The sequence below is a fragment of the Ailuropoda melanoleuca genome, chromosome 14 (assembly GCF_002007445.2).
Source record: "Ailuropoda melanoleuca isolate Jingjing chromosome 14, ASM200744v2, whole genome shotgun sequence".
NCBI lineage: Eukaryota > Metazoa > Chordata > Mammalia > Carnivora > Ursidae > Ailuropoda > Ailuropoda melanoleuca.
In genome coordinates, this window is record NC_048231.1 from 37,788,754 (window position 1) to 37,859,696 (window position 70,943).

Below are 70,943 nucleotides of genomic sequence, written 5' to 3' on the forward strand. Positions count from 1 at the left end.
ACAATGTCACATGATCATATGCCCTGCAAGACCCTGCCAGCCAGTGTCTTCTCTAGAGACACTGGGGTGTCTTCTCTAACCTGAAGGGTCCCCTGGAACCTCCATCAAGTTCCAGACTGTGCTAAGCTCTATATGGTCTCAGGGCCTTTGCATGTGCTGTTCCCTCCACCAGAATCACTCTCCCTCTCTCTCTTTCCCTCTGTCTTCTCACCTAATTTCCATTTAACTTCAGGACCCCAGTCAACAGCCTGTCCCCTTGCAGATCAGATCAGGTCCCCTTGCAACAGCTTCTTGTCACCCCTGCTCTTCTCATAGCACAGCCCCCAACCGCAAAGGGTACGTGTACAATCATTTGTTTATTCTCTGTGTCCCCAGGACTGCAAGCTCTGCTCTGTCCTCACTCTCCACACAGGCCTAGGCACATAGTAGGTGCTCAACAAGTAGTTCTGGAGTGGACATTTTCTGGGCTGAGAACTGGAGAGGAGAACATGGGGGAGCAAGAATCTCAGGCTCTTAGAAAGCCAAGCATCCCTCCAGCCTTGCAGTCCCCTGACAGCCACTCCATGACACCCGGACAGCCCCTTCAGCAGCAGCTGTCCAGCCCCTGCCCCATCACCATATTACCACCATCTCCATGACAATGACCATCACCATTTCCATCACCATCTCCATCACCATCACATCTCCATCACCATCTCCAATACCATCCCCATCTCCATCACCATCACCAACTCTATCCCCATGTCCATCAATATCCCTATCACCACCACCAACTCCATATCCATCAATAATTTCCATTACCACCACCATCTCCATCACGATCTCCATCTCCATCCCCATCAGCATCACCACTTTCATCACCATCACCTCTCTATTCCCAACACCATCCCCATCTCCATCACCATCATCAACTCCATATCCATCAACCATCACCATCTCCATCACCATCACCAACTCCATATCCATCTCCATCACCAACCCCATTATCCATCACCAACTCCATCTCTGTCACCATCACCACCACCATTACCATCTCCATCACCATCTCTGTCAGCAGCACCGTCTCCATCTCCATCATTATCTCCATCACCATCACTATCATCACTCATCATCTTCATTTCCCTCTCCATCACCATCATCAACCCCATATCCGTGAACCATCATCATCTCCATCACTATCACCATCACCATCTCCATCACCATCACCAACTCCAACCCCATCTCCATTACCATCTCCATCTCCATCAACATCACCACCTCCATCACCATCACCAACCCCATCTCCATCATCATCTCCATCACCACCCCAATCTCCATCATGATCTCCATCACCTTTACCATCACCAACTCCATCTCCATCACTATCTCCATCTCCATCACCATCTCCAACCCCATCTCCATCACCTTCTCCATCACCACCTCCATCACCATCACCAACCCCATCTCCATCATCATCTCCATCACCAAATCTGTCCCCATCACGACCACACTCACCACCACCATCTCCATCACCACCACCATCTCCATCATGATCTCCATCACCTTCACCATCACCATCTCCATCACCATCACCAGCAGGAGGCGGCAGACCCAAGGTCAAACTCCTCTTCAAGAGGACCTTGGACCACTCATGTCCCTTCATTGTCACATGCAGATGGATGCCCCATTTAGGGACAGTGGTAGGAAGCGGTGTGAGAACACAGGTGCTAGGCACCTCTATCACAGAGCCTGGCATCTAGTAGGACCTCAGGACTCATGAGCACAGGGCTCTAATGTGTCCATTCCCTGTGTATGTGTGGTCACAGGACTGTTCTAGGGATTCTGGCCAGCTGGTCCTCTGAGCTTCTCCTAGAGTTGCCGGCTGCATCAGAGAAGTTCCCGTTGTCATAACAACCCACTGGCTCTCTGCCGCCTGGGCCCAAGGCCCGAGAGGATGCTGCCGGCTGCCGAAGCTTGCATCCTAGGCCTGCTCACCTCTCAGCAGCCTGGGCTGCCTCTCCTGAAAGGGCTCCACAGCTCCTAGCACGGCGGCTCCTGCCTCTTGACTCATCGGTTGCTGTCCCACTTCCTGAGTCTCCACGGTGTGTCAGCCTCCACACTCAGCATGCACATGCATCATGGCCCAAATCCTCACCCAGCCCTGTGAGGTGGGATGACTGGGAACTCAGTTTCATGCTAAAAGAAGCAGAGTCTCAGGGAGGCAAAGTGACTTGTCCAAGGTCCCACGGCTCTGACATTGCAGACCCGGGAGGGGAAACCCATAGGTCAAGTACTCACCCTGTTTCCTTTCCAGCACCCCCTCAGCCCCCTCCACCACTGCCTGGCCCATCCTTGATCTCATAGGTGTGAAGCTGGCCTCTGTGAGCTTGGAATGAGGAGGGACACAATTTCCTATTGCCTCTTGGCCTGGAGCAGGAAGACCTGCTATAGGGAGCTGGTGGGACCCTGCAGGATGGGCAGGGCATGCTGGGCACCCACTAAGCGTTCCAGACATCACCTCACTGATTCTCACAGTAACCCTCCAAGCTAGGTTTTGCTACCCCGTTTCACAGAGAAGGATTTGGGCTCTGAGGGGTCACTGGTCAACAGCCATGCCTGCCATAGGCCAAGTGCTCCCATGAATGCTGGCAGGAGCACCGTCCCCATCCCGGGGCCTCCCTCATGCCAGTGTGGAAGTTTCTATTACCGTTGCCCTTTCATGGATGAGGGCGTGGAGGGTCTGCAACTTCTCGTACTTGTACTTTTAACCACCCTGTCTCATTGCTTCTAGACATTTCCCTGCTGGCCTGAGAATCCTAGAGGGCAGGGGCGCCTGGGTGGCTCAGTTGGTTAAGTGTCCAACTCTTGGTTTCGGCTCAGGTCCTAATCTCATGAGCTGTGAGACTGAGCCTCGTGTGGCTCCACGCTCAGCAGGAGTCTGCTTGGATAGTTTTTCCCTCTTCCTCTCCCTCCTCTTGCATGCTCTCTCTCTCTCTCTCTCTCAAATAAATAAATAAATCTTAAAAAACAACAAAAAATCAAATCCTAGAGGACAAACACAGGCCTTAGCTCTCTCGAGTCCCCAGTGTCCTTGCGCATGCTTGTGCCATCGGGGTTTGCACCCTGGATCCTGCCCCAGCCTTTCTTCCCCAGGAGGGGTGCACGCTTGAGCTATGCAGGAGGGCTCCCTGCAGATCACCGCGTTTACAAGAGGCTACATGGCTGCTTCATCCTACAACACGTAACTGGCCTCCCCACTACTCTATCACGGAACCGGAGCACTGGGGGCATGTGAACAAGACTCCAGCATCTAGGGAATCAAGATGTTCCATCCATGCAGCCAACCAGCCTTCAACCCATCCGTCTCTAGAGCCATTCATCCGCTGACACGTGCCTATTCGTGCGTCCTGCCATGCCTATACCTGCTATCTGCTGACCTGTGCTCACCCATCGACTAATTCGCGAATTCCTGCAGCCATCCATCCACCCGTCCATCCGTGTATCCCTCCTCGGTACGTGTATCTCGTATCTGCACATCCACCTGCCCATCCGCAGATGCATCCGTCCGCTGACACGTGTCCATTTGTGCACTGATCCGCGCTTCCATGCCTGTATCCAGTCATTCATTAACATACACTCATGTACCCACACATTCGTTCTTCCTGATCCCTCCATTCATTCCTGTATCCACCATCTAATTGACATCGAGTACCCATCCATCTGACCCCGTGTCCAAGCGCTGACTAACCCATTTAGTATCCCCCCATTTTCGCATGCCTGCATCCATCTATCCCAGCATGTATTCCTGTATCCATCCATCCCTTTATCTATCCATCTGTTGACATGTCCATCCACTTTAGATCCTTCCATCCATTCATCCGTCTGTTTTGCCAATATGCATCAGAAATTCACCCTCCTATCTATCAGTCCATCTATGTATGCCTCCATTGATATCTCTTCTATTCATCCGGTCCTGTATCCTTATCCGTTCTTCCATCCATTCACCCATCCATCCCTATCTATCTTGCCACTTCCACCAGTCTCTGCTCCCACCCATCTGTCCCTCTACTTTCTCTTCATGCATCCGCCAGTCTGTCCTGCTGTGCACCTCCCGTCACTGTCTGTCCACACACTTTCCCCTTTGGGCCACCACACCTGTGCAAAGTCGGGTGCATGGGGAGAGTATGCTAGGTGAATACAGAATTCATTCACTTACTCACTCATTCATTCATTCCTATAATATTGCACCAATGGAGACAGCTCTGGTCAGCTTCTCCCACCAGCTATCATCTCGTGCATGCACCGGGGCAGAAGTCACTCTATTGACCAGGATCGGTGTCGTGCTAGCCACTGAGGCCCAGAGAGGGGCAGGGCCTTGCTGAAGGTCACACAGTGAATCAGTGACAAAGAAGGACCTGGCATTCAAGACTCCAGATTCCTGTCCAGGCCTTTTCACCAGGCTGGTTACCAGCCCTGGGGAAGGAGAGGGAACCAGGAAGGGATGCTAGGGACAGTTCTAGACCCAACACAGTGAGCCTCGGGGTCACCCACCCCTGAATTTGTCCCTGGGAATCTTCACCTGCTTTGAGGGGAGGAATCACCTGTCCCCACCCCATGGCCATAACCTTGACCTCTAAACTCCTACAGGACTGAACCTTTCCTGATCCTGGTACTCTCCCCTCTTACCCCCAGGTCTTGACCCATGCTGCGCCTGACACTCCACTCCCCTCACCTGTTCAGCTCTGACTCAGCCCTCAGGACCTCACCTCCTGGGATTTGAGAAACTATTTGTGGGCTGTCTCCAAAACAGGACACGGATTCCTGGGCTCCTTTCCTTTTCTTTCTTTCTTTCTTTCTTTCTTTCTTTCTTTCTTTCTTTCTTTCTTTGCCTACAAGAGCAGGGGCGCTCCTTCAGAGTGCTATTTTGGGGATGATGCATGAAAATGCTGATACTGGGCTTGGCACATAGTAGGTGTTCAATAAATGGCGGCGATCGTGGACCAGACTCTGTGCCTGGGTCCCTGCAAGTGAATGGTAGATCATCTAACAGACTGCTTGTGACTCACTTCCCACCCAGAACTGGAAATGTCTCACGTCCCACTTCAGCCCATGGAAAGCCCATCCCATCAGACAGGCTCCTGGCAACCTTCACCCTCCTCACTCAGCATCCCAGGTGTGGACAGCTCCAGGTTCTGAGGATGAGCAGAGCCCAGAGCTGTAAATGTAAGACAGTAGCTGGGGAGGGTCCTCCACGGAGGCACAGCCCCTCGCCCAGCACCGACGTGCCAAGAAGCTGTGAAGAAGCCGCATCTGCCAGTCTGCTTGCTTTTCTGTGCCTCCCTGATTATAGTTAGAGTCGGGAAAATTAAGGGTTTTCGGGGAGGCTGCCAGGGCCCTTGCTGCTGCCTCCCCGCCCTGCACGTCACAGATGCCAGGCAGAGCCGCCTCCCTCGGCCACTTGCCCCAGCCAGCCGCGCCACACTAGGCCTGGCGGGACAGCACACCGCAGTTTACGAGGGGCTTTCTCCCGCAGTCCCCACGGACCCCGCGGAACAGAAAGGGTCTTTGCTCTGATTGGTGGGTGGTAGAACTCGGGCCCAATGAAGGGAAGCCATCTGTCCGTGCCCTAGAGATGGAGGGCATGAGACCTCAGAAGGAGCCAGGCCCAGGGAGACCCTGCCCCACAGAGCCCCAAGGCCTTGACCCCTGCTGTGCAGGGCTGGCGACCCAGGCCCTGCAGGACCCATTTGCAGTTGCTTCTCATTCGGCCACCCCCACGCACTCCTGGGTGCCTCCTCGCTCCCATCCCGCTCCTCGGGAGACTCCAGGAGGCCGCCCACGCTGTTCCTGCCCCAGAGGAACCACACTGGGGACGGGGTGGGGCACAGACGAGGAAGGAAACACCTCTAAATCAGGCAGGAAGCGGAAGCGCTAGGGTAGAAATTCCCATCCAACGCGCCGGGGTTCAGGGAGGGTGGGAGCGCCAGCTGAGCGGCCCTGGGCCTCAGTTTCCTCGATTGTAACTGAGGGGAATGTCAGCACCTGCCTTGCAGGTCATGAACGAGACCGAGGGTCTCTGGGGCTGGCGCGCGCCCACGCGCTGCAAACGCTCGGTGAAGCGGGCCAGGGTCCAGCCTCCTTCCGGCTACTCGGCATTTGGGGCGGCCTCCCCGAGCCGGGTCTGGCCCTGCCCCCTGACGCAGGGCGGGACGAGGCCTGCCGGCACCCGGCCACCTGTCCCCTGTCCTCGCCCTCGGCCCCCGCCCCACCCGCTCGCCCGCCGCAGAGACGCGCGGGTCGGGGAGCTATCGCCCGCAAACCGGACCCAGGCGCTCGGCCGGCGGGGGGCGGGGAGGGGCAGAGCCGCGCGCGGAGGCCGAGTCCCCCGGCGCGGGGGTGCAGCGGGGGCGCTGGAGCCGGGGAAGGAATGGCGGCGGGGCAGGGAATGAATGAACGCTTGCGAGCATGAATGGCAGAGCGCATGAATGAATGAGTGCCTGGCGTGCGTGCGGGAGAACGAATGAATGAGGAACGAATGCACGAGGGCAGCGCTGAGGGCAAGAGTGAATGGGCCCTTAAAGCCGGGAAACCCTAGGTACTAACCTGTCCAACCCATTCATCCATTCATTCACTCAGTTCCCAACATTTATTGGACACCTACTGTATACCAGCCCAGCTCTAGGCCTGGAAACCCCGCAGGGAACGAAGCCAAATTCCTGAACTCCTGGAGTTCAGTTTACGAATATAGAACCTGCGGGAGTGGGGGCCGGGGGGGGGGGGCGAAAGGAGTGACTCGGCCAAGCTAAGCTACCTCTCTCCCAGCCCTTACTGTGCCGCGCCCCGAGCCCAACCTCAGTGTCTCCCCCGGGTCACCGCAGGTACCTCTCCCGCCTTCCTTAGCCGAATCCAGGCACCTGGGCCAGGGTAGCCAAGTGATGGGGGTGGAGCTTCCTCACTTCCTGAGCTCTCAGAAGGGAGAGGTAGGGTCTGGAGGGTCCTGTTGCTCCGGAAACCTCCAGGTGGAGCACCTCCCTCCCTGCCCCCAGCAGAGCCCCAGGTGGCCCAGTCCTGGCCCTGAGAAATCAGGGTGTGGGATGAACCACTCTCTCTCCTCCCTGAGACGTTGGACAGGGTGATTCTCACGGCCCAAGCCAGGCTGGGACCTTCTCAAGAACCAGCCGCAGTTCTGAGGACATCAGAGCTCCCTGGGACAAATCTGCCAGCCCAGCCACCCCAGCAGCAGCTAGCCTATGAACCCATGAAAACGTGGGGGCTGGGGTGAGGGGGGGCAGAAAGGATCCTGCGTGTTGGGCAGGGATGTTGCAAAGCGCGTGCGCTTTACTCCTGTCCTCCCTCAGGACTCATAGTCGACACATGTTTCTATCATTCCCAAGCACATGGTGCATTAAAAATGCTGCCAATGAGTACTTTATATATTTTTCCATTGTGGTAAAATACACATAACACAATATTACCATTATGACTGCTTTTAAGTGTACAGTTCAGTGGCATGAAGCACATTCACACTGTTGTGTAACCATCACCACCGGCCGTCTCGCATTTTATATGTCGTATACTTTGCAGTTTCTACTCCACTCAGTTAATTAGGGGAGTAGGTAGCTACATTCAGGCACAGGACAGCGCCGAGAAAAGGAGCTGGCAGCAAGGGAAGCAAGAAAAACAACCAACAGGAGACAGGAAAGTAAAGGAGACGGGGAAGAGCCAAAAGCCTCTAGAATCCTTTGGTTTCCAGGCAAAGCCCCCTCTCCTCTGCCTCAGGCCCCCGGAACATTTTTGGATAACTAATAGGGAAAGGGTGGTTCAGGCATCTTTCCAAGCCCCCAGGACATCAGGGATGCCCTTTTGCCTCCGGGCTCACAGGGTCAGGACAAAAGGAGAGGTAGCAGCTTGGTGTGGGCTTTCTGAGTCCCTGCTTTAGGGGCAGGCTTTGTGATCTCCATTCCTGCCCTCTCAGATCCTGACACCATTCAGGCCATCCAGAGGAGGGGAGCCCAGCCTGCTGAGCCCCACCTGCCACCCCTAAAGTCCCTGCCCTCCCCAGGCCCCAAGGGGACAATAGTCATGGTGGAATGTGGACGGAGTGTACATGCAGGGCTCTACCCACATTTCCTCCCCAGACACTGGTCCTGTTCAGATGGTGCCAGAACGTTCGCCACCCGCCCTGGCTCTGCTGCTGCCAACGCTGCAGATGGCTGGGGAGGCGGAGGAGGGGCCGGGCGGGGTGGGGGCGGCCGTGCCTCAGCTCAGGCAGCTTGCACACTTGAGCTTGGGCCGGCCTGGGAGGGCTCCAGGAGAGCCCCTCCCCACACTGCTCCGCCTCTGCCCCCGTCCGCACCCTGCAAGCCCCCTCTCCCCTCCGCTCCCCCGTTTCACAACGATGGGAAGGAGAGAAGAAAGCTGGCTCTGGCTGGGGGTCTCCCTTAATCCCTGTAAAGACCTTGTGGGGGAGGTAGCACTAGCCTCCTTTGGCAGATGGGGAAACTGAGGCTCAGAGAGGCAAAGTCCCCTACCTAAGGCCACTTTAGCAATTAAAGACTGAGCCGGTGGTCTGGTGGTCATCTGGTCTGGTGGTCACCCCCATTCAAATTTTGTCTCCCACCAGACCCACCTCCAGGTGTCTCTGAGAACACCCAGGGGTGCAACCTGAAGATCCTTGCCAGATGGGCTGATCTGTAGAGGCCTCTGCAGCCTGTGTAGCCCTCCAGAGCCTAGAGCACGAGCAGCAGCCAGGCAGGCTTCCTGGAGGAGGTGGGGTTTTAGCTGCAGGTGGGAGGAAGGGATAAAAGTGGCAGGCTTATAAAAACCATGCCCTGGGGCTTGTAGGTCTCTTGTCCACATGGCTTCCTGCCCTCATTTGGGCCTCTGTTGACTACCCTGGCCACAATCCCCACCCCCATCTCTCAATCCCATTCCCGGTTTTATTTTCTTCATGGCTCTAACTACTCTCCAGTGTTATCTGACGTATTTGTTTATGTGTGTACACCGATCTCCCCAGCTGGAGAGTGCAATCCTACACAGCGGNGGGGGGGGGGGGGGGGAAGTGAACAAATGATCGCAAAATCAATGGAGGGAGGGAGGACCAGAGAAGGCTGGCCCGATGCCAGGCTTCTGGTGGCAGTGGCTGAGTGGAGGAGGGAAGGCAGCAGGCTGGGGTCACTGAGAGTGAGGCTCCCGCAGACACCCTGCACCCGGTCTAGGTGTCCAGAGTCTCCCAGCCCCTCACGCTCCAGAGCCGGCCAGTCCTGCTGACCACGCCCTCAGCCTGCCTTTCCCTGCTGCCTCCCTCAGGCTGCAGTTGCAGAAGGTTCTTGGCAGGTGAGCTCAGGAGACACTCAGGGAGCTGAGAAGCCGGTGCACTCCGCGCGCCCCGGAGATGCTGTAACTTACGCTCCAGGTTGCCCTGGAGGACCAGGGCCAGACTTCTCCCAAATAACCCCTGCCCCGTCCTGCTGCCCCCAGCCCTCATCTGTTTCTCCTGGGAGCACTTTTGTAAAAATCGAGGATTCAGGGTCTGTTTCTGGATGTCAACCTAAGACAGAAACAAAAAGACAAAATGGTCCCCATTTCCCTAGTAGAGAAATAGGGGAGTCAAAGCCCTGTAGTAAGGGCTCGACACAGAGCCCTGACCCCCCTCCCCATGGTGAAGTGGGTGTCACCGCCCAGCACTTTCCTTCTCTGCCACATAGTGGGCCCTGCAGGTGGGGCTGGCCCTGGCTCCACGTGCCTCCCCAAAATCTGCGGGACCCATCAGCCGAGCTGAGGCACCTGCAGTGGGGACAGATGTTAGCTGAATGAATGCAGGAACAAATGAGTGGCACGGGAATGCTGGAGAACAGAACCTCAGTGCGATGGACAACCTTGTTCCCTACTCCCTGATACCTCCCATCTTGTACTCAAGGCCTTCCACGGGCTTCCCTGAGTCTCTGACGTGACTTCCACTCTTGGCAGATGTTCAGTCCCTTCTGCCCCCTCATGTCCCTTCCAGACTGCCCTCCACCCCTGTTGGCCCCCCCGGCATGCCCACTCAGCCTCTCTTCCTGTCTCTCATCCCTGCTCAGAACAGGCAGCAACACTCCAGTAAAATAGAGGCTCATAGGAATGGGCTCTGGGCCCCTGGAATGGAGGGGTGAACCCAGACAGAGCGGTCTGCAGGAGCCATGTCTGCCCAGACTGCCAATTCCTGGCCCTCAGGACACACTGGATCTCGTCCGTGCAACTTTCAGTGGCTCTGAATCGTCCAGACGGTGGTTGGTCGTGGATGTCCCCCGTGGCTGTCTGCCAGGACAGTGCCAGTCAGCACACAGGTGACCTGTAATTCCCTGAGATGTCCAAATGGCCAGGGGTCAGGCCTCTGGTTCTGGCCCCGTCTGCCACCGGTGCCCCTCTCTGAGCTCTGTGTCCTCATCTGTAGAATGGGAACCTGCCACCCTCCTGTCTTCTCACGTGACTGTTGGGAAACCCTTCACTGCGAGCCAAGGGACAGAGCGGCGAACAAGACAGGCCCTGCCCCGGAGTTCGCAGTCTTGGTGCCAAGGCCGAATAACAGGGGGACCCCAAGGCTGGGATGCACCCCTCTGTGCTGGGCACAGAGCCCCTCACACAGGGAGCGAGGCAGCAGCAGGGCTGAGGCCGCCGGGCCGGGCGCAGCTGCCCTCACTGAAAACTGGCCGGCAGAGGTGGCCACCAATTTTCCCCACTCCACTGGGCAGGAAAATTATTTCTGCTGATTCCTCTGTGTTCCAGCTGGTTCCCATGCCTGCAAGAGATCCAGAGGCTGGTCCGAACAGTGACCGCAGCGAGCTTCCAAGTCGTGCCTCGGGTAGGGACAGCACTCTGGCCGGGGTGGGGGGCAGGAGGCAGGAGCAGCCGCGACGGCCGGATCCTCGGGCGTCTCAAGCTCCTCCTCCCCGGTCTCTGCACTGGTGACCCCCAAACCAGGGCGGTGGACCCCCTCTGGCGTAAAAAAACAAGGGACCAGACAGAAAAACACACTGAGCCACCGCCACTTGTGTCCTCTGTCACTAATCCTTACAGCAGCCCTGTGAGGAAGGGAGTCTCAGCCCACCTTCGAGGGGGAAACTGAGGCATGGGGATTAGGTGGTGGTGCTCAGGAAGCAGAGGCTGGGGTTTGAACCCCGATCTGTCTGCCACAGTGTCTGAGCTCTTTGCCCACAGCTAGCGGCCTCACTTGACCACAAACAGGACCAGCGGAGAGGAGGGACCCAGCGTTGGAGCAATGGAGACATAGACCGTCCCTGTGCGGGAGGGGCCAGAACTGGTGTCCACCTCCAGGGGTCAGACTCAGGGAGAACAGAGCCAAATCCCCCCACCCAAGAGGGCCGGGGGAGTGGTGCCAGAGCCGAGGTCCCTGTGCCCGGGGTGCTCCTCAGGGGCCAGCGGGGCCCGTGACTGAGACGTGGCTAGCAGAGGGGCTGACCCAGTTTGCCCAAGACTGACAACGGTCCCGGGACAGGGGATTTTCAGCTTTAAAATGGGACAACCCTGGGCAAACCAGGATCAGTTGGTCACCCTAGGCTGGCTAAAGAACGTTTGATGGTTCAAGGCAAAAAGTTAAATTGAGATGGAGTGAGGGGCTCCAGCACTTAGAGGGACCACACCAGAGAGGGCTTCCCCTGGGGAAGTGTTTGGCTGGGAGGTCAGGTTGGTGTTTTTTAAGATGGCCAGTTCCAGGGTTCAGCCAGGACCTGAGTACAGTCCCAAGGGGCTTCGGAGCTTTTCCTGGTGGCACTGCCGCTCTGGGACCCCATCCGGGATCCTGCCCATCCTCAGGGTGGCCTCGTCCAAACTTGAGGACCCGACTCAGGGCCATCTGGACATCTACCCCCGTACCCTTTCATTGCCTGCCCATCTCTGGCCAAACAAGCACCCCCGGGCGGGGGCGGGGGGCAGAGAGAGTGCTGGCTCTGGAGGCAGCCGGGTCTTTGTCCTGATCTCAGCTTGGCTACACCCGTACCCCAGCAGAGACCATGGGTGGCTCAAAGCCTTAGTTCCCAGCTCTGCAAGGTGGCATAATAACCCCTTCTCGGCAAAGATGTTGCAAAGCCTGGAAACGAGGTCTGTGGAGGCCCCAGCACAGCCCCTGGCAATGCAAGGAGGGGCCATGGTTTGGGAAGCAAGGAGCTCGGAAACAAAGGGAGAGAGTGAATCCGGTCCTTGCTGGGCCGGAGGGTCGGAGGGTCGGGCCGCACAGCCTCCCAGACTCTGGTCTGCGCCCCCGGGACACCGTGCTCAGTCCCCAGGGGGTGCTAGCCCTGAGACAGCTGTCTTGGTGGAATGCAGTGTCTCCCTGTGTGCCCCCCTCCCCCTAACAGGTGCTGGCAGGCAGCGAGGCACAGCCCAGTGCTGACCTTCCCCAGTGACCCCACGGCCAGGGACGCCAGGTGACTGAGTCCTGGGAACTGGGTGGAAGAAGTCCTTGAAAGGGATCCCTTTGGCTGTTTTGTACAGCTTTATTGAGGCATAAGAACTTACAGTAAACGGCTCAATTTATGCAATGTGCACAATTTGATAAGTTTTGACATATGCGTACACTCATGAAACCATCACCACAATCAAGATTGAGAATGTTTCCATCAACCTCTAACGCTTCCTGACGCCTCTTTGAAAACCACCTGTCACTTCACCCCGTCCTCAGGCAACCTCTGATCTGCTTTCTACCATTTTAGGTTAAGTTGCATTTTCTAGAGTTTCTATCAGTGGAATCCTACAGTATGTTTCTCTCTCTCTTTCAGGCGTGCGGCGGCTTCTTCCACTCAGCATGATAGTTGACTCCTTTCTATGAGTCACATTCCAGAATATGCTCTGATTTGTTTATCCATTCGCTTCTTCATGGACAGTTGGGTTTTCCCACTCTTTGGCTATGACAAGCAAAGCGGCTGTGAACATTTGGGTCCGAGTCTTTGTGTAGACATATTGCTTTAACTTCTCGGCGTGGAATGGCTTGATCATATGGTAGGTGTGTCTCTAACTTCTTAGAAGCCGCCATGCTTTCTTCAAAGCGATCGTATAATTTTACATTCCCGTCAGTGAAGCTTCAGAGACCCAGTTGCCCCACATCCTTGTCAACACTTGGTATGGTCAGTCTTTTTAATTTTAGCCGCTCATAATAGGCGTGTAGTGATATCTCATTGTGGGTTTCATTCTCGTCCTAATGACCGATGATGTTAAGAATCTCCTTTAGTAAAGTCTTCCACCTGTTTCAAATCTTTCACCTGTTTCTCAGCTGGATTTTTGTGTTATTACTCAGTTTTAAGTGTTCTCTTTATACTCTGGACGTGAGTTCTTTGTCAGATACCTACTTCACGAGTTTTCTTTCCCAGTCTTCTGCTAGCCTTCTAACGCTCTTAAAAGTGTCTTTCAAAGAGAAAAGTTTTCAATTTTAAGTTTAAAATCTACTTTATCAATTTTTTTCTTTGATCATTTGTGTTAATTGTGGTGGGGAAGCTTTCCTGACCAACTGTCTGTTGCCAGTGTATAGAAATACAATGAACTTGTGTCTAGCAATCTTGCTAATCTCACACATTCTATTTTTTTAAAAAGATTTTATTTATTTATTTCACAGAGAGAGACAAAGAGAGAGCGCACAAGCCAGGGGAACAGCAGGCAGAGGGAGAGGGAGAAGCAGGCTCCCTTCTCAGGAGGACTCGATCCCAGGACTCCGGGATCATGACCTGAGCGGAAGGCAGACGCCTAGCCAAGTGAGCCACCCATGTGCCCTCACACATTCATTCTATTAGCCTTTTTCTAAGTTCCTTAGAAATTTTTACAGAGATCACTATGCCCTCTGTGTGAAAGAGCAGTTTTTCTTTTTTCTTTACCATCTACCATCTTTAAATTTTGTTTTGTTTGCTTTCTTGCCTTGTTGCACTGTCCAGGACCTCCACTGCAATGCTGAATATGAGTGGATAGACGTCCTTACCTTGTTATCTGCCTAGGGGCCTTCACCTTTAACTGTAACTTCCTATTACGTTTTTGTTACAGGCCCTTAATCAGATTGAGAAAGTTCCTTTCTGTTCTTAATTTACTGTGCCTTTATTAGGAATGGAAACTGAATTTTGTAAAAGAAAAAAAAAATTTTTTGCCTCTATTGAGATGATCATATGTTTTGTTTCTTTTTTCTTTTTCTTTTCTTTTTTTTGGCTGTTAATCCGCTGAATCACGCTGATTGATATTCAAATGTGAAACCAATCTCATATTGCTGGGATAAACCTCACTTTGACATGATGGCATTCTTTTTATATTTTGTCAGAGATAATTTGCAGATATTTTGTTAAGAATTTTTTGTGTATATTCAGGAGGAGTATTGGTCTGTAGTCTCTTCGATAACGTTGCTGTCTGGTTTCAGTATCAGGGTAATGCTGGCCCAAAAGATGAGCTGGAGGATTCCCTTTTCTTCCATTTTTGGGAAGAGTTTCTTTAGAATGGTTATTATTTCTTCCCTACGTGTTTGGTGCAAGATGAGTCTAGAATATTCTTAGTGGAAGGTTTTTTTTGGTTTTTTGTTTGTTTTTAAGGATTATTTATTTATTTTAGGGGGGGAAGGGGCAAAGGGAGAAGAGAATCTTACCCAGGCTCCGCACTGAGGGGAAGCCCAACGTGGAGTGGGGCTCGATCCCAGGACTCTGAGATCATGACCTAAACTGAAACCAAGAGTCAGATACCCAACCAACTGTGCCACTGAGGTGTCCCTCTTTAATGGAAGGTTTTTTTTTTTTTAAGATTTTATTTATTTATTCGATAGAGATAGAGACAGCCAGCGAGAGAGGGAACACAAGCAGGGGGAGTGGGAGAGGAAGAAGCAGGCTCACGGCGGAAGAGCCCGATGTGGGGCTCGATCCCACAACGCCGGGATCACGCCCTGAGCTGAAGGCAGACGCTCAACTGCTGTGCCACCCAGGCGCCCCTAATAGAAGGTTTTTAACTACACATGCAACTTATTTAATGGACACGGGGCTTTGCAGATACCTATTTGTTCTTGAAAGAGCTTCAGTAGATTATATCCTCCAGAAAATTTGTCCAGTTCACCTAAGTTGTTGAATTTCTTGGCATAAAGTTGTTCAAAATATTCATTTGTTAACTTTTCAGTGTTTGTGGGATCTGTAGTGATGTCCCCTCTGTTGTCCCAGATATTGATAATGCATGTTTTCTCTCTCTCTCTCTCTCTCTCTCCTTTTTTTTCCTGATCAGTCTGGTTAGAGTTTTATCAGTTTTATTGACTTCTTAAAGAATCATCTTTTGGTTTCATTGATTTTTCTATTGTTTTAGTGTTTTCTATTTCATTGATTTGTGCTCTTTATAATTTCCTTTCTCTTGCTCACTTCGAGTTTTTTCCTTCTTTTCTCTAGTTCCTTAAGATGAAAACAGAGGTCATTAATTGAGACTTTTCGTCTTTTATAATATAAGCATTTGGTGCTATAACATTTCCTCCAACCATTGATAACTTCATCCCACACATTTCTATAGGCTCTGTTTTCACTGTATTCAGCTTAAAATGTTTTCTGATTTCCACTGTGATTTCTTCTTTGACCCACAGTTTATTTAGGATTGTGTTGCTTAGCATCCAAATGTTTGGCGATTTTCTAGGCATCTGTCTGCTATGGATTTCTAATTTAATTTCTTTGTGATAGAAGAATATACTTTATAAGATTTCAGTCCTTTAAAACTTATTGAGACTTGTTGATTGCCCAAAATATGCTTTATTCTGGTAAATGTTTTATGTGTCTTAAGGGGAATGTATATTCTGCCATTGTTGAATATTCTCCAAATGTCAAGTTCATTGGTAATGTTTTTCAGATCTTCTATATCCTTACTGATTTTTTGTCTGCTTGTATCAATTACTGAGAGAATAGTGTTGAAATCTCCATTTAATAACTGTGGATTTGTTTATTTCCCTTTGCAGCACTACAGTTTTTGCATCATGCATTTTAGAAGGTCTTTTATTAGGTGCAAAAACATTTAAGGTTGTTACAAACACTTGAGGAGGAATTGAACTGTTTATGAGATGACCCCCTTTATTCCTGGTAACATTCTTTTCTCTTAAATCTACTTTGTACACTAATATAGCCACTCCAACTTTCTTTTGAATCGTGCTAATATAGTATACCTCTTTTTGCATTTTTACTATTACTCAAACTGTGCCTTTATATTTATAGTGACTTTCTTATAGATACTGTACAAGTGGGTCTTGCTTCTTTGTCCTGTCTGACAATCTCTGCTTTTTAATTGGTGAGCTTAAACAATTTATATTTAGTATGATTATTACTATAGTGGATTTAAATCTATTATCTTAATACTTATTTTCTATTTGGTCCATTTGTTCTTAGTTCCCTTTTTCATATTTTCCTGACTATATTTTTGATCAATTGAGGAGTATTTATTATTCCATTTTATCCTGTTCTTGGCTTATCAGCTATACTGTCTTGGTTGTGCACATGTATGAGTTGTTGCTGTTTAGCGGTTTAGAGTTTACAGTGTCCGTCTTCAATTTATCAGACTCTACCTTCATATAATCCTGCATTATTTCATGAACTATATAAGAACATTACCACAACATACTTCCATTTCTTCCCATTTATGACTTTGGGTTATTTTGTTGTACATTTTACTTCTACATATGTTGTCAGTTCCACAATACATTGTTATTATTTCTCCTTTAAATGGTAAAGTATCCTGTAAAGAGATCTTAAAATACAAGGGGAAAAAATGTTTTACGTTTACCCACATAATCACCATTTCTGGTGCTCTTCATTCCTTGGTGTGGATTCAGATTCCTTCCGTTATCATTTTCTTCTGCTCGAAGGACTCCCTTTAGAATTATGAGCTGGTCCCCTGGTGATGAATTTCCTCTAAATTTTAGGGTCTGGAAAAGTATTTTACTTCCATGTTTGAAAGATATCTCACTGGGTATTAAGATGTACTTTGATAGCCCTATTTATTTATTTATTTATTCAAAAAAAGACGTTACTTCACATATTTTTTGGCTTGGATTGTTTCCGAAAAAGAAGTTTGTTATTATTCTTATCTTTGTATCTTTTGTACATAATGAGACTTTTTATTTTCTTCTGTGGGTTTTCAGCAATTTGATCATAATAATGGCCTGGCATAGTTTTCTTCCTTTCTACCCCCTCCCCTTGAGGGGTTCATTGAAATTCTTGGATCTGTAGTTTTATAATTTTCATCAAATTTGGAAAAAGTTGTGAGTCATTATTTCTTCATATGGTTTTTCTGTCCTCTCTCATTTTTCCTCCCTGGGGCTCCAATTACACATACATTAGTCCAGTTGATGTCGTCTGACTCCTCAATGATCCTCTGTCCACTTTTCCTCCTACTCATTTTCCTCTCTGTTTCATTTTGGGATGTTTCTATTGCCATGCCTTCAAGTTCACTAATTTTTCCTTTTAAAATGTTTAATCTGCTGTTAAATTCCATTTGTATATTTTTTTAAAGTCTCACACATTGTATTTTTTAACTCTAGGAGTTCAGTTTGGGTCTTTTAAAATGTATTCTATTTTTCCCTTCTTTATGCTCATGATTTTCTCTGACTTCTTGGACATGTACCTGTTTTCCTCATTCTATCATCTGGTCATTTCTGGATGTGTTTCTATTGATTTATTTTTCTTCTTCTTATGGGTCACATTTTCCTCCTTTTTTGCATTCCTGGTAATTTTTTAAAAAGATTTTATTTATTTATTTGAGAGAGAGAGAGAGAGAGACAGGAATAGCAAGAGAGAGCATGAGTGGGGAGGAGGGGGAGAAGCAGGCTCCCCACTGAGCAGGGAGCCCAGTGCAGGGCTCCATCCCAGGACCCCGGGATCATGACCTGAGCCGAAGGCAGATAGTTAACTGACTGAGTCACCCAGGTGCCCCAAATTCCTGGTAATTTTTTTATTGGATGCCAGGCATTGCGATTTTTCTTTGTTAGGTGCTAAAGTTTTTCATGTTCCTTTAAATATTTTTGGATTTGTTCTGAGATGCAGTTAAGTTACTTGGAGGCAGTTTGATCCTTTCAAGGCTTGCTTTTCAGCTTTGTAAATAGATCTAGGTCAGCCTTTAGTCTAGGGCAAATTTGATCCCACTATAGAGGCAATACCCTTCTGAGGACTCTACTCAATGCCCTATTGTTATGAGGTCCTTGCCACTCTGGCTAGTGGGAAGATGAACAATTCTTATTCCTGTATGACCCCAGAGGATGGTTCTGCCTCTTTCTTTCTATTGCTCTTCCCTCAGCCTTGTTGTTTTCTCACACTCATGCACTGATCAGTGCTTACTATTCAGTATTGATCAGTAAAGACTGGAGGAGAACCCTCTGCAGACCTCTGAAGTCCTTTTTCTCTGTGTAGCTCTCCCTTCTCCGGTGTTATACACTATGAATTATAGATGTCTTGGAGTCTCTGAACTCTGGGTTCCAACTTAGAGAGAGTTCTGAGTTTTGTTTGGGTTTTCCTTCTCTGGAACGTAGGCTGGAAACTCTCTCCAGGGACAGTTGTAGGGTTCACTTCATATGTTTCCCTTTTCTCAGGGCTCACTGTCCTGGGCTGCCTTTTATCCAGTGCCTGAAAAACCATAGTTTCATCAGTGTGCATGTGTGTATGTGTGTCTAGTTTAAGATCGGAGAGTAAATCTGATATCATTTACTCCATTTTGGCTGGAAATGGAAGTGCTTGTCATGACTTCTCAGAAGGGACTCAGACAGCTGGGCCAAGTCTCCTTTTGGATTCCTCTCTCCTATTACCTGAGATTAAGATATGATGGCTGGAGCTTCAGGAGCTTTCTTAGACCAGGAGGTGACTTAGAGGATGGAAGCTACTTGCTAAGGGTGTAGGAAAAGAGACGATGAAAGGAACCCAGATCCCTGATGACATTGCAGAGCACTTCCACCAATTCTGCAGAGCCGACTTCTCAATTTCTTTTATTTGAGACAATAAGTCCTTGTGTATTTAATTCAAAATTATTTTGTGCTTCCTGCTTTGCTACTCAACCTAATTCTAACGGATACAGCCCCTCATCCCAGCACACCCTTATTTCCCTCTCAAATGTCCAGTCAAAGAGTACCCAGAGGATGTGGACCCACAGTGGGGAGTGATGAAGCTGGCTTTGTCCGCATCCCCTGGTCATTCCATCTGGCTCTGCTTTTGACTTCTCTTGCACTCTCTGAAGCTGGCCCATGGAGGCCTTTGCTCCAGGCTCTGATTCCTGACCTTGCCCATGCACATCAGAGCCTGCCCGCAGACGTGGTTCTACGCTCCTGGCCCCCTCGTCTCACGAGGTGGAGGGGTGCAGATAGTGCAGCCATGGAGCCCTGTGAAGAAGGCGGTGGTGAAGGTGGTCCCGTGGGGTGAGAGTGCAGGCGTGGTACATTGGGTATAGAAGGAGGGCAGTTTGGTGGTTCTGTGGCATGGCGGGAGGTAGAGTTGGAGCGGGCAACGTGTGCAGTGTGGTGCGAGGGCATGGCTCGGGAGGGTGTGAATGATCTGACTTCATTCCCATTCCCGCCTCCCACCGACTATTGTTCACCAGCAATGGTGACCAGCACACCCTTCCTCTCATCCCCTTGCCTGCTCTTCCTCTTTGCCAACAGAGCTCCCGTCTGTTCTGGTCAGCCAGCTTCCTGCATGCACCCACCAAGCCAATCACAGCGGCACCACTGCTCTTACCAGAGGTGGTTCAGGAAGGGGGGCCTGAGGCCCCTGGGGCAGGTGCAGGAGGAAGAGGCAGGGGGAGGAAGGTGTGCTGGAATGCTGTGGGAAAGCTCATCAAAGAGACTCACAGCAGAGACAACTCCTCTTCTCTCTAAAGATGCATTGTGCGGGCTGGTGATGCTGGGCACCAAGGGCCACCCTGAGGAGTATGGCGGCCAGGCCACCACGCCAAGTCTGGGAGAGCAGATGGAGGAAGGGTCTGAGTCCTGGTGATATGACTGCTAAGGTGCCAAAAGAACCACCCTACATGCCCTTCCTCGGGTAACACACCTTCCTACAGCTTGTGGTCACATCTCACTTGGTGGCAGGTAAGTTGCCCTCACTGCGAAGCCGGGACAAGTGTCACCTCTTGCCGCATCGTCATGAAGGGCAAAGGTCTCATGGTGGCCGACCCCTGGACCAGCGCCGGGCACACTGTGCACCCCGGGAGCGCTTGATTTCCTCCCTTGAAGGGGAGGGCTGTTGATGACAAGAAACATATGGGTCCCGGATGGTCCCCACCCCACCCTGAGGACACACAGAGGACTCCGTTATTATCTACAATGTTTCTACATTTTACATTAGAAAAGGGAAAGAGTTAAAACAATTGGAACAAAACGCCGCCAGTGATTGTCATTTCTGTGTGGCGGGTGCACAGCTGTGCGCTCTTTGTTCGCGTACTTTTCTGAAACGTAATAAAAGGCTCTGGTGAGCCGCCCTTCTTCCCTCCCCCATGCCGGGTCTGCAGGCCCGTGGCTCAGCGCGGGGTGGCCCCTGCTCTGGTGTCAGGATGTGTCCCTGGCTGTGCCCGCATCGGGGGGCGCTGCCAGCTCAGCCGCTCCCCCTCCCCGCTGTCCTTGTTCCAGCTCACGCTCCCCTCCGCAGCCCGCCGGGCTCGAGCAGAGAGCAGATGGCAGCTCCGCGGGCCACCAGACGTCCTCCAACACTTCTCTCCCTGCCACCATGCCCAGGGCCCTGTCGTCTCCCAGCAGCTCTGGGTGCTGAGAGCTGGGGAGCTCCAGGGGTGGGGGCCGGGGGGGGCAGGGGGAGATGGGGTCAAGGGGAGATTCCCTCTCTCCGCTTCTNGGGGGGGCAGGGGGAGATGGGGTCAAGGGGAGATTCCCTCTCTCCGCTTCTCTCCCGGTGAGCTGCTTTGGGACCACAGCTGAGTGTGGATGTTGGGGGCGGGGGAGGGGCACGAGGGACACAATCAAGAATCCCAGTGTGACAAGGGGTCCCACATGACTGCTCGGATTTCAGAAGATGGCCCTGGCAGGGTCCTGAAGGGCAACTCTCGCATCCCATGCGTGGTGGCAGGAAGCTTTGATCCCCTTCTGCCCAGTGTGTCTCCTGGATCTAAAGAGTGCCCTGGCCTTTCCTGTCCCTTATGCATGTCTCACTGTCCCCACCAGATATCCGTGGTCCACTACCACTCCTGGGCGCTGGGTCCATGACGAGATTGAGCCAATGACCGAGGAGGGGCTGGGTAGGTGGCAGTGGAGGTGGGGGGAGCTGGAGCAGGTCTAGGGGGACAGGTGGGTCTCTGAGGGAGAGAGTAGGGCTGGGTTTGTCCAGTTCTGGGTGCTCCAAGCAGGGCTCAAATTCCATTCTGGTTCAGAGGGTCCGAGTGACCTTGGGCAAGTCACCCTGCCTCTCAGGCTTCAGTTTATCCCATTGTAAAATGGGTCTAATATTGGCGACTCCATGTTATTTAAGAAAACATCATACATCCAGCCTGGTGCCACCAGCATCATTTGACACCTGCCACCCCTTCCTGCCTCTGTGGGCAGGTGGGTCACTTGCTCCAACAGCAAGCATTGAGGGTCCTGCCCTCGGGCTCCGGGCATTTACTCGGTCTCTATGTGGCCTTGTCCAGGGCCTCAGGGTCACCGGGTCACCCCCACACTGAGCAGATGACACCTTGAAAACTGGGCTCTGCCGGGGATTTCGCTATTACTCTTAACAGAGAGAAAACGCACCGTTCCCACACCCGAACTCCTTGCCAGCCTCTCCGGAGGCACATGTGTGTTAACGGTGTTCAGCGAAGTCGGGATTTCTAAACTCTGGCCATCCCCATGCCTCTCAGTCTCCACCTTCCTCCCAGACACACCGCCCTGCCCACTCCCCGCTTCCCGGCTGGAACCGCACCCAGGTCTCCAAGGATTTGCAAAGTGATACTCGTGGACCATGTCGCTGGAGGTTTTCTCCAGCTCTGAAATGATCGAGAAGGAGGGATAGAGCCCCTGTGGGTCCTTTGTGGGTTGGTTTGCTGAGCGGCATGCCAGCTGCCTGAAGCTGCCCGTGTGGGTGGCACCCCCCCCACGGCCCCCTCACCTTGCCTCTGGGGACTGTGGCTACACCTGGAGGCTCCTGGCCAGCTACCAAGCCAGTCATTCAGGTGCCTCAGGGCTCCAGAGTCTCTGAGTGATTTCGCTGCAGCGAAGAGCAAGAGGCCAGTCCCTGCCCACTAGCCTAGCCTGGAAGGGCCTTGCTCTTCATGCCCGTTCAGTGAATCCCCTATTTCACAGTCCTACCCTTGGGGTTCAGGCAACCAAAAGTGATGCTTTATTTGTTATAGGACTCTTTGCAAAAGGTCAAAAACCCGACTCCCAGTGGTTTCAACATAAAGGGAAATTATTGGCTTATGTTGCTGAAAAGTTAGAAGCTTCAGTTAAGGCTCGATCCAGCAGCTCAAAATGCCATCACCCCAGATCCAGCTGTACTTAGGCTCTCTCTGCTCAGTTTCATCCTTGGGCTCCAAATGGTGCCCCCAGCAGCCCTCGACATTCTGCTCTTGGGAGTGACATGTCCACCCTTGCTGTAAACTCACAGACTTAAATCTCTAGGGCAGAGAAAGAGAGAGAGAGAGAGAGTCATTTCTGGTAGCACTCAACACATCCTGAAATATCCTCTTATTGACTGGAATTAGGTCTCATGCCTATCCCTGACCACTCAGGATAGCCAGGGGGTGGGGCACCCTTCTTGGCTTGAGCCAACCATGGCCACTCTCAGAGCAGAGCTGGGGTCAAGTGTGGAAAATTGAGGCTCAGTTGGCCAGAGACACAGGCCACCAGGGGAGCACAGTGGCAGTGACTGGTGTGTGGAGTGCCTGGGATGTCCAGGACCTGTCTGCTGCACTCCCGCGTGTCATGGGACAAAGCCTTCCCAGCAACCCAGGAAGGGAATGGCAACCAAGAAACTCAAGCTTGGTGGGAAAGCCGCACAGTTCAAAGGCCCAGGGCTGTGGGGGTGGCACCTAGGTCTGGCTTTCTGTTTATGGCAGGAGCCCTGTGCAGGTCTGGAGCCAGACCCGGCATGAGCTAGACCCTCAGTGTGCCCCCGCCTATGCCCCGGCCCACCCGGGAGGACACTGGGGCACATGGCCATGTCTGGCAGCCCTGTCTGCTTCCTACCATGAGCACCCGCCTGGTCCTGCAGAGGGAGGGTTCCGCTGACCCCGTAGCACTGGGCAGGCGTGCCCCACCAGAGCTAACTGCCCAGGAGCAAAGGGCAAGGGGTGGGAGTGGTGCATAAGTACCCAGCTTCCCTCCCCGCACCCGCACCCCTTGCTGTAGGATGAGCGAGGTGTATTCTCCACCTTCTCTCCGAAGGTCCCCCCAAGAATGAGCCCGTGGTGGCTACGGTGGCAATTGCTCATTGACATACGCTTATCAACCTGTGGCCCATATCAACTCACCCCCCGCCCCCCACTTCTTCACCTGCTTCCGGGAATCACGTCCCAAATAAGCCACTTGCATCCAGGGAACCCGAGCCGAGACAGCAGCGCCTCGGGTCTGAGTGCCTCCCAGAGTCCTGGCGCCACATGCTGCCAAGCACGTGGGCATTGACTTTTTATTCACTTCCCGGATGACCGCTCCCTGTGCTGGGCTTGGGGCCTGGGGGCATGGCCAAGAAAGGGAGCAGATGGGGCCAATCCCCTAGGTCTAGCTGAAGCCATAGGCCTGCAAATTGTTTATATCTGGCCCCAAACGGGCTCAACGGACACTTTATTGCACTCCCTACCCAATGCCTAAGTTCTCTGTACAGCTCCCCTGCTCCAATCATTCCACTGTTTGCACACCCTTAGGGATGGGGAGCTCACTACCATTCAAGTAGTCCGATCCATCTATAGATGGCCCTGAAATTGATTAGATACTTAACAAGTATCAAGTGTTAAATAAATGACTAAACAAAATAATTATTTTAGTATCAAATCTCCAAGTACCGCTTTGGGAAGCAACCAGCCAGAAACACAATAATGCCGGGAACAAAGGCATGAAGGAGTGCTTTTGAAATCTAGCTCAGGGATAGCCAACAATGACCAGGGGCCCCAATCCGGCCCACTCTGTTTTTGCACATCCTGCAAATTAAGAATGGTTTTTACGTTTTTAAATGGTTGGGGGAAAATAGAAAGAAGCCTATTTCACGACATATAAAATTATATGAAATTCAAAATCCAGCGTCCATAAATAGAGTTGGCTGGAGCAGAGCCATGCTCCCTGCTGTCATTCACGGCTCGCCTGTGGCTGCCTCCCTGCCCCAGCAGGCACAAGGGTCTGTGACGGAGGCAGTTTGGCCCACGACGTCTCAAGTATATACTATCTGTAACTTGATAGAAAATTGTGCTGCCTGTAATCTGGTTCGTACAAGCAATGTCACCCCATTTTACAGGTGAAGAAATTGAGGTTCCATGGGGGCAGGGAGCTCTGAGTTGATGTGTGACAGGACGTGAAGGGCTTGGTTCCCAGGATGGCAGCTTGACCTCGAAGCCCCGGGACCTCCCTCAGCCTGGCTCTCCGACCCCCCGAGAGCCAGATCCTCCCTCCCGTCCTCGTGGGCCCGGCCGCCTGGGACGGGCTGTCCTGCTGGGGGCTCCTGCCCTGTCCGGAGCTCCAGCTACGCTGGGGGCCGGAGCCGGGCGCAATCAGAGTCTCATCGATGCAGCAGCGGCGCCTGTCAGAAGAGTCAATGCTGCTTCCCCGAGCAGCTGTGCAGCCTCAGAAAGTGGGTCAGGCCCCGGGAGGGGCAGTCCATTTTTAGCTTTTCATTAGGGCCTCATTCATTAATTCCTGCATTGAATATTTACTGAGCAGCTACTCTGTGCCAAACCCCGCCACAGGGACGGAGGGCACAGGTTGGTTACTGGGGAGAGGTGGGGTGTCCCAGCCCTGCAGGTCCCGTGGTCTGGAGACGGGACAGTCCTGGACACCAGCGTGAAGCCGAGGTGTGACCCAGGCCGAGAGCAGCCCCCAGCACTGCCTTTCAGGAAAAGGCAGAAGCATCCAGGTTACACAGAAAGGGGGCTGCCAGGTGGAGGTGGGAGGGGAGCCCGTCGGGCAGAAGGAACAGCGTGTGACAGAGTGTGGCAGGGAAGGCTTCGGCCAGCAGATACGGGTGCGGAGCTTGGGGCTCTGGCCATCCAGGGGGGTGAGGCGGCAGGGGTGGGTGGACCGGGGGTCTCAGGAGACAACGAAGCTTGCCCTGGGTGTCATAGGTGCAAGGCCCAGTCACAGCTTTGGGATAGAGTTGGGGGCTCAGTCAGGCCGTCAGACGGAAAGCTCATCTTGGAGCCACAATGTGGAAGGAGCACCGGAGCCAAGAGTGACCGGAGTCCTGGGTCAGGCAGCAGGGACAAGGGGAGAAGGGGAGAGGAAAACCAGAGTCAGAAAGGGTGGGTCATGGGGGCCAGCTGTAAGTGGGAGGGGCCCAAGGCGCAGGGGGAGAAATTCGAAGCAGGCCTTGGAGGGCTTCCAAACCCCTGGGGTACCCTCCCCTCTGCTCCTGCCATGGGGCTGGGGCGATGGCATGGGTGGGGCTGGGCAGTGGTCCTGGGTCCTCCGGAGTATCCTGCTGGCCACCTGCCCTCAGCCTCCGTCCCGGGCCCCCTGGGTGTGCACCTCCCTTCTTCCTGCCAGCCTTGGAGAGGCCCCCTCCTCCCTCACTTTTCTGACCCCTAGCACACATGCTTTCCCGACCCCGCCCCTGGGGCAGGGCAGACGCCTAGCTGTCCTGTGTGACCCCAGAAAGCGCACAGACATATCCCCCATCAAGCAGGGATGGCCGGGTGCCCCACCCATGCCTTCCTCTCTGAAGGGTTGATGGAGGAACCAGGGGTCAGGCCCAGCTTGGCAAGGGAATGCCTTTGGGTTGCTGGGAAAGCCGCTGTCACCCCTCTGCCTGGGAGCCGTGCTCACAGAGCTCCTTTGACCTTGCTGGGAAGTGCAGGTGGACTCACGCCTGCCCTGCTCTCACGGCTCGGAGCAGGACACTTCCTTCCCCCAATCAGGGGGACGTCTTAGGTAACTTGTGTGTCCCCCAGGAGGCTGGACCAGGGTTCCCACCCTCAGCCCTGTCACTCAGCCCTCCTGTGCCCAAACAGTCAGGGCCACATGGACGGAGCGGCGGGCATCTCAGGGTAAGCAATGGGGCAGAAGACGGGCCTCCGGGAGCCCGGCCAGACATGGCATGTGTCCCATTGGTTTCCAGCCCTGGGGAAGAGGTGGGTGCATGGGTGGGGCCGGGGTGGGGGGAGACAGAGGAGTGGGGGGGCGGGCAGTGGCTGGGTGGGGGGCCCTGCTGAGCCCCTGGAAGCCCCTACTCATGCTTCTTGGTCCCATGTAGACCCGCTGACACCCTTGGCCACCCATGGTCCCTCAGCAGCTGTGAGCCCTGTCTGCCGACACTGGCTGAGAGGTGCTGACTCCAGGGGGGACCCGAGACAGTGCTCGGCGCCCTGGAGTGCATGCCTCTGGAAGCCTCTGCCCTGATTTCCCGAGCATCAAGGCTGGTGGATGTCTCAAAGAGAACGATCTGAAAGGGTCTCCTTGGGGAAGCAACTTCATCTCCCCTGGGGTCTCAGCGCTCAGACTGAGCCCTCACCGGAGCCCTGTCCTCCCCTGCCTTTATGCTGTGAGCCTGAGGTGGATGGAAATCACCGTGTCAGTTAACCCCGTGGTTTACTGTCCAAACCAGGACACTTGTTACTAACGATGCTGGGGGGGGGACAGGGTAAACTGAGGCAGACTGTGCCCCTCCCCCAACCTGTCCTCCTGTCTGGGAGGCCCCTTCCCAGGCTCAGCCCTGCCACCCCCACCGCCACCCACAGAGGCCTCCTGATGCCCCCCTGTCCTCATCTGTGGATCCCAAGCACCACTGTTCATTTTCATTTTATTCACTCATTTGACAATGATTTTTGCACACCTACTGTGTGCCGGGCTTTGTTGCACGTGCCGGGGATGCTGCACTTCCTGCCATCACAGGGCTCACCTGTGAGGAGGGAAGGCAGACATAAATCGGCAAATCAATCATGTTGGGGGGTGACTCCTGCCACCACATTTGGACATGAGACCGCGGTCAGGGGAGGTGCGTCTGTGGCGGTAGCCTGGGAGCAGAGGCTTAGATGAAGACAAGGCACGGCGGGTAGAGGGGGGTGGGAGGCGGGAGGGCTACGTGGCATTCAGTGGCAGGCGTGGAGCTGGGACATGACCCAAGGCTGGCCACATAGCCCCCAGCTCACTCAGGCCCTCGTTCTCAGACATGCAGAAGCCGGGCCATGGGGGGCAGGTTTGGGGCAGCACAGGGCCTCTGGCTAGTGTCCCTTGTGTGGGGTTGGGGGAGGAGCGGGAAAAAGCAGGTCTGGGAGTGTCCACGTAGGTGGCCATCAGGACAGGCAGCAAGAGCACACTAAAACAGGACGTGTGTGATTGCTCTTGCCCAGGAAGCGAAGACTGAGCCCAGGAGAACCTTCCCTGTCTGCTCTCTGCACTCCCCTTGCTGGGTCTGCTGTCTGGAAGCAAGCCATGGGCCATGAGTATCCGCTTCTGTGCACAGCGGGTCCCTCGATCCGCCCCCTTCACAGGACAGCCGGAGCCCATCAACACCAACCTTCCCTTCTCAGGGCCAAGGATCCCTCAAAGGGGGCAGACAGCTCGCTTACGGGACAACTGTTTGCTCACCAGAAGCCACGTCCAGACCCTCCCCTCCCTGTGTCCACCCATCCCAAATCGTTCTCTTAAAACTTTTGTTGAGTTTCCCAGAGAAATCAAGCAGAGTTACGGTAGGCAGCGAGTGCCCCAAGCTCGCTTCTGGGTGTGCTCGCAGAAGAATCGAAAGCGGGGACTCAAACAGACGTGGGCCCCCCCGTGTTGACAGCAGCATTCTTCACGGGATCCCAAAGCTGGAAGCACCTCCCATGTCCATCCGCGGGGGAAGATTCTCCATGAACAACACGTGACATATCCATACCACCGGGTACTATTCAGCCTAAAGGAGGAAGTTCTGTCACCTGCTCCGGTGTGGGTGAACCTGGAGGCCATCACGCTGAGTGACATAAGCCAGACACCAAGGGACGGATGCTGTTGGATTCTCCTTGCCCGATGTCCCTAGAGGAACCAAAGCCATGGAGACGGAAAGTGGGTGCGGGGCGCCGGGCGGTGGGGGGGGGGCGGCCGTGGGAGTGGGAGTTTAACGGAGACAGGGTTTCAGTTCTGCGGGATGAAAGGCATTCTGGGGACAGATGGTGGCTGCGGCTGAGCAACAGTGGGGATGTGCTCAGGGCCACACGGCTGTACACCTGAAAACGGTGGAGACGGTAAATTTTAGGTTACGTAAGTCTTGCCTAAGTCTAAGAGAAAAATAGGAAAACCAAAACAAAACCACCTTTGCCAATCCCAGAATCAAAGGTCTGCCTAAAACCACTGGAGCCCAGACCCCCGAGCCCTGTAGGGCTGAACCCATGCCTCAGCTCCCCTTTCTGAGCCTCCGTAGACTGCGTGCACACAGCAGGTAGCAGGTCACAGTCAGCCTGTTTGAGTAGGTAGTCAACTCAGCTTCGCCTTAGCAGCCCGTGATTCTGGGGGGCTTTTGGAGATTCGGCCGTGACAGCAGCGGGCCACGGATCGGCTTACACTGGGCAGAAGCGGCTGTCTTTGGCCTTGGGGATCTGTGGGAAAGCATCTCTCTAAGTCAAGATTGGCCCAGGATGTTGCCCGCCCACCATAGAAAGGCAGGTGCTGCGTGCCGGGGACCTCGCCTGGCTCTCCCGCCCGCCAGCCTCAGCCAGCCCCAGGCTGTGCAACCCTCAGGTTGGATCGCAGAAGAAAGGCAGGCAGGCCTCACTGTCCACTCCAGACAACACCTCTGGGTGCAGCTGCTGTTCCTGATGCTTCTAGAAGTTTCCACAGGCCCCCAGGCACACTCTGGCAGAGCCATACGTTGTTTGCATTGACTGTGACTGGTTGAGTGAGAGTAGGAAAGCATTTAACTTTCCCCCTAAAGGGGTCTGATTTTGCACACAGCCCCTGGCCCTTTCGATGCCTTTGTTTCCCTGGGGCTTTGGGCCACACCAGAGAGTCTTGGGGTGGGGACTGTGAGTCCCAGGGTGTCAGCTCGCTCTCCAGAGGGGCCAGGGACTGAGGTCAGCCAGGTGAGCGCCGAGGCCGGTGTGAGTTTCCCGGGCTGACAGTCCTCCGCAGAGTTGGCGCTCGTTGATGTCAGGGATGCAGTGCTGCCCCGTGAAGATGCTGCAGGAGAAGGCCGGGTTCTGCATCTGGAACTGTCCTCACTTGCCCGAGCCCTGGGGTTAGTCTGAGTCCTTTGTCAACCGTGGCTGAGTCAGCAGCTCCCGTGACTTCGTGAGTCCTTCCAGCGAGTTCTCAAAGCCAAGGGTGGTCTGAGAAGCCTCATACTTGCAGCTGGTGTCAGAGTGGGAGTGGTCTGGGGCTGACCCCCTCATCTCACAGTGACTCCCCTTGCTGGTGGATATCCATGCAGAAGCGACTGCGAAATCTGGGGGCAGGATTTTGAGAGGAGCAGGTGATGGTGAGTGGGGGGGGGTGCCCTCCCCTCCCGTCCCGTAAGTTATGCTTGTGCACTTAGGGAGAAGAGAGAGAGAGAGGAGTCCTGCTCGGCTTAGTCCAGGACCCCTGGACAACAGAGTCTGGGCATGTGGCCATAGGCTGACCTGTGTCGAGGTGCCATCCTGGGGCACAGAGGAGGGGAGGGGCGTGTGTGGGGTGTACCGCAGTGCTGGTATTTCGGAAGAAGCACAGCTTGTGTTCTGTCTCCTGGGGTGACTTCAAAGAGGCCACCTGAAAACCCTTGTCTCAAACATGTCTGGGGCACTCGTAGGTTCCCAGGAGGAGTGGAGGCTGCGTGCCCCAGCGGTGTGTGGGTGTGTGGGAGGGAAACAGGAGCGCAGGGCAGCTGTAGCTTTGCAGGGAGACCTGGCCTGGGGTGGGGGGGTGGGCTGGTGAGAGGGCCCAAGCTCCTGGGAGCCCCTGGGACTGAGCAGTTTGGGGTGTGGGCTGGGTTCTTCGGCCGTTAGACTTGTAAACGAATGAACGCCCCTTTATTAATCAGAGGGGAGCCTGGAAGACTTTGGTCCCTGTGGTGGAACCAGAATTAGTCACATTTGAGCTCAAAACAAAGGCCCCTTAGGGATGGTAGGCTTTTAGTGAAGTCTGATGTGTACGGGAACCCTTCCTAAAATAACACCCTTCCGAAGAAAAACAAGAGCTCAGTTGTGTAGACGGGAGGAGTTTAGTACGTGCCCACTTGTGGCCCCAGCTCGGCACGTGCCCTGACTCAGAGGCTGACTCCAAAGGGGGCGGCAGCAACGAGGGCTTCTTTCAGAAACGGGAGCCCCCCCACCCCCGCCTGCCCCCTACCCGCTTTCTGAAGGATCCGCACACACGAGGAAACAGGCTTCCCCATTCATGGCTGAGTGGCCCGTGTGGATCCTGCCCATAATCCCTTTTAATGGACTGTTCTTTTTTAGTGACTCTCTGGTTTCAGTCAGTGCGGCTGCTCTTCTGAAACAGGAGGCTGCCCTCCCCCCACCTTGTACCCGGGGCTCTGGCAGGGGGAGGGAGCTGCCGCCCTGGGAGGGCTCGGTTCCTCCAGAGCCTGGCTGCCTGCTCTGAGCTTTCCCCACTGCAGCTGGAGGGGTCTCTCTCTGCCCCAGGACCTCGGGGAAGGCCCCGCTCCTCCTCTTCCTGCAAGGAGACGGCCTTACAGATGTTTGGCTTACGACCTTCGTGGAAAGAACCCCGAGTCCAGAAAGGACACTTCCAAGGGTAATTGGACTCTGGGTGCCAGTGAAGCTTGCCGAACCTCTGCCACCCTGTGTCCCCCTGGATCCCTTGAAGCACCCGGACCACGGACCACGCAGGGTCGGTTTGGCGGGACCTAGTACTCACCTGCGGCTGCAAATGCCACCTTGTATGTCACTGTCTCCAGAAGCCCTGTGGTGGCCACTGCTGCGCCCTGGCCAGGATCACTGCCAAGCAGGCCACAGCCTCCGAACCTTCCGGCGGCCAAGCAAGCTCAGAAACTGAAAGTTTTGGCAGCGGCGTCCGGCCCGCAATGAGGACGGGCTGTTGTGGTCTTTATCGCTCACTTGGGATGAGTGTGCACACATTTCACCGTGGGGTATTGGCGCTCGGTTCCCAGGTGTTACCCCGGCCCCACTGGGGTGTTAGGTAATTGTTGTTACAGATACCTCGTGACCTTTCTGAAATCTAAGAAATTCTAAATTCGAAAAGACGCCTGGCCCTGAGGGTTTGGATAAGATATGAGATGTGGGATCTGTAGTCACTTTGTTCCGGGGCGAGTGGGGGGTGCGGTGGGGGGTGAGAGGGTGGTTTGAGACGTCGGAGTCAGCGAGCAAAGCTGGGATTGACTCCCAGCCTGGTCAGACACAAAGCCTGGGCACTTTGCCAGCTCACCATGTACGCGAAGTCTAGTCTGTGCTCAGTTTGGTTCAAGGTAGGGGTCTCTCCAGCTTTCTCTGGACCTGGTGGCCTTCGAGAAGTCATAGGGCTGTGTTCAGTGCATTCCGTTTTCCAAAACTGGTAAGTGGCCACTGGCACCATGATCCTGGTCACAGATGATCTCATCCGAGCCTCATGGCCCCTGGGGTGTCATCCTTATCTTACAGCCAGATGCAGGACTCCCGTCACAGTGCTCACAGGGAGCCCAGCCGGGATGAGAAGCTGCGGCTGTGGGTTTCTGCAAGGTTTGCGGCGGCTCCCTGCCCCTAGAGAGCCCTCGGTCTAGTTCAGGGTGGAGCTGCGGTGGGCAGAGGGGGAAATCCGGCGTCAGGCAGGGCATCTTCAGGGTCCAACGGAGGACCCCAAGAGCTCGGGTGTGTGTGAGTCCTGGCTGGATGCTGGGGGTGCCTGTGACCTCACACCGCCTTCCCCATGTGGCCCTGAACCTGCGGGGGGCCTGCCTGGGAGTGGGTGGAGAGGAAGCAGCCCCTGCTGTGTGCCATCCCCTGTAATTTAGGGGAAACCAGGACTGGCTTCCTGCAAGCACTCATTTTCATCTCTTGCGTTCATGTGGAACCTGGAAATTAATTAGCTCAGACACGAGTTCCACAGCCCAAGTGCATGAAAAGATTCCTCGTTAGTAAAACTTTGCCCTTTGGCTGGTGGGCGGTTGGCGGCTGGATGTCAAATCGTGGGTCTGTGCAGGGCCGGCAGCCAGGTGGACAGACCTGACTATAGTAGGTCCTGCCTGCCCTAAGCCCCCAGTTCACGCCCACCTCCCAGCAACATGGGGTGTTTTCAAAGCCCATCCCCACAACCGGGATGTCCTTGAGGATGGACCTGATGGGGACTTGGGAGCCTTACAGCAGGCTTCCAGGGGCCTTTGGCCAGGCAGTTAGAAACCCTACAATGAAGGCCTCATTTGGACTGGGGTCAGGGAAGGCCTATAAGAAAGTCACCTAGGTGGTGACACTTAAACCCAAATTGGGAGTCAGAATTAGCCAGGTAAGGGGCAGAGGGAACAGCATTCCAGGCAGGGGAACAGCCCTTGCAAATATCCTGAGTCAGAAAGGCGCTCGGTGGGCAGCCAGGGTCGCCAAACACAGGACATATGTGGGGCGGGGCAGAGATGGGGAAGCCGCAGGCACGGTTCAGGGGGGACCTCCACGGCCTGCTGGGGCGCTGGGTCTTCACTTGAAGAAACCTGCATTCTGAAAGCATCGGGTAAGGGAATGAAGGCCCCGGCATCTTCCAAAAAGACCCCCTCCTCCACCACCTTCCTGACGAGGGAGGAATTAGCTTATCCCTCTCTCCCAGCCTCTTCCCCACAGCGGCACATCTGGCTCCTTCACTATCGTCATTGTGGGTAATTGTTAGGTGGGCTGGGCGTGCGCTTTCCCTTCTGCTGAGGCTGCGAGCGAGCGGAGCGAGCGGGGATAGGGGATAATCACGGCTTTTCACCATCCTCCCCCACCCCTCCCCGCCCCACCTCCTCTCTTACCATTTATTCGGGAGGGCCCAGAGGAGACTGTGCAAGCAGCTCGGGGCCTAAGGTCCAGAGGGGTTCCGGCAGGCACCGGCCGGGGGTCTGACGTCAGGCCGGTGCTCCGAATATGAGAGACGCTGATGGTGGTGGTGAGGGGATGAACGACCTCTACTTAGGGAGGCTTTACCGTGCTCAGGCACAGTCCTTCAGCCTCTGCTTGGTCCTTAGCAGAGGGAGACGATCACGACCTCAGTGTACAGAGAAGGGAACAGGTGCGGAAGGGTGGAGCGATGTGCCGGAGGCCCCAGCGCCTGGCAGCGTGCTCACGCCCTCAGCCATGGCCCCATCCTGCTGGTGCGGGTTAGTGCTGACCCCCACCCACCCTCCCCAACAAGGGGCTCTTAGGCACCTGCAGGTTTGGGCTGAGGCTCCTTGTGAGGGTCCCTCCACCAGGAGGGCCACGCGCTCCACCCACGGCTATAGCTGACTGGTCCAGGGCAGACACTGGCCTGGAGGGCAGCCAGTGTGAGTGGCAGGGCGTGCCCTGAAAAGCTGAGTGGGGACCAATCACAGTCCGTCTCTCTGGCCTGGCCAGGGAGAAGCACAGAGAGAGTGAGGCTGCCCGGGTCAATGGGGCCATGTCCAGAGGGCCAATGTTCAACGAGATTCTGAAGGAAGCCCAGGACACAAAGGGGGAGAGGCCAGACTCCAGGGCTGGCCCACAAAGGTGGGACCCCTGGTGGGAACCCAGAAAGACTCTCTCCTGCTCCGTCCCCACATCGCTGCCCAGCTGTCCCAGGTCCTCTGTGGGGCAGAGACCCCTCTCACTTTACCCATCTGTCCTTAGAGAAGGCAGGTCCATCAAGGCGTGAGAGGAAGTCCCAGCAGAGCTCTTTAGAGACACCTGTCCCTGCCTTGCCCTTCCTCCTTCCTCCTCCTCTTCCTGCTGCTGGAATCAGGAGGGGACCTGAGGCACAGATGTCATACCCTGACCTCAAGCACGGAGCCTGGGGTCCCCGGACATCCTGCAGTCATGCCTCCCGCTGGCAGGCTCCTCCCTGTGCCCAGGTCACCATCAGCTCCGAGGTGGCCCCTGAGCGCAGCTCCTCACGGAAGCCGTGTCCAATGTCCTCACCATGCTCTCCCACCCACCCCTACTCACAGCGGCCACAGGGTAAGGAGGGGCTTGTTGTCCCTTTGCGAGGCCCACATGTATTCCTGAGAATGGGGATGGAGGCCCCACCAGGGTGGCATGAGGGATGTGGGTGAAGCCTCTGGCACAGAGCAGGCACGGGGGGCTAGGGAACAATGGGTTCCTGAGAACGCAGGCTCTCCTTCCTCTGAGACCGGGGAAAGGGGAGTGTCCGGTGACCTCCCTGCCTCCTCCCAGCTCAAGATGCCCCTGCTGGACACGGGGGTTCATGTGTGGGGGATCCTTGAACATTTTCGACTTTGCCTTCACGCTGATCAAGAAAACCTGGACCAGGAAGGCTGATGTGTATCGGGCAGAATAAATGATCGTGCACCTTCCGGAGCGGGTGAGGAGGGGCTGGGGGACGGATCGTCTCTGCTGGGGTCTTCCAGCTGCAGAAGCTCGTCTGTATTGACAGCAGGTTGGCAGGAGGGCCGTGTGGCGCTGAGGCCAGCGCCCGGGTGGGGAAAGGTTCGATTGCAGGCTGGGTTTGTATCGCCGTTGGCCAGAGGCCTTCTGGAGAATGTGGGAGCACAGAGCCCTTCTGGGAGGGCCAGGGTTCCGGGCAGTTTCTTTCAGGAGCGACTTGAAAGGAGCCCTCAGGGGCTGCATCTCAGGCCCGAGGAGTGAGGGGGTGGCCCCGGGGACACTGGGCCTGGCTCTTGCCCACGGGTCCCTCCAGCAGCCCCTGCCTCCCCTGGGTCCGGCCCGACCCAGCTCTCATTGAGGCTGCGTCTGTGACTTGCCTCTTTCCCTGACTGCCCCCCCCATCAGGTGTGAACAGACAACACTGGGGGCCTCGCAGCACCTCCACCCCGAGGCCCTGGTGATGTGTAAGCTCCCAGGAAAGGGGAGACCCCAGATGGAGACGCTTCAGTTATAGAAATCCAAAGGCACCTGCGATTTCTTTCCTGGGCCCCGAGCCGCTGTCCGCCCCAGCACTGCTTTGCGGCGCATTAGGCCTGTGTTTCCGGTTTGGACTCCCCCCACCAGACTGTGAGCCCCCACAGTCTGATTCAGCTCCGCGTCCCCCTGCCTCCTTACCAGATGTTCCTGACCAAAAACTGCTTGTGGACAAACCCACAGGAGCAGCCACGCTCAGCCGCCTGTGCTCCCCACGAAAGCCCCTGGGACGCTGCACTGGACACTCGGCCTCTTCGCATCGGACCACTTCCAAAGCCACCTCGGGTTGGCTCGTCCTCAAGACAGACGTCCGTCCAGTTGTGGAGATGGCTCCTCCCAGGTCTCCAACCACCTCGCACGGCTCCGCGGAGGCCACGTGGGACTGGCCCCAGGTGTGAGACGCCCCACATCCAGGGGTCCCAGAGACATGGTCACGACGGACTGCAGGAGCTCCAGCGCTGGGATGGTGGTGGCAGGGACAGTCATGTCGCCGGCCGGTTACGACAGCTGACAGCGGCGAGGTGCCTGCTAAGGCCCTGGCATGTGGCCCTGGAGGATTGGCATTATTATTATTTCTGTTTTTCTCATATAGTAACTGAGGCACAGAGGGGTCGATAACCTGCCTCAGGTCACACAGCAGTGAGTGCGTGTTGGAGAACAGAGTTGAGTCCAGGAAGTGTGGCTTCTGAACCCATACTTTTGACTGACGTATGGGTTCCTCATCTGTATCCACCTTGGCTGATTCTGAATTTCTTTTTCTTGGACCCTGAATGCCTGGCCCTTGTTTTAGTCTGCTTGGGCTGCTGTGACAGTCAACGGAGACTGGGTAGCTCGGACAGCTCTGCCAGGAGGCTTGCAGCCCCATTACTCTGGGCAGCCCGGCACCGTGGCTTTGGTCTGAGGCTGCCTGGCCCGTCGAGGCCCAGGTGGGAGACCTGACCGTCTCCGGATCGCCTTCGGGCCATTCTCCTCTCCTCTCTCTGCCCCCGGGCTTCCTGAGAAGTAATCAATGTCCATCAGCGTGCACATGTAGGCGCCCAGCACGATGGTTTCATTGGTGCACGTCGTGAAATGATGACCACGTAGGTTCATCCGACCTCCAGCACCCAGAGAGATGCAGTAAGAAAACAAGAGTTTCTCCTTGAGAGGAGGGCTCTTCGGATCTACTCTCTTAGCAGCTTTCTTTCTTTCTGATTTTATTCATTTATTTATTTGAGAGAGAGAGCGCGGGGGCAGGAGCAGAGGGAGGGACAAGCAGGCTCCACGCCCCGTGGGGTTCCATCTCAGGACCCTGAGATCACAACCTGAGCTGAAATCTAAGTCAGAGGCTTAACTGACGGAGCCACCAGGTGCCCGTTAGCAACAGCCTTCTATGTCACACAGCAGCGTTAGCGATTGTCACCATGCCGTGGGTTGTATCCCTAGTACTCATGGATCTCATAACATTTGTGCCCCTCCCCCTAATTCTCTGCTCCTCTCGTCCTGAAGAATAGCGCAGGTTTGCAGCCCAGTAGCTGTCCCGTCCTGTCCCATGGGGCCGGAGGAGCCCAGGGCGCTTCTGCCCTCTGTCCCGTCTCCTTCCCTCCACGTTCCTGCCAGTGCACGGAGTCACCCTTGTGCTCTCCTCCTGCCGGAGGCCGGCCACGGCCTCAGTGTCCCCTCCCACATATGTCTCATCTTGTGCCGTATGGGATAGCTGAGACTTTTCTCAATCTTCAGGCTCTGGTCCCTCTGCCGAACGATTCCGTCTTCAATCCATCACGTTCATCCTGAATTGTCTATCAACAGTTGGGAAGAACCAAGCTGCTTCTTCGACACTCTGCTTAGAGACCTCCTCTGCTAGACACCCTGTTTCACCTCCCACAAGTTCTCCCTTCCACAGAAACCCTGTGACATGAACACTGTTCCAGTTTGAAATGGGATCCCCTTTCCTCCGCGACTGCTCACTGGCTTCTCGTTTCTATGCGAGACCTCATCAGGCTGTCCCTTAACATCTGCATCCCCCCCCCCGAAATTCTGTTCGCTCCCACTTGCATCGTCTCTCAGAAATGGAGGCTGTCTCTCTGGCTCCCGCTTTCCTTCCTGAGCCGTCCCCAGAAGCACCTTGAACAGGCTGCTCCCGGTATCAGATTTTCCAGCATGCATCTCAAGCCTCTTCCAGCCTCTGCTTATTACCTGGCTCCAAAGCCACGTCCACGTTTTAGGTGTTTATTACAGCAGTGCCCAAGCCTCAGCACCCATTTCTGTCTTTGTCGGCTCAGGCCGCTGTGACAAATCCCGGAGTCTGGGCGGCCCTAGCAATAAACGTCTATTTCCCACAGTTACGGAGGCTGCGAGGCCAAGATTGAGGCGCTGGCTGACTGGGTTCCTGCTGGTGACTCTCTTGCACATGGCTGCCTTCTCTCTGGACCTCACCGGGTTGGGGGTGGGAGAGAAGGCTCTCCGGTTTCTTCTTACAAAGGCACCGATCCCATCCCGGGCCCCTGCCCGCATGACCTCACCCAAACCTAATCACTTCCCACAGACCCTCACCTCCAAATACCACCACCTTAGGGATTAGGGCTTCGACAGAGGAATTTCTAGGGGACACGAGCACTTCTTCGTGACAGGGTCCCTGTCTTCCTTGGAATCTGGCTGCGGTTGCTCTCTGGGTCACGGCTCCTTCAGCAGTTACTCGTCACGTGCCGATGAGCAGAGGAGGTTCAGAGAGGCTGGAAAACATGCCCAGGGTCACACAGCAGGCATGCAGACAGACAAGCAGCAGAGTCCCAGGTGGTGTTCTCCGCGGCTGGGCCCCTGATCTGGGGAGGGGTCGTGGAGAAGAGGTCGCCTGGCCTGGGGCCGGTATCTGCGGCCCCAGGGGAGGCACACAGGGGACGCCCACAGCCTCCTACCTGGGAGAACGAGGAGGGTAAAGTCATCACCAAGCAGCTGAGGGAGTGACAGCCAGAGGAGGGTGTGGCCTGCAGACAGAGGCTGGCCTCCAGCCACGTGATGGAGAAAAGTCCCTGGACCGTTCTCCCTATTCTGTCTCCCATCGATCCCACTGACGGAAGGGGCCCCTCCAGTTTGGATCCCAGTCATCCCTGCCTGCCCTCCACCCTCTGGCACCTTCACTCCATTCTGGGTCCCTCCCCCCGCCAAGGGAACTCCTCCCCATAGAATTCGAACTCAGAATCCAGTGATGAGTGCACAGGTCTATTTCATTCCTAACCATGCCATCGTTAGTATGTATGCTTTTGATGCCTTTTCTGAGTGTCCTTTTGATGCCAGGGTCTTTTCTTGCATTATAGAACTGAACCCTCCAGACGATCCTGGCGGACATCACGATCCCGGTTTCATAGATGAGGAATCGGAGCCAGAGAGGGCAACCGGCTTACGCAAGGCTTCACAGCTAGGAAGCAGCGGAGCCTAGATCCGAAACCAGAACTGGCTTACTCCAGCGGCTGGGTCCTCGCCCCTGCGTCTGTTTGCCTCCCATCCTACAGGCTGAGCAGGCCGCAGACGGTTTATTTCTAAGACAGCGAGAGCTTCAGATACGGGGAGCGTGGACTACAGAGCTGGGCGGGGTGAGTGGTATCGCTGAGCTGGTTTCACCTGCGGAGCGCGCTCTGATCCTGCCCACCTTCCCATGACTGTTCTCATTAGCCAGTCCTGCAGCTGGATGTGGTCCAGTCAGAGCGCTGTTGCAAGAGCCCCCGGGCAGGCCCGCTCTTGCCCAGGGCTGGCGTCCCGGCAGCCACGTGGCTGCTCTGAACCTGGCGAAGGCGGGGAGGTGAGGATCACAACAGCAGAGTGAGCTATGTGAGCCCTCTGTGCGGCTGCGGCTGCGGCAGCCACCCTGAAGCTGGTCGAGAACTCCTGATTTGCTTTGTTCGGATTCTGCCTGCAGAGAGCCGGCTCCATCCATCAGAGCGGCAAGCAGCAGCCCAGGGCAAAGCAGGGGTGGCCTCTGAAGGCAGCTGCGGGCCGGGCTGGCCTTTGTTTCCCTGAAGTCCGCCTGGAGCAGCAGGGGTGGGGGCCAAAGAACATTTGGGGGGAGGGACTTATATTGAGAAAACTCAAATGTAACCTTTTTTCGAATTAAGAAATAAATCCCCATTCTTCTGTTTCTGCAGCCAAGCCCTCTGGTCCAGTGCATTGAACCCCAGCATTTGGCAGGAAAGTGGTTTCTAAACTTGGGGTGCATCCTTGCCTCCTTCATGACGGAGGGGCAACAAGGGGCACTTTCGGTTTATAAAATGCCGCACATACATCTTGATACATCAGAGAGGGCCGCTCTCCTGGTTTCCATCTGTCTCTTTGGACTCCTGTCTTGAATTTCAGCTTTCAGTGCTTTATCAAGGGCGAAGTGTGGGTCAACAGATGCCCTTGGGAAGAAGCAGAAAAGGGCAAAGCCGGCTGGTGTTCTCGACCTCTCAACACCTGTCACTGCGGAGACAGATCTCCCATCTCTGCAGGAGTTGAAGGGGACAGGGGACTGTCCCCTCCCTGGCCCCAAAGCATTTTGCTACAAGGCAGTTGGGGTGGGCAAGGTGACCTGTTAGAGACACGCTTTCTTGTCATGTGGGGGAAAGGTGCCAGCGAATGCTCTCGCAGCGGCCGGGTGGGGCCCGCACCGCCTCCCCTCCCGGACACACGGCTTTCCCCGATCCGGGTTAGCGGCCCTTTTGTGGAGCAGGGGGCCCCTGAGTCACTGCTCTCCCCTCCAGTCTCACAAAGCCTTGTCCCAGGCTGCTGCCCAGAGCCCTTCTCCACTGTCCGCTTTTGTTGGGAGGGCGCCGGGAAGCGCGAGCGGCTGACCTGGGGAAGAGGCAGGAGGCCCGAGAGAGGCTCGGGCTCTGTCCCACTGACGTCTGAGCGCTGGAAGCTCTACTTTGCAGATCACGATCATGAAAAGGCCGCAATTGGCCTCTTGGCTTCTGAAGGTGCACATGACTCATTTGGGGTTGGGTGGCATTCTCTGGTTAAATTGTCCCCTTGTCACCTCTGTCCCCACCCCCTTGCACCTGGAGATCCCCACCCTCACTGCATTCCTCCAGCCTAGACTTTGTCCTCACCACATGCCCTGGAACCAGAATGAGAGAAGCCCAGCATTCCACTGAAGCTGGGAGAGGGGAGGGGACCTGCCCAATGTGGGACCCGAGGGGCCGGGCGCCAGCTTCCAGGGCTACCATGTGTGCGTTCGCCATGCTCAGGAGACGGGGCTCTTAAGGATGGCCTGCTGCCTTCGGAAGGGGCTGTGAGTGGGGGTGAGGGGCTGGTGGACTCCCCTCTGGGGTAGTTGCTGGAGGGCTTCTAGTGCCCTGGGGCTGCAGAGAAGGGACATGGGCTCTCCTGAGGGCACCCCTCCCCCCCATACAGGGGTGAGCGAGTGATTCGAATAATAACAGCTGATCGCTGGGCCCCCCAGGAACCCCGGGGTCGCTCTTGACCTCCTCTGCCTTTCCATCACCGCCCACCTCCTGGCGGAGAGCTGCTCTCGCTGGCCAGCACGGCCCCTGAGCACTTCATGTGTGGCCAGTGTGACAGAGGAACTGAATTCTTTTTCATTTAATTTCAATCAGCTTGTATTTATCTATTATTTTAATTTTTTTTTAAAGATTTTATTTATTTATTCGACAGAGATAGAGACAGCCAGCGAGAGAGGGAACACAAGCAGGGGGAGTGGGAGAGGAAGAAGCAGGCTCATAGCAGAGGAGCCTGATGTGGGGCTCGATCCCACAAACGCCGGGATCACGCCCTGAGCCGAAGGCAGACGCTTAACCGCTCTGCCACCCAGGCGCCCCTATTATTTTAATTTTTATTTAAAAAATTATTTTTGGAGAGAGAGAGAGAGCTCACGCATATGTGAGCTGGGGTGTTGAGGGGAAGGGGCAGAGACAGAGGGAGAGAGAGGATCTCAAGCAGACTCCCTGCTCTGCTCTGAGCCCGATGCGGGGCTTGAACTCACGACCCTGAGATCACAACCAGAGCGGAAATCAAGAGTTGGACGCTTAACTGACTGAGCCACCCGGGCCTCCCATCTGAAAGTTAAATAGGCTTGCAGGCCAGTGGCTGGTTCTAGGCTATATCCAGAATCTGACTGCATCTCTGCACCTCCGAGACGCACACCCTGCCCAGCCACCATCGCCTCCTCCTTGGACTAGTGCAGTAACTTCCTTCCAGTCTCCTGGCTCCTGCCTTGTCCCTGCAATCTGCTCTCCAATACATCCTCTCAAAACCCTGCAGTGGGGCCACCTGCCGGGGCTGTTACACATCTTGCAGGCCACCTGTTACCCTGCTCTGCTGTTCCTGGACCAGACCGGCGCACTCTACTCCTTCCCCTGCTTTACTCCACTGCACTCACCTCCTTGTGCTTCCTGTACTGCAGTTGTGCTCCTGCCTCAGGACCTTTGCACTGACTGTTCCCTTTGCCTCAAGGCTTTTTCCTTAGGTGGACACCTGGCTTGCTGCCTCTCTTCCTTCAGGCCTGCCCTCCAACTCCACTTTCTCAGGGAGGCCTTTCTTAATGACGTGTAAGAAATATAGATTAGCAGTATCTCCCCCCAACCCCATCTCCTTTTAGCAGATGTATTTCTCTGCAAAACATTTACTACCACCTGGCATTGTAATGGTTTTGATTTGTTGTTTACTTTCTACCTCCCTGGACTAGAATGTAAATTCTGCAAGGGCAGGTTTTTTTTTTTTTTTCCTTTCCTGTTTTGTTCACAGATATTATCCCATGCTTCTGGGACAGTGATGGGCCTCTAGTAGGTGCTCAATAAATGCCAACTGCCTGGAGGAAACATCTCAGTCAATTCTCACTGTTACCAAGGAGAAGGTATCCTTTACCCTCAGGTTACAGGTGAGAAAGCAGAGTCTGGGGGCTAGCTTTAAATCCAGTTGTATCCAGCTGGGAAACCCACACACACATCCATAAGATGGATGAGTCTTTCCACCATGGGGCCTTGGTGTCCTTGTGTTTGACACCACAGTGACTCCATGGGCTCTGGGCCCCAAATAGACTCACTACAGCCCCATATTATGGGGACGTCTTGCCAGACGGTATGGGACAGATATGTTCCCTGCTTGGAAAACTCCCGCTGAGCAGACAAGAGGAGGCAGTGTGGGGTATGGCCAGCGGCAGGAGTCAGGTCTGGCCCCAGGAGCTAGGAGCCTCTACGGGGTTTTCAGAAAGCACCTTAAGCTCCCCCATCCCCAACTTCCACATGCCAGGCGTTTCCTAGTTCTTGTGCTGCCATGGCGTGTGGACAGTGGCACTGGTGAACCGACATTGGGCAGATTCCCCAGTGATGTCACCTAGGATATGTTGGGAGCTGGGACCTCAGGAGTGGCTGGACAGGGGGCGGCCAGGAGGAGCAGTGAGCCAAAGCCTGGAGGGCGAGGCCTTGAAAGCCACTCTCAGAGTCCTTGAACATATGTGAGAAGTACAAGGAGAATGGAAGAGGGAGAGGCAGACGTCAATTACGCACTTGCTGTGTGCGATGCTGGATACCTGGGGCCTTCCATAGGCTCCCTCACGTAGTACTCACGACTTCCATGCAAGTCAATATTATCATTGTCATTCATTCATTCATTCATTCATTCATTCACTATGTGCCAGGCCTGCTGAACCAGTCTTCATATCCGAGGGTGAGAGGACAGGCCAGGAACCGTAGGGACATATGGCCACAGAGTGCCATGGTCCCGGAGGCCAGTGGAGGAAAAAGGACACTGAGGCTCAGAGAGGCAGGGCCAGGCCCCAAGCCCAGGCTCGCAGAGCTCACTGCCTGGGTTTCCCACACCTTGGGCTGGGCAGGTGTGGCTCAGTGGTGATGCCCTGAGCACCCAAGCCTGATTTCCCCTGGACACCAATAGCTGAGGCTGCAACTCCTTCCTCTCCATCTCTTCAGAGCAGAAAGATGGACCCGTTTTTTTCCCTTTCTGGGTTCCACTGAAGTTCGTAAGGTGATGGTGTTTATCTGCCCCAGGAGCCCACCACCTGGCTCCAGAGAATTGCCAGGACTTCTGGGCATAGGGAGGCCTGTGGGTCGAGGGGAAGACTAGGGGTTGAGGGGACAGCAGGTGTGTAGTCCACTGTGTTTGGGGACCCCGTGCCTGACTCTAAGCTCTGCTGTGCTCACAGGTCTGCCTTCCCAGCTGGGCCCCACCCAACACCACTCAGGCCCACCTCCTTGGGAAGGACACACCTATTCTCATCTGCTTCTTTGTACCTGACCCATGTCCTGGGTACATACCCTCTCTGCCTGTGGGGTCTGTGCCTTGGTCACTGTCTGTATCCTTGATGCTGGTCCTGCCCTGCTCTGACTAGCCTGGCAGAGGCCCCCTCCCGGCATTTGTCCCCCATCACTGACTTCTGAGAATCAGCACAGCCTAGCGTGTGGAGTCAGGAAGATCTGAATTACTCAGTCTACTGATTCAAAGGCAAATCTCTTCCTGAAGCAGCCTCACAGAAACACCCAGACATAATGTTTTACCACCACTCTGGGCATCCCTTAGCCCAGGCAAGTTGACATGAAACTAACCACCACAGCCTCATTTTCATCCGAAGTCTGTAGTTGACATGGTTTGTAGTCTATAGGTTTGGACAAGTGTGTAATGAGATGGATCCATCATTAGGGTATCATACAGAGTAGTTTCACTGCCCTACAAACCCGCTATGCTCTGCCAATTCATCCCTCCCTCCCCCCACCCCTGGCAACCACTGATCTTTCCCTGCCTCTACAGTTTTGCCTTTTGCAGAATATCATATCTTTGGAATCATACAGTTCCCCTCTATTCCTCGTTTACTGAGGCTTTATCATGAATAGGTTTGGGATTTTGTCAAATGCTTTTTCCGCATGTATTAACATGATCATGTGATTTTCCTCCTTTAGCCTGTTAACGTGTTGAATGCCATTAGTTGATTTTTGAATGTTGAACCAGCCTTGCATGTCTGTGATAAATCCCACGTGGCCAGGGTCTATGATTTTTTTTATACATTGTTGGATTTGATTTGCTAATATTTTGTTGAGGATTTTTACGTCTACGTTCATGAGAAGTATTGGTCTGTAGTTCGAGGTTCTTGTAACGTCTTTGTCTGGTATTGGTATTCAGCTCATGCTGGCCTCGTAGAATGAGTTAGGAAGTCCTCCCTCTGCTTCTATGCTCTGAAAGGGATTGTAGAGGATTGGCATAGTTTCTTCCTTAAATGTTTGGTAGGATTCACCAATGAACCCATTTGGGCCCCGTGCTTTCTGCTTTGGAAGGTTATTAATGATTTAATTTCTTTAATAGCTAAAGGCCTTTTAATATTGTCTAGGTCTTCTTGTGTGGATTCTGGCAGATTGCGTCTTTCAAGGAATTGGTCCAACTCATCTAGGTTATCGAATGTGTGCACATAGAGTTGTTCATAGCGCTCCTTGATTATCCTTTCAATGTCCATGGGATCTGTAGTGATGTCCCCTCTTTAATTTCTGAGGCTGCTAATGGAATTCTCTCTCTTTTTTTCTTAGTTTGCCTGGCTAGAGGTTTATTGATTTTATTGATCTTTCAAACCAGCTTCTAGTTTCATTGGTTTTCTCCATTGATTTCCTGTTTTTAATTTCATTGATTTCTGCTCTAATTCTTATTCTTTTCTTCTGCTTACTTTGGATTTAATTAGATCTTCTTTTTCTAGTTCCTCAAGGTGGAAGTTTAGGTGATTGATTTCAGATCTCCCTTCTTTTTTAGTGTATGAACCTGATGCTATAAGTTTTCCTGCATCCCAAATTTTGATAAATTATGTCTTCATTCTCATTCAGTTCAAAATGTTTTTACATTTCTCTTTGGACACATGTGTTATTTAGAAGTGTGTTGTTTAATCTCCACGTGTTTTGGAGTTCTCCAGTATTCTTTTTGTTTTGTGCTCAGAATGTGTTCCATCATGGTGAATGTTCCATGTGAATTTAAGAAGAATGTGTAATCTGCTATCATTGGATGCAGTAGTCTATAGATGTCAATTTTATCCAGGTGACTGACGCTGCTATTCAGTTCAGCTATGTCCTTCCTGACTTTCCGCCTACTGGGTCTGTCCATTTCTGAGAGAGGGGTGGGGAAAGTTCTGACTATGATAGGTAATTTATCTATTTCTCTTTGAAATTCTATTTGTTTTCGCTTCACATATTTTGATGCTCTGTTGTTAGGCATGTACATGTTAAGGACTGTGATGTCTTCTTGGAGAATTGACTTCTTTATCATTATGTAATGTCCCTCTTTAACCTTGGTGACATTCTTTGCTTTGAGGTCTGCTCTCCTCGAAATTAATATAGCAATTCTTTCTTTTGATTGGTGTTGCACGGTATATATTTCTCCATCCATTTTACTTTTAACCTATGTGCACCTTTACATTTAAAGTGGGGTTATTGTGGGGCACCTGGGTGCCTCAGTCACTTAAGCATCTGACTCTCGATTTCAGCTCAGGTCATGATCTCAGGGTCGTGAGATTGAACCCTGCATTGGGCTTCATGCTGGATGTGGAGCCTGCTTAAGATTCTCTCTCTCCCTCTGCCCCCCCCTTTCTAAAGTAAATAAATAAATAAATAAATAAATAAATAAATAAATAAATAAAGTGGGTTTCTTGTAGACAACATAGAGTTGGCTCTTGTTTTTTTAAAAGATTTATTTATTTATGTTAGAGAGTGGGGAGGGGCAGAGGGAGAGAATCCTCAAGCAAACTCCCCACTGAGCAGGGAACCCAACGTGGGGCTTCATCTCACAACCCATGAGATCATGACCTGAATGGAAACCAAGAGTTGGACACTCAACCTATAGCCACCCAGGCACCCCTTGGCTCTTTTTTGATCTGCTCTGATAATCTTTGTCTCTTAATTCATGCATTTAGACCATTGACATTCAAAGAGATTATTGATATAGTTGGATTGGTATCTACCATATTTGTTACTGTTTTTTATTTATTGCCCTTGGTCTTTGTTCCTATTTTTGTCTTCCACTCTTTTTCTGCCTTTTGTGGGTTTTCTTTTTTGAGGAAGAAATATTTATTGTGTTAAGTAATTGTTATTGGGGGATTTATGTGTTAAAATAACTATTCTTTCTGCCCCTCTAGCTTTATTGAGGTATAACTGACAAGTAAAATTGTATAAATTTACGGTATGCAACACGATGATTTGATATACATATATATTGTGAAATGATTACCACAATAAAGTTAGTTAACACGTCCATCACCTCACATAGTTACCTTTGTGTGTGGTGAGAACATTTAAGGTCTACAATCTTAGCAACTGTCAAGTATACAATACATTATTGTTGACTATAATCACCATGCTTGCTGTGCACATTAGATCCCATGAACTCTTTCATTTTACACCAGAAAGCTTGTACCCTTTGACCAACCACTCCCCATTTCATCCACCGCAACCACCATTTTACTCTGTTTCTATAATTTCGAATTTTTTTAGCTTCCATGCATCAGTGAAATTGTACTGTATTTGTCTTTCTCTGTCTGATTTCACTTAGCATGATGTCCTCAAGGTTCACCCATGTTGTTGTAAATCTGCCTTTTGTGGGTTTTTTTTTTTAAGATTTTATTTATTTATTTGACAGAGATAGAGACAACCCAAGAGAGGGAACACAAGCAGGGGGAGTGGGAGAGGAAGAAGCAGGCTCATAGCAGAGGAGCCTGATGTGGGGCTTGATACCATAACGCCGGGATCACGCCCTGAGCCGAAGGCAGATGCTTAACCGCTATGCCACCCAGGCGCCCCTGCCTTTTGTGGTTTTAATTAAGCATTATATACTATTTTATTTTATTTTTTAAAGATTTTATTTATTTATTCGACAGAGATAGAGACAGCCAGCGAGAGAGGGAACACAAGCAGGGGGAGTGGGAGAGGAAGAAGCAGGCTCATAGCGGAAGAGCCTGATGTGGAGCTCGATCCCATAAGGCAGACGCTTAACCGCTGTGCCACCCAGGCGCCCCTATATATGATTTTATTTTCTCCCCTTTCTTACCATATCAGTTTCCTTCTTTCCTTCCTTCCTTCCTTCTTTCCTTCCTTCCTTCCATCCCTTCTTTCTCTCTCTCTTCCTTCCTCTCTCTTCCTTCCTTCCTTTCTCTTTCTTTCTTTCTTTCTTTCTTTCTTTCTTTCTTTCTTTCTTCTTTTCTTTCTTTCCTTTCTTCCTTTCTTTCTTTCTTTCATTTTGTGGTTGCTCTAGAGTTTGCAATATACACTTAACAGCTAATCCAAATCCACTTTCAAAGACACTATACTGCCTTATGGCTATTAAGAGGACCTTATAATAACAAAGTAATCCTAATTCTACCTCTTTTCTTTTGTACCATTGCTATCATTCATTTCACTTATATAAGGGTACATAAGAATATATATTTATATACACACAAACACATATGATGTATACATAAGCATACATAATCAAATACATTGTTAGTATTATTATTTTGAACAAATTGGTATCTGTTGAGTCAATTAAAAATAAAAAAATACAAAGATTTTATTTTACCTTCACTTATTTCCTTCCCCATGCTTTCCTTACTTCATTTGATCCATGTTTCTGTCCTCTATTTTTTTCCTTCTCTCTAGAAAACTTCTTTCAACATTTCTTGAAAAACAGGTCTTCAGGCAACAAATTCTCTCAATTTTTGTTTGTCTGAGAAAGTCTTTATTTCTCCTTCACTTTTGAAGGGTGATTTCACAGATACAGAATTCTAGATTTGTGGGTTTTAAATATTCCACTCCACTCTCTTCTTGCTTGTGTGATTTCTGAACAGAAGTTGGATATAATTCTTACCTGTGTTCTTCTATAGATAACATGCTGTTTTCCTTTGGCTTCTTTCAGGACTTTTTATTCATCTTTGATTTTCTATAGTTTGAAAATGAAATGCCCAGGTGTGGTTTTTTGGGCATTTATCCTTGCTTGGTGTTCTCTCTTTTTTTTTTTTAATTTTATTTTATTATATTATGTTAATCACCATACAGTACATCCCCAGATTCCGATGTAAAGTTTGATGCTTCATTAGTTGCGTATAACACCCAGTGCACCATGCAATACGTGCCCTCCTTACTACCCATCACCAGTCTATCCCATTCCCCCACCCCCTCCCCTCTGAAGTCTTCAGTTTGTTTCTCATAGTCCATAGTCTCTCATGTTTCATTCCCCCTTCTGATTACCCCCCTTTTCTTTATCCCTTTCTTCCCCTTGCTTGGTGTTCTCTAAGCTTCCTGGATCTGTGATTTGGTGTCTGACATTAATTTGGGGGAAATTCTCAGTCATTATTGTTTCAAATGTTTCTTCTTTTCCATTCTTTTTCCTTCTGCTTCTGGCCTTCCCATTACGCTATGTCACACCTTTGTAGCTGTACCACAGCCCTTGGATATTCTGTTCTATGTTTTTTGGTCTTTGTTCTCTTTGCTTTTCAGTTTTGCAGGTCTCTATTGAGATAGCCTCAAGCTCAGAGGTTCTTTCCTCAGCCGTGTCCAGTCTACTAATAAGCCCATCAAAGGCACTCTTCATTTCTCTTACTGTGTGTTTGATCTCTTGCATTCCTTTTTGGTTTTTCTTTGGACTCCCGTCTCTGCTTCCATTGCACACCTGTGTCCGCACACTGTCTAGTTCGTCCATGAGAGCCCTTAGCACAGTCATCATTGTTTTAAATTCCCTGAGAGTTCCAGCATCCCTGCAACACCTGAGTCTGGTTCTGTATTTGCTCTCGCTCTTCAGACTGGGTTTTGGGGGATTTTTGTTTTTGTTTTTGAGTTTGGATTTAGTCTGTTTGTTTTTGTTTGGGGGGGGTTGTTTTTTGGTTTTTTTTGTGGGTGTTTTTTTTTTTTTGCCTTTTAGTATGTCTTGCAATTTCTTCCTGCTAGCAGGACATAATGTGCTGGGTGAAAGGAACCGCTGTACGTCGGCTCTAGTGATGTGGTGGTGAGGCGTGGGCGGGAGAGACGACTTCTGTAGTCGAGGGAGTAGGCCCTGGTTTTTTAGTGAGCCTGTGCGTCTAGACTGGGAGCCTCACACGTGCGTCTCAGCGCTGCTCCCTTGNATGTGGTGGTGAGGCGTGGGCGGGAGAGACGACTTCTGTAGTCGAGGGAGTAGGCCCTGGTTTTTTAGTGAGTCTGTGCGTCTAGATTGGGAGCCTCACACGTGCGTCTCAGCGCTGCTCCCTTGGGAGGGACGGGCTGGCTAGAGTGGGCTGGAGCTGGGTGTTTCCCTGCCCCCAGGTCAGTTAGGTTCTGATAAAACCCCAGCAGGTTAGGCTCTGGGTCACTGGTTCCTCCCGAGGGCAGCCCTTGTTTAGAAGAACGGAGAGCTCTGGTACACTTCAAGGTGGTTCCTTTCCCCTCCTCCTGCCAGAAACATGGGGGGATTTTTCTCCGATGTTCCCTGTAAGACCTAGAGGTGAAAACTCTGGGAAGTGGGAAGGCCCTCTGTGATGGGCCCCCTGGAGTTTGGACTGAGCTCGTCCACACCGAGCCTCCAGTGATTCCAAAGTTCAGGTGTCCATGAAGGGTTCTGCTCTCATAAGTTGTGGCCCTGTGTTCATCTGTCGGTGTTTCTAATTTGGGGGGCAGCAGTTTGCACTGTGACCTCCATTCTTTTATGGATCTAAAAAGAGTGTTTTGTTCAGCTTGTCTGTTCTTTTTACTTGTTGTTAGGACTGAGTATCAACTTCCAAGTTTTTTACCTGCCGGTTGGGAGATCAGAAGTCTGGGATTCGGTTTTTAACAGCTCACCTAGGTGTGGGGTAGAGAGAGGGTGCGTTGGCCGGGGTGTCAATGGTCAGAGCAGTGAGGGGCTGGGGCAGGGTCTGGGTGAGGCACAGTGTGCGTGGTTTTACCTGAGACTCTTCCCTCTACCGTTTGCAGACCCCACCTGAGGGACTCCATGGGCAAGGAAGAGAGGAAGGGAGGACGAGGGTGTATCAGGAGACATTTCCAAAATGTCCATCTTTCCATGATGGCATCAGGCCTCTGAAGGCAGGACTCAGGTGTTACTTGCAGGTCTCCAGGGCCTGGGGCAGAGCCTAGCACAGAGTCACGCCTCAGTGGCCATCCGCTGAGCCTAAGAGCGAATACGCCGGCTTAGGGTACTGTCAGGATGCTGGCTAACACCCAGAGTGAAACAGAAAAGATCCTTCCCACCTTGTGCTGTACCCCTGCCCCGCCATCCCCTTCTCTCCTTGGGCACCCTCCTTCTAGAAGTTTCTGCTCCGTAAGAAGCCTTCTGGGGCCTGGGCTATTGAGAAGCCTGGTGTGGGCTTCCCTCCCTGGCTCTCACTGTCATTTCTAGCAAATTGTGTGATGACTTGTCCATTTTTGTCTTGTCCACCAGACCTGGGTGTGTCTTGTCCATAGCTATGTTCTCAGGATCTGGAGGGATGCTTGCCCCGCGTGGGTATGCAACTCACTTCAGGTGAATAAAAGAACGAATAGGGAAGAGCAGATACTGGCTTATGCCAGCCCATGGCTAAAGTCACCAGGCGGAAACCTCAAGGTGGGGGACTCCACCCTGCCCTGTGGGGCCTCCCATTCCCCAGGCTGTTGCTTTGGGGTGAAATGGGTACTGGTCTGTGGGGAGGCTGGGTTCTGCTCTCACCCCCTCACTGGCTCCAGGGGCAGATGGCTCTGAAGGTGGCCCCCCTCCTGCCTGCTGTTAGGGTCCTGGCCGCTCCCTGGGGAGGTGAGAATCACGGAAATGCAAATCCCTCAGTCACACTGCTCACACGGTCTGTCCCGACTGTCCTGATGATTGCACTCTTCTGGTGTGGGCCTCAGAGAATGCACTGTTCCTGCAACATGGTGTCTCCAGAACGTGAGTCATGGGTAAATGAGAAAACAAGCAGCAGAGCCTGCCGTGGAAGGTTCTGGAGTCAGGATGCCGTGGGGGCCCCGTCCAGCCCTGCTGGGCCAGGTGTTCAGAGCTGCGGCTGTCGGCTGATTGAGGTGGACGTGCTGACCCTGCCACTGCCTGGGGGGTCTGGGCTGCACTGGAACTCGGACTGTAGTCAAGACTGGAATCTCTGCCTCTCGTTGGAAGCCCCTGCAGGAAGGACACGGCCCATGCCTGGCAGGTAGGAAATGCTCACCACGCCCCAGGACCCCGGGCAGTTCCCTTCCCTCTGCTGGTCGGTTTCCTCATTCGGAAAATGGGAAAATGACTTTCCTTCCAGGTTGCTGGGCGGACCCAAGGAGGTAATGCGTAGTAACGGAAATAATTAATAACAGCAGCTGGTCGCACTTGGCAAGGACCTATCGAGTGCCAGGTTCTAGTCCAAGTGCTTCGTTCGATATAACTGATTTTCAGATGGGGAAATGGAGGCACTAGTGATCTGCCCCAGTGCCCAGGGCTGGAGGTATGGGGGCCTGAACTTCCTTTCCAGCCAGTTTGGCCCGGAGCTGAGCTTCTGGCGGCAGAGCCCGCCTCCCTGCAACAGGAGACCCAACTCTGCAAACCTGGGGGCCGGGGGGGCGGGGGGGGGGGGGGTGCGGTTCTCCCTCCCTCCGGGGCCCCTAGCCTCAGGTCTGCCTTAGCCCCGCCCCGGTCACTGCCGCTTACAGGGAAGGCCTCAGCGCTCCTTCCCGGTTCTCCTGGCCGCTGGCGCCCCTCCAGCGTGGGCCGGGTCTGGTGGGGCCCCGAAGCCCCGCTGCCCTCTCCACGAGCAGCAACTGCAAGCCTGGGGTCCGTGATGTTTTAGGCGACTGTAAAAATGTTTTCATTTTAATTTCCTTTAAAATCAAAAGAAAGAAAATGAATATAGTAATAATGAATCCAGCCTGGATTCTATTTGTCTTCATGCCAATGCAGTTGCAAAATTTAATTAAATTTTTTTTTTATTTTTTTTATGGCAAAGGTGCCTCGGGTCCCCGAAAGTCACCATGTAGCCCTGGCTGCGGTGTCACCCATTGCCTGCTGACCCCTTGGCCACTCTGTGCCCTCCCTGTGCCACTGACAGGACACCAGGATGAGCCCGGTGCCACTCAGCCACGGAGGGCCGCACGCAGGAAGAGCCAACATGCTCCGAGGCACTGGGTACTGGGGGCCGGGGGCTGGGGCTAGAGGCCAATGCGGGCTGTCAGAGAACATCTCCCAGTGGGTGATCCATGAGGGCTGGACAGATTCAGGGATGAGAGGGGTGACCAGAGTGGTGGGGGGCAATGGCTGGAGACAGAGCCACACCAATGGTCAGGGGTGTCTGGAGCCCCAAGGGCCAAGGAGGGAGGAGGCTAGGGAGGACACAGGGAGCTTTTCCAAGGAGGTCCCTCCGGAAGTGGGTGCCTGGAGTTACTCCTGCAGGTGCCTCCGGGGGACAGCGTGGACCACGCAGCAGAGCTGACCACTCAGGTCAAGGGGATGTGGGAAGGCTATCAACTGCACGGGCTGCACCCCAACTTGATCGCTGCGGGCCTCGTCCCCCAGCAGAGCCCAGGGTCCCTATGAGACCCTGGTCCCTCCGAACAATGAGGGTGAGTTGAGGTACACCCGGGGTCAACTGGGGCCCTGGACAACGTCTCTGAGCCCCCTGAGACCCCCAGAAGGGGTTGCAGAAACAGCGGGAGGGGTGTGGACTTGGGCGGCAGAGGAAGGATAAGCCAGGAGAAATGGGTCACAACACCCTTGTGACTTGGTAGACCTCAAAGTCAGAAACCAGGTAGCTTATGGCCAATTCTGCGAGTGCCAGCATGGCTCCTATGGTGGGTTGAGGAGTGCCCCCCCGCCCCCCACAATGTACCTCTGTCTGGAACCTCAGAATGTTCCCTCATTTGGAAGTAGGGTCGTTGTGGGTGTCATTAAGCTGAGACGAGGTCATACCGGAATAGAGTGGGCTTTAATTCCAATGGCCGACCTGCTTATGAGGGTGTCTGGGGAGACGGAGACTCAGGGATGGATCCTGTGTGAAGGAGGCAGAGACTGAGGGCTGTGTCTGTAAGCCCAGGATGGCTGGCAGCCCGCACAACCTGGAAGAGGCCAGGAAGACGTTTCTCCAGATCCTTCAGAGGGAGCATGGCCCTGTGGCACCTCGACCTCAGGCTTCTGGCCTCCAGAACTTGAAGAGAATAAATTTCTGTTGTTCAAGCCCCCCAGTTTGTGCTAGTCTGTTATTACGGGGGCCACAGGACACTAAGACGGACCCCAAAGCCCCTCCCCATCCTTAGCCCCAGGATGGCCCCAGGCAGAGACATACCCCGGGACTCCAAACTTGCTGAGACTGGGACCAGCGAGCAAAATCAACATTGTCTCCATTATGGGAAAGCAAGCGTCACTTCTGGGGCCCCCCCTGAGACTAGGGACGAGGTCGAGGCTGTGGTGCACAGGGACCCCTGGGTTGGCGCCCAGGGGAAGGCAGGCCCACCTGAGCCCTCGCTGCCGAGTCTCCAGTTCCCGGGTTGGCGTCATCCCTGACCCCCGGGGCAGCACTGGAGGGCCAGCGTGTGAGCGGCCACTGCGGCCCCACATTAATATTTGATGGTGTTGAATTGCTTTCTTCTGAGACAGAGAAAAGAGGCCATTACATGTGGGTAATAAGATGCACTGGGCTGTTCGGCGAGCTCCCGGCTGTCCGGGGCCTGAGGACGTTGACGATGCCGTGAATTATTCACCCACCTGTCATGATTTTTCTAGCTTGATGTCCCTCTTGGCCAGCGAGAGCTTGGCTCCCCACTGCCTGGCAGTCCAGCCCAGGGCTCGGTCACTCTTGGTCCCAACAACCTGAGTGTGTGAGGTACACGCTCCCCCTTGCTGCGAGATCTAGGTCTCAGACCTCAGTTTCCCCCGCTGCACCAGCAGGGGAGCTGTGAGTTCTGCTCCTGTCCCTCTGCCCTCCCCCCTCCACACACACAAGGAGGTGCAGAGAAGCCAGGTGTGATGGCATGGAACCTGGAGTCTGAACCCTCCAAGTGCTGTGTGACCCAGAGCAAGTTGCTTCACCTCTCTGGGCTTTGGTCTTGTTCCGTTGAATGGGTTTGGGGTTTATTTCTGCTGCTTCAATGAAACATCTCTGAGTGTCTTCCTGGGCACAGCACCAGCTGCCCTCAATCATCTGTCCAGCCTCCGTTGGGCTGGATGCTGCTGTCCTCACCGGGTGGGTGGTATCCTGGGGTAGGGGTGCGTGTGTGGCAGAGACAGAGGTCTGCACTGTGTGTGGAGTGGGGGCATCCAGGGAGTGATGCCAGAGGCCTGGGAGGAGAGAGCAAAGGAGGGGTAATACTATTGTCTCTGTCCCAGAGGGTCTGGGAAGGCTTTAGAGGAGGCAACTCTAGAATCCTGACCATGGGAACAAAAGTATCATGTGGCGGTTACTGACGACAGCGACGCTGGTGACAACAATGATGGCAATGACAACAGTAAAAGGAGCAATAGGATATTAAGCAGAGAGCAAGCTCGCCCATGCCCCTCCAGCTCTCCTAGAGATCACCTTCACATTTAAAAAATGTTTTTAATGCAGTCTTTGATTAAAAACCTCCAGGGCCTTCCTATTGACTTCAAATCACACTGGAGCTGTCTGCAAGGTCACACACAGTCTGTCCCCACCCATTTCAGACCCTCTTTCCCACCATTTCCTCCTCTTGTTCTGCACCTCCGGGTCCTCTTTGTGCTGCATAAAAATGCCAAATCGATTCTCACCCCAGGGCCTTTGCAGTTGCCATGTTTGTGCCCGGAATGATCCTCCCCCTGCTCCCATCTTTCCTTGTGCTCTCAGATCTCAGAACCAGCACCACCTCCTCATGGAGGCGTTCCCTAACCCCCCACCCATGGTCACCATGTGCCAAATCACCCTGTGAATTTTGCATCAAAGCACCTACTGGTATCTGCAGTTTTCTAGCATGTTCACTTCCCTGCCTGTTGAGTGTCTGTCTCTCCCCCTAGGTTGTAAACTCACTAGGGCAGATACCATGGCTCACTTGAGCCTGTGTCTCAGGGGTATACGGCTGTCACACAGTAACCCCTCAAGGAGCTCCTGCTGCAGATGGGACAGTTCTAGGTGACACCCTCGCTTCTTGGTGTTCTGTTCAGTGTGTCAGCCAGACTCCAGTCAGGAGAGAGAACTCACATAGTAATCGAACAAGGAATGTTTCTATCAATATTGCCCTAGGAGCATCCAAGGAAGACATCACCCTGCGCCTCTCTACTCAGGGCTGAGATCCGGATGTTGCAGGGGGCATGGCTGTGCCTGGTGTTGGTGGTGGTGGCGGTGGGGCTTTACCAGCAAAACTTGTTGGAAATCTGCCCTTCAGGGAGAGGGAGGCTATTCGTGGGGAGATGTCTTGCTGGAGGCAGCCCACTACAAAACCACCTGGAGAGAGCCAAGGGAAGCTGCTGACCACGGCACTGCGGGTGCTGGACCCTGGAGAAGTCTCCCACATGGCAAGAGCCTGGAGTGGGAGAAGCCCCGCATGCTGCAAGAGGCTGTCCAGCCAGCACACCAGAGCCAGGAGAGAAAATCCCTTCTTCCTGCTCCATCTCCCTAGGGCCCCTGCCGACAGAGCCTGATGGGCTGCCAGAGGGCAAAGAGCAAATGTTTCAAGAGCCCTTCTCAGTTGTCATACAGCAGGCAAGAAAGGGCGCATTTGGAGCTGAGGGACAATACATTGGTAATTGGCACACTCCACCCCTCTGGCCATCCGACCTTCTTCTCTGCACTTCACATGTTGGCATTCCCACATAGCAATAAAAAAACTTTGCATGTCCCCCCAAATGAGATGCAGCTGTACCTCTTACACGTGTGACAAAAGGCTTACCCTCTCCCCGAGAGGAGGAGACATACGGTCCTGACGAACGTTGTTTGACTGTATTACTCCTCAAATTCAGCTGCGGGCTCACTGAATACGTTCCTACCTACAGACTAAACTGTAAAGTTAACTTCCCACAACTTGTATGTGAGCTAAAACTGGGAAGAAGGAGCGAGAAGAAGGAAACAGCAGGGGCAAATTTGAGACAGGCGGAGAGACCTCACAACTCATTTCTGTGGTTTAATCACGAGGTCCTAATTGATAAGAAAAGCTTCCTTCTTCCATCGCCCAGTGTGTGCCCCCCCTGTCCTCAGCCAGCGCCTAGCTGGTCCTTAACCAGTGCAGCGCCCCACCCCTTCCTTCCTGCAGGCTCTGGGTCCCCGGTTCCCTGACTTGTCTTGGGTGGCATAGCCTTCCATCAGCTACTATTACTGGCTGTGGGAGCACCAGGAAGTGCCCTACAGGATCTTCCCCGTTCCAGAACTAGGACTGCTTGTCCCCGTGGTGCGGAAGCCACCCGCTGTCCCCTTGGCAAGCAGGATTGGTCACTCCGGTGGATACGGTCTCCCTTTCTTTCTTCCTTCCTTCCTTCCTTCCTTCCTTCCTTCCTTCCTTCCTTCCTTCCTTCTTTCTTTTTTTTCCATGTTGGTTCAGTGGCTTCAAAATGGCCCGGTGGCAGCCTTCATCTTCCAAGCAGTGAAACCACTGTGTCTCCTGGTGGAACATTTCCTCTGACTTCTAGGTCTCAATACCCCTGCTCCTCTTGGTGGCTTCCTCTCTGCAGTGCCCCCAGGGATGAGATGTTCCTTCTAGTTCACTGTCTTGGATGGGAATGGAAGGCCCAGGGCCTTTCACTAAGTTCTTCCTACCATAATGACCCTCACCTTGTGGCTCAGAGACCCCGTGTGAGCCCCTGACAGTGGCTCACTGTGTCTATTACAACTAGACACTTAAGAACTAGAGAAGCCACCAGAGGGTGGGTCCATGAACCAACTGGGCAAATCTGACCTGAGCAAAGACTCCAGCTATCACCTATCCACCTGCTGAAATCAAGGCGCCATCTCTGTGGTAACATCTTCAGTGCTCACATCTGGCCTAAAAAGCAGAGCGACCACAGAGATTTCCTAGTATGTAGGTGCTTTATTCATGAATGTATTTTTCTATTTCTTGGTGGAGCAAGTGTCTTCTGAGTGTCCTTGTACAACACACTGGAGGTTCCACACACCTGCCCCAGTCCACAGTCCTACCCACTTATCCCTGGCCTCTGACCTCGTTAACTGTGGGTCACCATGGAGGCCCAGCTCCAATCAGCCAACTGGATAAGCTGTCAGGGACACTTCCAGCTGGTGGAGGGCAGACCCAAAGACAGCTCCCAGTGACCCGTGCCTCTTGGTATTCACCTCTTTGCGTAATCGAGCATAGGCAGGGGACCTGGGACATACTTCAAACTGATTCAGTATGACCAAGGCTATAGGGTGTCACTTCTGTGGCTAGGTTACATAGGAATAGTGACCTCTGTCTTGCTAGCAGACTTTCTCTATTGCCCCCTCAGCTTGCAGACTTGGGTAAAGTAAGCATCCATGCTGAAGAGGTCTATGAGGCCAGCCTCCCACCAGCAGCCAACTAGGCACTGAGACTCCCAGTTCAACAGCCTGCAGGGATTTGGATTCTGCCAACAACGCTGAGAGCATGGAAGTGGATCCTTCCCCGGTTGAGCCTTTGGATGAGACCCCGGTCCGGCTGACACCTTGAGTGGTAGCCCAGTGAGAAGACTTGAAGTCCCATTTGCTAACCCACTGAAACTATGAAATAGTGAAAGTGTGCTGTTTCGAGTCTCTAAGTTAGGGGTAATTGGTTACATGAGAATAGATAGTGCATACCTAGTTACGTAAGCTAACGTATTAATCCAGCATCTTTAGTATGTACAGCTATGTCCACGTATATGAACTGACCTGCTGCTGTGTTCCTCTCCCTTGGTCTAATGCCCTCAGTACCCACACCCACATATGTTCTCCAGATTTCTGCCAATACATAGCGGAAAGCCTTGTGATTCTTTTGGCTAAGCTTTTGATGGTTGAAATGTATACCTGTCCTCCTGGGGTATGTTGAGAATGGGGCCTTGTTGGGGGTCTGGTGGCAATAGAAAGTGGGTATGATGGCTCTCAAAGAGAACAAGCTCCCCTTCCAGGCCCCCAGGGGGTTTTCACAGGGTTTTAGGTAGAGAGCTTTCATGCTCTTTAGACATGAGAAGGAAAGCTTCTTCCCCTGGTCAAGGAGGCTCAGAGTGATGGGAGTTCAAGACTGACAGTCTCATTTGGATCCGGTAAGATGTCCCCATTGCAAGTTTCAGGATCCTGTTCTTTACTAATCAGTGCCCTGACTTTCTCACCAGAAACTTGTTGAGATTGTGAATTCCATCGTTATTTCAGCAGCCTGCACAATTAAATTTTGTATTTGATTTTCAGCAATATCAGCCTTTGCAGCTCAAAGAAATTAGAGCCCCTTTCAGAGCTGTCATGGAAGCTCGCTGGTTTGCAGACCATGACTGGAGCAGAGAGCTAACGGATCTGAGCTTGTCATCTTCTCTTTGTAAGTGCTCAAGTGCACTCAAAAGAATCCGGAGCTCACCAAAATCCTCATTGTCATCATTACTGCCGTAATGGTCAGGTTCAGCATCGGCTGGGGCCCCTGAGACATGTGCCACTGTGTCGCAATCTACCACAGGTGATGGTTTGGTTAATTGTAATGCTATTGTACGTGTGGATTACTAAGGTCCCCTTCCCCATTGACAGCCCGGCACTGCATTCAAGCCCAAAGCCAGGACGAAACCAATCCCCAGACCCCATCTGTCACCTGGGACTACTCCTCGTACCAATTTTGGATCAGTCAGGGTCCAATCAGGAGACAGAAATGACACAGTAATTTGAACAGGGAAAGCGCAACATAAAGAATTATTATCCATAACAAGGATCGGAGTAATAAGGAGTGGCTGGTAATAAGTGAAGAGAACCCCCCAAAATATCCCTAAGGAACAGCAGCTATGAGGAGCAGCCAGTGCCCCTAGGTCTGAGAGAGAGCCTTTGGGAGATCGAGATATTGGGGAGGGAGTGTGGTCGTAGTTCAGCAAATGTCAAAGAGGTCACTGTGCTTGGTGCCAGGCTGGCAGAATGTGTTGGAAATCCATCATAAGAACTCGCTGGAAATCTGCCCTCTGGGGTGTTATGCAAAGCTGTCCATGGAGAAGTATGTTGTCAGAGGTAGTGACTACAAAATTGCCTGAGTGGGGTGCGGGGAGAAGCTTCTGGCTGCCCAGGAGGTACCGTGCACCCCAACGGAGCCAGGCACTGTGGCCGTCACACCCCTGCAGGAGCTGGGTGCTGGAGAAGCCCCAGGGCCTCTGGGACCCTGCTGGTGGAGCCACTTGTGCCACAGGGGCCGATGCCAGAGAAGCTAAGCCGGCTCCAGGAGCCCCGGGTCACCCACCGGAACCAGGATGGACAGTCCCTTCCTCCCACACCATCTTTCCCATGCCTGCTGCTGACAGAGCTGAGCACTGTGCCGCCGGGAGCAGGTGATAAAAGTGGACTCAGACCTGAGAGGCAGCACCCAGGCAGCGGGCACAGACCCAACCGAACGGGGACTCAGAGAACTGGGCTATTTGCTCACTTACCCCTTCAGGTTTTTGTTCACTGTACTTTGGAGTTTTTGTTCACTCTGTTAGGATTTTTCATTTCTTCTCTTGGTAATCTTCGGCTCCTTGAAGTGATGTTCTTGTAGCTAGTGCATCAAATAGCTGAACTTGCTAGGATATGGTGAAAGCTGTCGTGTCCCGCCATTTGTGCAGGCTGGGCAGAAGCGTGCGGAAAGTTGCTCTATCCTCTTGTGGAAGCCCTGGGGGCTACTTCCAGGGACTTCTTTAGAAAGCGTGGCCTTCCGGTTAACTGTTGCAACCTTAGGGATTAAGGTCTATCCCGAGAGGAGAACAAAGTCCCCTTCACCATCCTCGTCCCCTCCACTTCTGTGTCTTAAATCTTAGACCGTCTCTTAACTCTGGTTTGGTTGAATTCTGTCCCACCAAATTCACCTGGTGGCACCCTAACCCCCAGTACTGTGACCTCAGTTGGAGACATAGTCTTTACAGTGGGAATAAGTTAAAATAAGGCCATTTGGGTGGGCCCTCATCTAATAGGACTGCCATGGAGGTCTGGATACGGAGCCACACAGAGAAGGTGATAGCCATGTGAACATGAAGACAGCCACCTACCAGCCGAGAAGAGAAGAGAACAGATGCTCCCTCAGCCCTCAGAAGAAACCCACCCTCCCAGCACCTTGATCTCAGACTTCTAGCCTCCAGAACTGGGAGACAATACAGTTTTGTTGGGTGAGGCCCCCCGGTCTGTGGTGTTTTGTCACCCACTCACCAGCTGTGTGACCTCAAACGTGTTGTTCAACCTCTCCGTGCCTGTTTACTCACTATAAAGTGGGACAATCACGGTACCCACGCAATGGGCTTCCTTACTTGAAGGAGCGGCAGACCCGGGCCTCATGGAACGATGTTTAGTACTTGCTGCAGATGCTTCAGCCTCTCCTTGTCAGGACAGAGAGCTGGGCAGAAGGCAGCGGAGGAAGGGGGCAGGGCCCTGAGGGGCCCCAGAGCCAGAGCTTGCATAGTCAGGCCGCGACCACGGAGTAGTGGCTGGCACCCAGGTCGTGTCCCCCCTCCAGACCCTTCACACCACTGATTCTCAGATGCCCGTCTCCTACGGCCTTCAGTCATTTGGTCCCTGCACAGCCCTGTGGGGTGGGCAGGGAGTTGACGGGGCTTCTGAGAGATGGGGAAGCTGAGACCTGGGGGAGAGAAATGATCTCCAGATCGCCCAGGGGGGACACCTCTGAGTCAGAACTCGAACCCAGGTCTCTGGACTCCAAATTCAGTGCTCTTGCTCTGTGAGACACTGCCTCCTGGTGGCCACCTCAGCCAGGAGCAGCTGGGTGAGTGAAGGGAGCTTCTGGGATGGGGGTGTGGACTCCCCGCCCAGCACCATCCCTGTGAGCCTGTCCTCACCCTGGCTCCCCCTTCTCTAGAAGCCACTGCTCTGGAAACTCTAGGCGGCTCCCACAGATTGAGGCCCCACTATGTGCTAAGGACTGAAGATAGTTCACGCTCACCACAACAGTGCAAGTTGGGTGCCAGCACCCCCATTCTAAGAGGGGTGCAAGGTGGCAAGGGAGGAACCTCGGCTCAGGGAGAAAAGAGACTTGCCCAGGGCCACACAGTCGAGAGGCTCCAGCACGGGGGTTGAGTCAACAACGGAGGAAAGATACGCCTGACACCCAGTCCCTTGTCTCCGGGAACCCCAGCTACTGTCCTCCCTGGGGGCAGAGCTGGGTGCAGGAGGGGGTGCAGAGGGAAAGCCCCTCAAAGAGGTGCCAGTCTGGGCTGGGCAAACAACAGATGCCTGAAAGAGGCGGGGGTGAGAGAGGACAAGGGGTGGGCTGCCCACACTCCTGGCTGCGTTTTGGGTGGGCTTTCTATAGGAGTCTGGCTGGCAGTGGGGGTCCCCTTCAAAGGGCCGAAGGGACCCTCCAGTGTGACCTTTGCCACGCACCACTCATTTAAGATCAGAGCGGGAGCAAATGGGGCCTGGCCTCAGGGTAATTGGCTGGGGGCTCAGCCTCGGCTCAGCCCAGGGAGGCAAAGGCCCGCGGTCACGCAGCCAAGGCACCTGCAGGGTCAGAGGCCACCTGTCCTCGCCTGGCCCAGGATTAAATTTTCAGTGGCTGCTTTTCAAGGTTCCACACGAAAGAAGGGGGGGGGGCAGAAAGGGAAGGCGTTGTTTTCATGCCTCTTGCTTCATTTGCATAAGGTGAAAAATGTTTCCATAGAAACAACCAGAGTCTGTAATTTTTGAATAGCGATTTCTGCACAAAGCACAACCTGTCTTTTTGCGAAAGGGGATTAAGAAATTCTCAGCAGCATTTCTACCACAACAAAAGGCAAAGTCATCCAGTTCTGGGAGAGCTGCTCTGGAGGGGAGGGTCTGGCTCAAGCCTCTGCCCTCTGTGGGCCTCAGCTTCCCGACCTGTGAAATGGGGCCTGGGAGGACTGTGTGGGAGCCCCTGGAGATCGGAAGCGGGGTAGGGCTGCTCAGAAATCCCCATCCCCGGGCCCCCAGCGGGGCTTCAGACAAGGGGCCTCCGGCAGAGTTTTAGCAGGCTTTCCAGAAGAGGCTGGGGCAGAGGCCTGAGGGCCAGCCAGCTCCAGGGAAAGGCCCGCCGGCCCCTCTGCGGCCGCATCCAGGTGCCCCTCCGGCTAGTGGAGCGGAAGGCGGACACCTCTGCCCCCTTGTGGCCCGAGGGCCCTGCAACACCCACTCGCCCCGTGCCCCACCGACAGCACCTTCCCTGGGGGCTTTGCCAGGGGCTGGCCTCCCTGAGGAGTGCTGCAGGTTGGGTCAGGCAGGGAGAGAAATCTCCCAAATCATCCTGAAACTGGCCCTCCTCCCCAGGCCGCCGGGCAGGTAGCCCCCCACAAGTGCTCGCTGGGGCGCGCTGGGCAGGGTGGAGTCCCAGCCAGCCTCTGCAGTTCTGGCTCGGGGAGTCAGGATGTGGAGGCTGAGGCCAGAGGGACTTGGCCACTCTCCATGTTACAGATGGGAAAGCTGAGGCCCTGGGAGGCCTGCCATCCCCATGGCCTCCGTCCGAGGAGGCCCCGAACGCTCCGTCCGTCCCGAGGCCCTGGCTGCGGTGACCTGGGCGGCAGGGCAGTGTCCTGGCAGGGGGCCCAGGCATCTTCCCTTACCGTCCTCCTCTAGCTCTGGGCTGTGAGGTTGCGGCTGCCGCTGGAGCTGGGCAGGCGCGCTCCACACCCCGCGTCCCCAGCGTCCCTATAGCCAGAGCAGGCGGGACAAATGAGCCCCTGGTGCAGGATCGAGACTTTGTACGGTCTTCCCCTTCCAGTTCTCTGAGCTGCACAGATTCCTTGATTAACAAATATTGACCCCACCAGATGGTGGCCTTTTGGGGGGCAGGAGTGTCTGCCCTTAGCCCCGCACTTTGGGAAGCCCTCTTCCTCCAGGAGGCTCCTGGAATGTCCTGCTACTCACCTGGGCACCAGAGCAAGGGAGGACAGAACCAAATCCAGCCCTCTGTGTCCTGTGGCAGGACAGCCTTCGGTCAGATGCCCAGGCACGAGGGGATGCAGGGAGCGTGGGCCACACAGACGGGGACCTGTGCCACGTCAGCGGGTAAGAGCTTGCTGGGAGACAGACAACACCTTATCTGCTGTGTGACCTGGGGAGGATTCCTTCCCCCACTGAACCTGTTTTCCCATCTGTGACATGGGGCTTTGGTGAGGGCTGCTGATTAAAAGTCTCTGTGGGCCACCGGCTCAGGGATGAGTGGCCCCTGTCGGTCCGTGGCCCCTTGAAACAGTAGGGGGCTGACCCGAGCACTGGTTCTCATTCTGTGCACCCCCCCACTGGTTTGTTGGTGGAATGGGGACACTGCCAAGCTTGGAGAGTCCTTGTGGGTTCAGATCAATGACAGGGTGAACGCATTTGGAAACCACACGGCTCACCGGCGCACGGGATACTTTTGTGGCATCCGTGGCTCAGTCCCCGCGGTACCCTGAGGGCGTCATGGGCGGGACGCCGAGGCTGAGACCCCCAGGGAGGCAGCTGGGCCAAGGCCACAGGGCGGGAGATGGTGCAGCTTGGATCGGGGTGGGGTGCAGTCTACGGTCTGGTGGCATCCCAACTGATACAATTTGGGGGTCCCTCAAAATCAGGTCAAGGGGAAAAGGGAAATCACAATAGTGGCCTGCTTTGGAAGTCTGAGAATGATCATGGACGGTGACATAGCTGGGCCTTCTGTGCCCGGCACACACTCGGCCCTGACTCAAACTGGGATCTCTGACTCCTTCTCCAGTCTCTTCCTTGCTGGCAACTCCCTAGAAGGCCCCTGGCTGGCTGTGAATGCAATTTTTTTCCAATGGAATGAACCAAAAACTCGGAAAAGTATCTCGAAACCGTGCTGTCCCACCTGCCCCCGCAGCGCCCCTTCCCATTGCAGTGAGGCAGGGACGTTCTTTCTTAGAGCCCGGGGTGAGCAGACCTTGGTGGGGGGTAGATGGCCTCTGTGTTCCGGCCCAAGAACGTATTTCCTCTGTTGGTCATCAAGGAGCTCTCCCCCACCCCACATCCAGTTGCTGAAGGCACGGCTCCTCCAGGCAGATAAAAGCTGAATGCAGTTTTGCGACATGAAAGAGGGAACAGCCTTGAACAGGCGGCATGGGGGGGGAGGCCGGCGAGGCAGATGGGACATGGCAAAGATGAAAGCGCCTCAACTATTTCAGGACAAAGGCAGTGCTCGCTGCCAGGAGGGCAACGGCAAAGGAGAGAGGACCCCGCAAAGAGGGGAGCTGGAGAAAGTACTGGGAAGCATGTGGGGAGGTGTGCTGTGAGGCGGGGTGAGCCAGGAGATGGGAACACGGGGGGCTCCTGGCCAGGAGGTGAGGAAAAGCCTTGGCTCCCGTTTGAGTGCCCGGGAGGTGATGGCTGGGAGGCGGGGGTTTCAGGAACACAGATAAGTCCCAGCTTAGGTGGGCCCTGTGCCAGCAGTGGGTGGTGGAGGGTCACTTAGTCATTTAACAAACATGTGCCGAGCTGTGTCCTATGCTGGGCCGTCACTGCCCCAAGAAGCCCCATCTGGGGGGCGCCTGGGTAGCGCAGTTGTTAAAGCGTCTGCCTTCGGCTCAGGGCGTGATCCTGGCGTTCCGGGATCGAGTCCCACATCGGGCTCCTCTGCTGGGAGCCTGCTTCTTCCTCTCCCACTGCCCCTGCTTGTGTTCCCTCTCTCGCTGGCTGTCACTCTGTCACATAAATAAATAAAATCTTTAAAAAAAAAAAAAGAAGCCCCATCTGGGCAGAGGCAGACTTATGACAAACTACAGTGCAGATGAGGCGGGGGCCTGCTGGCCAGACGGGGGTGCTGTGAATGAGCCTGGGGGATGGTGAGGAACCCAGATGGGCAGCAGGTGGGAGGAAGAACCTTCCAGTGGGAGGATGCAGCCCAGCAAATGCTTGGAGGTGAGTGGGGAGCCCCCAGCACCCCGGGCTCTGCCAGCCAGGGCACCCAGTGTGGCTGGGAGGAGGACTGGGAAGGAGCGTGGGGGGGGCAAGAAGACCTGGGACCGATCTTGTGGACAATGGGGAGCTCCATCTTATTGGGGGGGGTGGTGACAAAGCTCCATTTGTCATGCGGCTTAGGTAAAGGGGGAGCCAGGAGTCCAGGCTGCAGCCCCAGCCAAAGCAGAGGAGAGAGGAGGGTGGGGGAGCTCTGCTGCCTCTGAGCTTGCCGGCCTCTTGACACCAGTGGGGTTTCTGGAGGTTTCCTTCCTCCTCCCCAGTCTCCTCTCTTTCCCTCCCCCCCTTTCTCTCCTCCCCTCCCTCCTCTTTATCTCCTCCCCTCCTTCTTCTTTCTCTCCTCCCCTCCCTCCTCTCTTTTTCTCCTCCTCTCCTCCCTCCTCCCCTCCCTGCTCTTTCTCTCCTCCCCTTCCTCCCTTCTCTTCTCCTTCCTCCCCCTCTCCTCTCTCCTGGTCCCCTTCCTCCTCTCCATTCTTTTCTCTCCCTTTCTCCTCACTTCCCTCCTCCTCTCTTCACTTCTCTCCTACTTTCCTCCCCTTCCTCCTCCCTTCCCTCCTCCTCCCTGTTCCCTCTCTCCTTCTGCCCTCCCCTTCCCCCATCCTTTCTGCCCTCCACCCCCTTCCTCCTCCGCCCCCCCAGCAGCTGCAGCAGTCGTTGTCCCAACAGCAGAGGAGGAGCTGGGATGGGTGTGCCTCAATCTCCCTCCCTTCCTCTGAAGTCCCTGCATCCCAGCCAGCCTGTGTGTCCCTTCCCAAGCCTGGGCCCTGGGGAGGTCCTGCAGGGATGAGAGTGCACAGGGCAGGGCCTCCCCCCCGAAGTTGAGTCCAGACATCATGGGTTTTCCTCTCTGCTTTTTCTGTCTGGGCTGTAGACCAGCAGTTGTGTGGGCCCATGAACGCAGGGAGCATGGTGGGGCCCACCCCACCGTAGTCCAAGCTTAGAGGGCTGCAGGCCAGGTGGGGTGGCACCCCTAGACCTGGGCAGTGGGGGTGGCAAGAGGGTTCCTCTCCAGGCAGGCCCCTGACCATTCACCCTGATCATGGCTCATCCGCACACAGCTGCAAGGGTCCCTGCTGGAAGCTTCCAAACCCATGGGGACTGAGCCTGACAGATGCCAGGGGTAGTCACTTGGCAAAAAAGAGCGCTGTCCTGAAGGGAGTTCCCAAGAGGGTTGGATTCCTCAGGAGCACAGTTCAACTGCCAGCCATGGGCCCTCGGTGCTCTCCTCCCGCTCTCCTGCCTGACCGACGGGCTGAAGTCCCGCTCTGCCCACCACCAGGGCTTCTCGGGGGGATACAATGAGGCCAAGGTAGGGGAAGTCTTTCGGAGCCACGGAGGACCCCCAGCAAGCTCGGGGCTGCTGTGGTGTGGGCGCTGAGCTGGGGTCCACAGAGCGCGGAGTGCGTGGGCAGCCTTTGCCCAGAGAAGCGGCCCCTCGGTCCGCATCTCGTCCAGGGGCAGGAAGGGCTGATCCACCTTGAGAAGAAGACAGGGGACTTGGAGGGAGGTGGAGAGGGAGAGAGTGTGGCCAAGACGAAGCTTCCAGAAGCCTCTAGGGCTTCAGGCCCCAGCCCCAGGCTGGAGGCTCCTATAAGGAGACAGCTGCTCTTCCGCTCCCCTCCCAGCTGGGGGCGGAAGCGAGCTCTTCTTGGGGCCGAGGATTTGTGCAAAGCGAGGAAAATCACCTCCTAGCCCCTTCCCACGGGGCGTGAGCCGGGCCCAGCGTCCACGGCTGGGCAGGCCCGGGCTGCAGCTGGGGGCAGCTGCCATGCTGACCGCTTCACCGCAGGCCCTGCCAAGCCTCCTTCTGGCTGGGCCTCCCTCCGCCCGGCTCTACTGTACTGGAAAGGAGGCTCTGGAGGCCAAGAGGCACCCGGTCAGCCCTCACCAACGCCGGCCAAACGGCAGGGTGGATTTTCCATGTGGGGAGCCAAACCAAAGCTCTGGGCTCTGTTTTCCTGCAAAAGTAAAACCGAAAATCTGGAACCCAGCAGCTGTCGGTGCGGATGGAGGGGCAAGGCCGCCTCAGCCCAGGAGCCGAGGTGGGCAGCGTGGCCGAGGTGTGGGGCTGGGCATGTGGCCAGGTTCGTGTCCTGCCTTGGCCATCCCCCAACCTGGAATCTTGGCTGGGTGAACTGGGAAGCCCGAGGGCTGTGGGGCTGCCGGAGACAACAAGATGACAAGGGCGAGCCTCAGCACCGTGGGGTACGCAGCACGTGCTCGGGACGCGTGCGCCCCGTGGGCCGCCTGCTCGGGGACTCAGTTTTCCCATCCAGTCGAAGGACAGAGCTGCCCAGAGCGGAAGTTTTCATGGGCTCTGTGCGCCTGGGGGCTGCTGCAGGGTCTCTACGTCCTTCACTCTTTCCTCGACCAGGGCAGCCCCCTTAAAATCTGTTCCACACTGTGGGCTTCGAAGTGAGGATTTGCTGGCATCCTGCGCTAGAGGTCCACAGGGCCGCCACCCACAGCCCTCGCGTACCTGAGTCTTCGTCTGAGCGGAGCCCGGCAGCCCGTGCGGGCGGCTTTGTAGGAAATGGCTGGTTTTGGGGTGTCCCTCTCAGCCCACCGTCACCCAGCTCAGGGACCTCCTTGCAGCCCTCTAAGCTCTGGGCCCCAGCTGGGATTCTGGAGACTGTCAGAAACCAGAGCGGAACGGCCCTCGCCCTCCTGAGAGATGGTAAAGGGTAGGACAGGGCAGACAGCCCAGCCAATGACTCCCTCTCCCCGGGGCCCCAGGTTCCTCATCTGTAAAATGGGTGCAGCAAGAGTACCTCTTTCTCACAGGAGTCGCGAGGATTCCATGAGATATTGCACCTAAAGTTCTTAGTGGGGGTGGCCAGGCCCCCAGTAAGTGCTCAGGTAATGGGGTGGGGTGGCTGCCATGATTCCTATCAGTAATGTCCCTGGGGCCCCTCGGGATCTCCTTCGGCTTCCGTAAGATCCCACACTGAGCGAGCCTCGCTGGAGTTACTCACTTGGGCTCATCGTCGTGAGGAAGTTGAGAACAGGAGGCCCACTGAGGGGAGGTGCCGAGCACAGGGTCCCCGGCGGTGGAGTCAGAGCTGGTTCTCTGGGTGCTAGATCCCCGGGCAGGGCGCCTCCCTTTCCTGGGGCCACCTCTGCAAACCGTACCCCCCGCATGCGCCAGGGAGGGAACCAAAGGCAGCTTTGATATGTCGACTTGGGGAGCAAGCCTGTCGGAGAAGATCACGGGCGCTGCTTTCTGCCCGAGCAAACGGCTGAAGGATGCTCTCTGGGCTCTCCCTCTAATGCGCTGGGTGTTTATGGTTTTCTTAAGGGCCTCATCAAAGAAAACGCAATAATGATGCTTCTAACTGAACAGCAGTGCTTTAGAAGGGATGAATTATTCACATCAGAGACGAAGCGGGGACTCTGCAAACTGGGCCAGCCGAAGCCGTCCCTCCTTGGGACTTTTGTAGTCTTTCATCTTGGGAGACTGGCAGTTCGGGCAGTACAGGGGAGCCCGTCGCGCGAAGTTGGCAGGATATGGAACCTGAAGTGCTAGGTGTCTCCGAGCTTCTGCCTGGAGCACAGAACTGAGGAAGTTGGAGAAAGTATGGAAAACGGGGTGGGGGGTGCTCATGGGGACGGCTGCGGTGCGCTGGGGCCTCCTTGTCTCTTAATCCTAGAGGGCTCCTCAAATCCTGGGCCCTCGTCACCGGCCCGGGGTTCCGAGGGAGCCATTTCCCCTTTTCTTCTGTTGGCATCCGCTTACTCCTGGCCTTCGGTCTATCTGGGAAGGTGCGTGGAGCTCTTGGGGGAGGATGTGTGGGTTCCACGTGGCGCCCCGGACCAGCCTGTCCTGGGGGAGGAAGGGATTTTGTCGTTGCAAGGTGGCTCAGGGGCGAGTGTGGGCCAGCACAGTTCCAAGCTGCAGGCCATGCCAGCCCAATGTGGTCAAACCATTCATGGCCATGTGCTTTAAAAAGCACCCCACACCCATGCTGTCTAGTCCAGAGGCCACGAACCTTACGGGGCGCTGTCGAGCACTTGAAAAGTGCATGGTCCAAATGGAGGGGCCCTGTGAGAGTGAACAGTACACTGGATTTCAGAGACCCAGAGTGTGACCCACCTCATAATCACCGCTTATATCGATTACACGTTGGGATGATAATATTTGGATACCTTTGGTAAAATACAATCTATTGTTTTTTAAAAAATATTTTATTTATTTATTTGTCAGAGAGGGAGAGCAGCAGAGCACCAGCAGGGGGAGTGGCAGGTGGAAGGAGAAGCAGGCTACCCTCTGAGCAAGGAGCCCGATGCAGGACTCGATCCCAGGACCCTGCGATCATGACCTGAGCCACCCAGGTGTCCGAAGCACAATTTATTGTTAAAATGAATTTCACCTGGTTGTTTTAGTGTTTGAACGTGGCCACCAGAAGATTTTTAGTTACCCTCGTGGCTTGCCTTTGTGGCTTGATTTAGGTTTCTGTTGGAGAGGCTTGCTCTAGAAGGGAACGAGGAGGGCATTCGGCAGTGGTTGTCTCTTGCTGGTAGAATCACGGGAGACTCTTTTCTTCCTCCCTTTTAGACTCTATGTAATTTCTAAGTTTAAGAGAAACTCTAAAACTCGCCGCCCTTGCTTTGCATCAGAAAAAGCGCAGCTCCCATGGTTTTTAACGCATCCCGGGCTCTTCGGGAAGTAGAACGGAGCTGCGGACGCAACAGCATCACCAACTGCGTGGCGAGCGCGGGCACGGGGAGCGTCAAGAGAGTGGGGGCTTTGAGGCTGCCAGAGGGTTGAGAGTGAAGGATCGCAGGGAGGGCTGTTGGCGTGACCCAGGAAGTGGCCCCACAGGCGGCTTTGCCTTGATGGGGGAACCTCTGGGGGGGGTGCAGGGCAGGAAGCTGCTCTCTTCCTGCTGGGGGTTGGCTGGGCCCCTCTGCCTCGTGCATCACCCCTGCAAGGAGTGGGAGCAGCTCTGGAGAAAAGGGCCCCGGCCCCGCCTCGCAGGCAGCAAGATGTTACAGGTGTAGCCAAGTCTGGCTCAGCTCTTGCTGGGGTGTCTGACACTGCGTTGCTCCCCGGACTTACCTGGACGTACGCATGTTCCTGCATCACAGCCCTAGGAGATAAGAGCCGTCACAGTTTCCGTTTCACGGACAAGGACGCAGAGCCGTGAAATAGCTCGTGGGCATGGAGGGAGGAGGAGGGGTGCTCAGCGGGGAAAACTCAGGCCCTTGGCAATGACCTTGCGCTCCCAGCCATGGGGCAGCCCCCTTCCCAGTAGCCCCAAACCACCGCTGTCCCCCTGAAAGAGATCGTGAATCCTGCTCGTAAAAGCAAGGTCAGAGTTTACTGGCATGTTTCCTCTCAGCATATCCAAAGGAGTGCTGTCCGGACATGTAATCAACATGAAAGTTATTAAGGAGATAGTTCACATTCTTTTGATGTTGTGTGACGTCCTCAAAATCTGGTATCTTGTGCCGACTTAGAACCCATCTCCTTATCTCGTCTTTCTGTCCTGGGCGGTACACAGGCAGCTGTGGCTATGGCGTGAGACATTGCGGCCCCAGAACCTAGAAACTTACAGGACTGGCCTGGGATAGCAAACCAGTCCATCCTGCCGGCCAGCCGGGGCCCCCCGGGGGCCCGGGGTTGAGGGGGATTTGGAGGCAGCATCTGGATTCAGTGAGGAGGAGCGCTGTGGTTGACTAGCAATGCCTGCCACGAGCCCTGAAGACCCTGGGCCTCTCCGCAGGCTGACAGGGAGCCAAGCCCGCAGTCCTGTGGGTGGGCACGGGGAGCACACACTGAGGGCCATTTGGTGAGCTCCTGCTTCTCTGCGTTCCTGCAGTCTTTACCGTTTGAATTTGGCGCGGGTCCAGGTATCCAGCCTGGGTTTCAGGCCCAGATCCCTGCACCTTGACCTTCTGCCTGCAGGACTCCGGATTAGCCAGTCTACTTCTCTGAGCCTCAGGCTCCACATCTGGAGAATGGGCACAGCAAGCCCTACTGAGCAGGGCTGTGGTGAGGGCGAAAGCAGATGAAGTG